The sequence below is a fragment of the Aegilops tauschii genome, chromosome 7 (assembly GCF_002575655.3).
Source record: "Aegilops tauschii subsp. strangulata cultivar AL8/78 chromosome 7, Aet v6.0, whole genome shotgun sequence".
NCBI lineage: Eukaryota > Viridiplantae > Streptophyta > Magnoliopsida > Poales > Poaceae > Aegilops > Aegilops tauschii.
Genome location: NC_053041.3, coordinates 26,593,537 through 26,665,625, shown reverse-complemented (window position 1 = coordinate 26,665,625; position 72,089 = coordinate 26,593,537). Strand labels below are relative to the sequence as shown.

General features: G+C 45.5%; 2 protein-coding genes and 1 pseudogene across 2 annotated transcripts; 2 read left to right on the top strand and 1 right to left on the bottom strand.

Annotated features, from left to right (window-relative positions):
• The first annotated feature begins 52,308 nt into the window (after positions 1-52,308).
• Positions 52,309-56,324, top strand: LOC109766932 (uncharacterized). Its single transcript, XM_020325684.4, has 2 exons — positions 52,309-53,036; positions 54,445-56,324. Exons 1-2 carry the CDS (start codon positions 52,344-52,346, stop codon positions 56,167-56,169), a joined length of 2,418 nt encoding a protein of 805 aa, XP_020181273.1. The 5' UTR covers positions 52,309-52,343; the 3' UTR covers positions 56,170-56,324.
• Positions 56,325-57,589: 1,265 nt separating this feature from the next.
• LOC109766931 (succinate dehydrogenase subunit 8A, mitochondrial) lies at positions 57,590-60,817 on the top strand. Its single transcript, XM_020325683.3, has 2 exons — positions 57,590-57,820; positions 60,485-60,817. The coding sequence occupies exons 1-2, from the start codon at positions 57,722-57,724 to the stop codon at positions 60,560-60,562; spliced, it is 177 nt and encodes a 58-aa protein (XP_020181272.1). The 5' UTR covers positions 57,590-57,721; the 3' UTR covers positions 60,563-60,817.
• LOC141026688 (uncharacterized) lies at positions 60,706-71,333 on the bottom strand (annotated as a pseudogene).
• Between the last annotated feature and the right edge of the window lie 756 nt (positions 71,334-72,089).

Genomic DNA, 72,089 nt, shown 5'->3' with positions numbered 1-72,089 from the left:
ACCTCTACATCAACCTTGCTGCCCTACCGATGATGCGTGATTAGTTCACCACAGACCTATGGGTCCAAAGCTACTAGCTAGATGGCTTCTTATCTCTCTTTGATTTTCAATACCATATTCTCCTCAATCTTCTTGGAGTTCTATCCGATGCAATCTTCTTCTGCGATTTGTTTGTTGTGATCCGACGAATTATGGGATTATGATCACATTATCCATTGAAAGTAATTTAATATTTTTTGAACTTTCTAATGCATGATTATTATATATTTGTATTTCTCACTGAGCTATCAATTTGGTTTGGCCAACTAGATTGATTTATCTTCAGTGGGAGAGGTGCTTTATCATGGGTTCAATCTTACGGTGTTCTCACCAAGTGACAGAAGGGGTAGCGATGCACGTATTTGTATTGTTGCCATTAAGGGTAAAATGACGAGGTTTATTCATATTGATTGGGTTTACTTTGTGTATATCATCTCATCTTGCTTAATGCATTACTCTGTTTCTCATGAACTTAAACCTAGAGAGGCAAGCATAGAAGTACCCTCGAAGTGGAGTAATAGTAGTAGATGCAGAATCATTTCGGTCTACTTATCACGGACGTGATGCCTATATATGTAATCATTGCCATGAATAACATCATAGCTATGTGATTTTCTATCAATTGCCGAATATTAATTTGTTTACCCACCGTATGCTCTGTGTTCGAGAGATAAGCCCCTAGTGACACCTATGGCCCCCCAGGTCTACTTAATCATATTGCTAAAAAACAAAAATACTTTGCTACAATTTATTTACTTTCTTTTTACTTTGCATATGATATGAGGGATTTTGTCACTATAATATACTCTAAAAAGTATGCATAAAATCCACTCATCAACATCCCCAAGATTAAACCTTGCTCGTCCTCAAGCAAAAGGGCTGATAAACCAAAGTTGATCCATCTAGCTCATCAATAAAGATTGTTGCTCCAAAGGTGCATCCTTATTTTCTCTGCAAGCTATAAGCAAGATAGAACATATTTGTACAAGCTACACATGCTTAGCTAGATAATATTTATTTTGATCACCAAACCACTGGAGCTTCAGTCAAATTTCTATGCTCCTTGTCAAAGTTTAATCTAACATGAAAACAAATACTTGGATCCTATTACTTATTAGCTTATTCATTTATTTTTCTTTTCTTTTTGTTTTTAAACAAACTTGACCACAGAGAGTTGTCAAAAAGTCAAGATATGGAGTTTTTCATTCATACGCACTAACATTCTCAACTCAAGTCTCTCGGGTACTTACTTCAATCATTGTTTGCCGAAACTTTTATTGATAGGTGACAGGATCATGCCAAAAAAAATGATCATGCTTGGGTTTCGCAGTGGCTTAAGATTGAGTACTATGGACCAATATATAGTTTCTTTCGACCTCTTGTGATCAATACCCATTTATTACCACATACACACTCACTCAAGGGAAAGTTGAATAATATTCGCTGCAATGTTGCCACTTCGAACATTAACAAACTCATATCCGAAATCTGAGCCGAAACTGATCTGGTGGATCATTCATTGGCTAGTGGAGTTCTCAGCATAACATCAAGAAGGTGACCAAGACACATTTACACACGTACATGTGCATAGAGTAGCAAGGCCATAGCACCAGCAAGAAGCTCAAGCGTCGTGTATTGCAACACAGATTTTGGCATAATCTCATTCACCTTTCAAGTAAGTTCCTCTAGACAACATTATTCACAAGGGCCATTGAGTCTAGTATATCAAACACCATGGGGTTAAGCTACTCCATAAATTTTCCTTTAAAACAATTCTAACAAGTGTCGAACTTTTTATTCAACCATCATCATTTTATTTGTTGCATATGATATGAGGGATTTTGTCACTATAATATACTCTAAAAAGTATGCATAAAATCCACTCGTCAACATCCCCAATATTAAACCTTGCTCGTCCTCGAGAAAAAGGGCTAATAAACCAAAGTTGATCCATCTATCTCATCAATAAAGATTGTTTCTCCAAAGGTGCATCCTTATTTTCTCTGCAAGCTATAAGTAAGGTAGAACATATTTGTACAAGCTACACATGCTTAGCTAGATAATATTTATTTTGATCACCAAACCACTAGAGCTTCAGAGGATCACATAGTTATGATGTTATTCTTGGCAATGATCACATAGTTATGATGCTGTTCGTGGCAATGTCTTTCAGAGGATCACAAGATTGTTCCCAATCTAAGCTAAAAACTTGAACAAAATGCGTAAAACATTAACTTGGCAATATGGGGCCTAACTTGAGCAAGTGATTCTCTTGTACAAATAGAGAGCAATCATACTTAAGGAAGCATATCAAACAATGGGACACGTGATTGATACTATTCATCAGATGAAGATCATTGTATAAAACTCTACACATGCAAAAATAACTTCACCAAGCTTAGAACTTTGCAAGAACTAGTCTCAAGAAAATAATGAAGAGAGAAAGTGCAGTTTATTAAAGAACAGTATGGAAAGTGGTTACCTCCCCAAGCTTAAATATAAGCAAGGGTAATAAGACTTTTTACCGATGAGGTGCAAATAACCTCTCCTTTTAATGCATATGGACCTACGCTTTGTCAAACATTTTTGATATGGTCCGGCGGGACTAGGCACTTGTAGTTGAAGACTTTGTTGAATCGAAGTGGCCGAGTGGCTTGTGTGGGTTTGCACACGGTTGGCATCATACCATACATAAACCTCTGCGAACATAAAGCACAAGATAAAAAGAACACGGTTCGGTATACTTACGGAATTCGTATACCCAACCGCACAAAGGAAATAAAAGAAAACATGAAGAAGTACAAAGTTTATTGGTTAAGAGGCTTCAAGGGTGAATAATTGAGGCTAGGATGCAAACAGAAGGTTAAATATAACCCACTAACCTTGGATCGAAGAAATAAACAAAATGGGTATTTTCTAAACTTCATACGAGCGCTCATACTCTGCCGTCTTTTGTTCTGCTCTGGCACATAGTCTCGGCACCAAGCCATACGAGCGCTCGCCTCAATACAAATGTCGTCTTCTGCTATGGATCTCTAGCCACTTCTTCCCGAGCGTCATACGACCGTGCATACGAGCGTCTGTGCTCGCCGTCGTTTGCTCTGTGGGCTCCGGTTGTATTTGTTGGCGCCGCCTCGCTTGATACAACCGTGCATAGGACCGCGGCTGGTCAAATAAAACGCCATCTTTTTCTCTGTTTTGTCTGGAACTTTGGTTTCTTCAAAAATTCCTGCGGGGTTACTGCCAATACTTTTACTAGGCAAATACTAAGAAGATCCAACAGTGCAACTTGTAACACATATGAGCAGACAAATTTTTTCACCTATTGAAGACTTAACCAAACCAACTTTCATAGTAAATCATGCAAAGTGCCAATGCAAAAATATGAATGCAAACTAAACTATAAACATCCAAAACTAATAAAGACTCCTACATACTTCCGGGCTGCCTCCCAATAGCGTTTTATTTAGAGCCATATAGCTAGGCTTCGATGCTCCATAAATCCACATGGATCCCAAGGGATATCGACCCGGTCTGTAGTTGGACCAGTCTCCGACCACTTTTTGAAGCATCTGATAGCAAAGTGTGCTCGGAGTCGTACACTCTTGTGGTGCATCGGTATCATATATGTGAAAAGATCCTCGTTCTCGTGCGAAAACTGATGCATCGGAGTAGAAACACATGTCTCCATGTACTTCTACAATGCAAGGGTTAGAGACTTACACTACAAAAAAAAATACACTTCCGTGATGATACTTGTTTCTCATAGTAGGTCACGTGTTCTGTCATGCATGTACATCGATGACAAATTTATGACAGAATCAAGATAGTCATACATGTGCTGTCGTCGAAGTGTTCCATGACATTACCAAAATTATCATCACGGAAGTGTCCACTTCCATGACGATAAATCGCGCGTCATAGAAGTGCTTTCGTCAAGGGTGACCGACACGTGGTATCCACCGTAATGGAACGCCGTTAAGCTATCGGGTCCGGTTTTGGATCCGATAACCCGTTAACAGCCCCGACCAATGGGGATTTTCCACGTGTAAAATCATCTTTGGCTGGAGGAAACACGTGTCAGGTCACCGTTGGGACAGACGTCATCCACTCATTGGACCCAAAGAGCCTATGATACGTCGACATGTGGCATGGCCCAACAGAGGCCCATTCCTGTGAAAAGGCCGGCCCGTTTGACTTGTTCAAAAGGTGGCGGGCCGGCCCACGGCAAGCCTGTTAACGGCCTGTTCACATATAGCCCATTTACAGCCCGCTAACCCAGGGCCCGTTTACGGCCTATCCGAATTAGGCCCAGTAGCGTCATCTGGGCCGTCCAATATAATTCCAGCCCGTTTTAACTTCCGGCCCATGTATGGCCCATGACGTCTTTTGGCCCATATGAGGCCCTTAGTAACCCTTGGCCCATTAATGGCCCATGGTAAAACTGGCCCGTAATGAACAGTGTATCACTTTATACCCATTAACGGCCCCTTATTCCGTTGGGCCGTTTCCAAGCCCATGTTATCTTTCGGCCTTCTTAGGGCCCATTTATTCTTGGGCTCATTTTCAGCATTCGTTTACTTTCGGCCCGTTACTGTTGTTTTCTGCTTGTGGGCCATACAGCCCGTGGTTACAGTAGGCCCGTTTGTGGCCCGTTAATACGTTGGGTCGTTTTCATAGCGTCATCAAATACGGCCTATTAACGACGGCCCGTTATGGTTGGCCCATGAACGGACGATTTCAACTCTAGCCCATTTACGGCCATAATGTGGTCTGTTATTGGCCCATGTTTGGCCAACCGATCATACGTACGGCCCGTAGAAGGCCCATTGATGATACGGCCCGTAGAAGGCCCATTGTGTCTACGCCCCGTAGAAGGCCCATTGTGTCTACGCCCCGTAGAAGGCCCATTGTTTCTACGGCCCGTAGGAGGCCCATGTTAACTACAGTAAATATGTAGCCCATTGTTAATGTGGCCTAGTTTTAAAAAATAGGTTATTCCGGCCACTAGCAAACCGCGAAAAATAACTGCACTGACTACAAGAAAACAAATAAACAAGACAACGGAAATAAATAAGCAAGTAACTTACGCTAGGCTATCACGGCTATTACACATATTACATCCACTGGGCATCAAAGTTCGCCACAAATGCAAATATAGGGGACAAAGCAGCATATAAACGCCGCAGCAAAACAAGTCCAGAACTGAAACCACTTCAGAAGAGCTCAAGAAACAATATCCTGGGTACCCATAATGCTGGCAAGATGCTTAGCAAGCTTATTAACTTTCTCTTGTTTGGCGCTTAAATCCTCCAGCACTTGCTGTTGCACCAGAAAGTATGCATCTGAATTCTGCAGGGACTTCCTCAATCCTTTAGCTTCCTGTCGCATAACATCTGATCGGTGTCTTTCAACTTGAAGTTGAGACTCAAGAAGCCGAACTGATTCAGGAAGTGGGTACGAAGAGCTGGTGCCAGCAGTAGTAGCCAGTAACTTGAACACTACATCAAGACAGGACTTTGGGGTTGTCTCAGTGTCTTCAATATAGTTTTTATCAGCTTTCTTGGAGAACAACAGGGATGTCTCACTATCTTGAACCTGATCTGCATTACTTCCTTTACCATTGCATAACGGGGTACTCTTCTCCAATATTTTATCCGCGTTCTAAAGGAGAAACAAACAAACACATCACAGGTTTACAATGTAGTATATGAAGCTCATTTTGGTAAACCAGTTCAGTAGTAAGGTGGACAGGATAACAGCATGAAACAAACATATATCTATGTAGTATGGTCAATGTATGGTCTATATCATTCTAGTTTATGTTACCAAATCAAGATAGATACAGTTCGAATCATATCTATTTAAGACAAAGCAGCATAGACAGAATATAGGTGTGGGAAACTACACAGCAATAACAACACTTGTAATGTGCATGGCATGAGAACATAACTGTCTATTCAACTGAAACTGAAATCAACATAGAGCAAGTTACAACAGCAAACACATTAAAGAAACCGGTTTAAAACATATCTGTTGCGCCATTGGAGTTTCAATTGCATCCTTCAAATTTGAAATTAGTTGGTATTAGTAAATACAGTGATGCAACAGCAAAGTAGTATGGACCATAGCTACGGAACCTGACCTGAGAACAATTGTTCTTCTACTTTAAGCGTTGACTTGGGGTTCGCAGTGGTGGTCCTCGTGCTTTGGGCACTACAGTTGCCTTACTAACTGCTCGTGTTTGGGTGCTCTGTGGTGGAGACGGTGCTGTGTCAACGGGAATTGGCTTACTATCTGCTGGGGTTGGGGTTAGAAGGGGTGTAGCTAGTTCTCTGTCCAACTGGGTAGGGGTACAATCTGCGTGAGTCTGGGTTATGTGTGGTAGGGCTGGTTCTTGGGCAAGTACAACCGTGGTTCTATTTCCATCCATAGGTAGCACGATCTTTTCTGAAGACCGTGTTTAACTCCCACAGATACTGCCATCACCCCCTCCAATTGAAATGGTCGATAAACAAGAAAAGTAATTGAATGTACAGACATTGTAAGATAGACAGGTGTAATGGATAGTAGGGAAGAAAATAGGGCATGAAATAATTCACATTTATGTTGTCTAACCAAACAGAATAGTAGGACATAATTTCAAATATATGATGGCTAATTAAACAGGATAGCATGACACAATTTCACATGTATGATGGCTAACTAAATAGGATAGAATGACATACTTCAAAATATGATGACTATGTAAACAGGATGACATGCTATAATTATACGATGTGTCTATTAAAGTGGTTGGCATGCCATAAATCACAAACATGCCGTCGATGGAAACATGATGGCATGATATAATTCACGGATAGAATGACATAATTCAAAATATGATGACTATGTGAACAGGATGAGATGATATAACTATATTATGTCTTTAGAAAATGGGTTGGCATGCCATAATTCAGATACATGCTATCTATGTAAACATCATGGCATGATATAATTCAAATATATGATTTATGTACTAAGGAAGTGAGCAGAGGGCAATCGCATATATGATGTGTCAACTAAGGAGATGGCATTTAATATCGTGTATATGATGTAAAAACTAAGCATTGCAATACAACATATGCATGATATGAGTAATATAACCCTGCCAAGTTTGAGCATACACCTCAGGGGGATAATAGGACTGGTAATCTGCCTCTGAATCCTCCTCTGAAGAGCTATCTGTAACCAGCAACATATCTGCTTCACCAGGTAGCATTGTCTGCTCTCAAGACTTTGTTTTCACTCCAGATTTCTCCATCACCAATTCAAATGGCTGATGCACAGGAAGAGCAGTTGAATATACAAACATTGTCGACAAAAGCAATGAGAAATACAAAAAAAGGAAGGCGTGATATAATTCACATAGATGACGCTTGGCTAAACAACATGGCATTGCATAATTCACATATATAATGCCTTGCAACAAGATAGCATTGCATAGTTCACATATATAATGTCTTGCAAAAAGATGGCATTGCATAATTCACATATATGGTAATTAGACACTAAACAGGTGGCATTCACACAAATCATGTCTAAACTAAGCAAATGACATAGCACTGCAAGATACCATACGCACGATATGAGCAACATAACCCTGCCAAGTTAGAGCATGCACCTCGGGGGGGGGGGATAGGACTGGTCATCTGTCTCTGAATCCTCCTCTGAGGAGCTATCCGTAACCAACGAGATATGCGCTTCGTCAGATAGCATAGTCTACTCTGAAGACCTTGTTTTCACTCCAGAATTTTCCATCACCGTGTCAAATGGCTGATGCACACGAAGAGTAGTTGAATGTACTAACATTGTTGACAAATGTAATATGTAACGAAAAAAAAGGATGGCCTGATATAATTCACATATAAGATGACTGGCTAAGCAGGATGGCATTGCAAAATTCACATATATGATGCCTGGCTAAACAAGATGGCATTGCATAATTCACATAAACGATGAATAAACTAAATAGATGGCATTCACACAAAGCATGTATAAACTAAGCAGTTGACATATTTGATGTATAAAGTAAGCAATGCAAGGCACCATATGCATGATATAACCAACATCAGCATGCCAAGTTAGAGCGAAGACCTCATGGGGTAAAGAGGAGTGGTCTTCTGCTTCTGAATCCCCCTTGGAACAGTTATCTTCCTCTTGATTACGATCCGAAATGGGTGGAGGGGGGCTGCCTTTGCGCCCACCATGGAGCGACGTCGGCATGAAATTTTATTGCCACGCAAGGCTCGTCTCTTTTGCTCTACATGTTCAGTTCCATTGTGTACAATAACTGACTTGCATAGGAATAAAACATAGTGAGATTATGTAAGGAGTGCATAAACAAATCCAGAGTGATGGTAGCAAACTATGGATAGACCTAAAACCAATGATAGCAGGCAGATAATAGCTTTAGTTAAAAAATACAGATAATGGCTCGTTTAATGTTTGTTTGCACCCAACATGAAACTCATAGTAGACACCCGAGATTAACCAGATAGTAGACAGATAGTACTGATTGATGCCCCAATATGTACCCCACAACCATTTAAAAACTCAAGTTTCAGCATAAGTTTGGACCCGAGTCAGAGTCTAATAGGTAAACACGACGATAAAGTAGCATGTCATCATATCAAGCGATGCATAACGTAAGCAGACACAGAAGAGTGCGACCTCTCTTGCGGACCCGTGTAGTCCTCAGGGTCATCTGCTCAGTTGATGATGGTAATGCAGTTGTCGTGGCTGCCGGCGGCGGGGAAGAAGATCTGAGGCGGCGAAAGACAGTCTGGAGAGCGGATCCCTGCTGTGGTGAACCCTTCCGTCGTTAGAGCAGCTGACCTGGGGTGGAACACAGCACCGCAGGAGTAGGACAAACCACACGAGGTTTTCTTTGACACATATCTGTAACAGAAGTAATTGTGTAAGGGGTATTTGAATTTGAGGATTCTAACAATGCAGGGATAGGAATAGACAGGAATAGGATAGGAATGCACATGCAAAACAGAGAATTTAAAAACACAGGATTTCTGCCAATCTTGGTGTTTGGTTCACAACAATTGGAAGATCACAGGATGCAAAGAAGCATGGTGAGATTAAGTCAAACCACAAGAAGTGTACAACCTCTTTGGCGAAGCCATGTCGATCTCAGCATGATTGGGTTGGCCAGTGAGGATGCTCCGGCTGACTTGGCTGTCGGAGGAGGGGAAGAAGATCTTAGGCGTCTGGAGATGGAGCCCGAGGTACTGCTCCGCTGTGATGGAGGGTTTCGTTGTTGGAGCAGCTCCGGTGAGTTGTACGACACCGAGGCTGAAGCAGGACAAGAGAGACAACGTTAACCTGAGTGGAATTCTAATAGCATCTCCAATAGGTGACGTAAAATATATAACCACAAAGTGCTAGATGTATACATCAGCCGCTCAGCTCTGAACTTAACTATCGAAACTGAATTTAACTGTCGAAACTGAACTTAACTGTCGAAACTGAATTTTGCTGTCGAAACTAAATTTTACTGTCGAAATTGAACGCACTAGAGGTGAGGCTACACGTCAGTCGACTGACTTTTTCATCTGTGGTCAGTCGATTTTGCAGCCGTTGGATACGGAATCAAGGGCCTGCAGTTCATCTTCAACCTCCACCCCCTTGAGCCGCCAGCCACCACCGGCCAAACAGCCGCCCCCGCCGCCCCGCCCGCCCCGAAAACACTCCCCACCGCCTGTCTGCCGCCGCCCCGGCCATCCCTCTAGGCCCCCCGTGCCGAGCTTTTTCTCCGGCGATCCCCACGCCACCGCCCAACCACCGCCGGCGACAACCGCCACCACCCTGAACCCTAAGATAGATAGTGGGGTACTTCTCCGGCGAGCCCCCCTCCCCGCAGGAGCTGGTTCTTCCTTAACTCCGGCGAGCCCCCCCCCCACCCCCACCCCTGAAAATCGACTGACCCAAAAGTCGATTCAGTCGACTGAAGTGTAGCTAAATCGGAGCAGCATCGCAAGCAAGAGCAAGAGCGAGAGCAGCAGCGCGAGCAAGAGTAAGAGCAAGAGCAGACCAGGCAGGGGACCGAGAGCAAGAGCAGAGCAGCAGTGCGAGCGAGACCTAAAGCAGTAGCAGCTCCTACTGATGTGGATGTCGCCGCCGAGGGAGCGACGCCGTGGAGGAAGTGGCCGGCGACGCCGCGGTGGATGGAGCCGCGCCGTGTCGGCTAGGGACCGAGCGCCGGCAGCAGCGTGAGATCGAATCAAGAAGAAAATGCGGCGATTAGTGTACAACCTCTTTGGTGGCGCCGATTAGGCCGCAGCTTCATCCGAGGAAACGGTGATGCTGATGCTCTTCCGGTGGTGTAGATGAAGACGGCGGTGTGGGAATGGAGGTGGCGCGAAAGACGAGGGGAACGTCGGGGCAGCTCCTTGGAGGTGGAGGGCGGGGTGGCTGAACTGGCGGGACGACCCGATGGACGACGGATCCTCATCCAGTATGGTGCATGAGGGACGTTGAGGTGTTCCTGTGGACGACGTCGTCGGGGAAGAGGCTCCGGCTGGGTGGCGGACGGAGGAGGGTGTGGTGCTTCGCGGGTTTTCCCGGCCTCGGTGTACGAATGGGTGGGCGGATGGGATGGGAGTGGGGAACCATGGCTTAGGGACGCGCTTGTCCAAAATGTGGGGTAAGTTACGAAAGTACCCCCACCGATTTGAGGCGGTTCTTTCGGTTCAGGGGTATCACGGGCATTTCACGTGTCGGGATTTCTTAGGAGGTGGGAGTTTTCACGCGCGTTGTAATTTTGGAATAGCAAGGCGCGGGTTGAGATGGAGGGAGTTGTCGGAGCACAACGAGACAAAGATATATCTTAAATATTTCGGGCTAACAAGGCGCGGGTTGAAATTTCCGGACAAGCCTAACGTGTACTGTACCAAATCAATTCGCACTACAAATGTCATTCAAAATTTTTATTCATGTTATGTTCAATTAAAATATTTTGCTACGTGTATAATGCATGCAACCTAGTACTCAAATGAACGTTTTAGTGCATTCCAAACGTATATACTACCGCTTCAATATGAACTAAATTTAAATTCGTTTCTCTATTTGAATAAGATCTACAATAATGATTGTTGTGAAGTCAAAGCGTTTGAATTCGTTTCTCTGTTTTAATAAGATCTACAATCGTCATTATTGTCAAGTTAAACCATCGTTTGTGTATTATCTTCATAGAACACCACATGATTAGTCTCGAGTTACATATGAACTATGTGTACTATATGAACTCGAACTCGATTTTTTGAATCCACTTTATGTTGATTTCAGATCATAGTACATTTCAAGCTCTAGCTAGATCTTCACAAACTAAACCATGTCTCATATGTATAATGTGTTTATCACATTATGTATGGTGCCCCGCCCCTTACGCCTACAAGTATTTAGATGTGAGTTGCAAACACCACACACTACCAGAAATTCAAATAAAATGTGAGAATGTTCGATATATAGTATTGTTTAGATTGTTCGATATTTAGTTGTAAGCTGCAAACGCCACACATTATCACAAATTCAAATAAAATGTGAGATTGTTCGATGTATAGTATGATTTAGATTGTTCGACATTTAGCCGTGAGTTGCAAACGCCATGCATTATCACATTATGGTATAACATGTGCAAAACCACAACACGCGTATCACCGCTATATTCATGCATGCATATGTTTAAAACACTATGATCTCCTATTCAAATATATGAATCCACTTTCATATCAAATTATGATCTTTGTTAGTCTCTTACACCCACACAATCCTCTAACCTTTGTAGCTACCACTAACTTTCTCTCGTGCATGCACACGCCCTCCTCGCCCTCCCCCTCCCTCAGCATTCTATCCATCGCGCACATTCATTTTTTTCTTCTTTAGGTCGTTCTCCCACAGTCTCCATAACTCCTTTCCGACACACACCGATCGATAAACCTCTCCAGCTATGTCTGCCTACAACATACACACGCACCTTCAATCTCCTCCTTTATGTGTCCTTGCCTCGTGTCTCTCATACGGTCCCACTCACGTGTAAACTCTCGCCCCTCTTTTCATCAATCTCACAACCGCACACTCCTCCCCCTATCTAGCTAGTAGCTGGGCCTCTCGCACCACCTCCTAGCTCCATTCTCTCTGTCTATCCGTCTCGCCGGGCCTTATTTGCCTCTAACAAATGGACGTACACCGACCGATCTCCCGCTATACATATAGCTTGCTAGGTCCTTATAACTCGTTTTTTCCCACGCTTTGATCGATCTACCTCATTAGTTATGTCTCTCCCTTCCTCCGACAAACAACAATTGATCTACCGATCTAGTTAGGTTTGCTTACCAAACACATGGTTCCCCTTCATCATCCATGGATGTGTCCCGACAGATCTATCACGCACAGGCACACACAGAAACACATCCCCACTCTTATTGATAATATTGCAGTTCCACCCTCAGTTTGTCTAGTAGGCCTCTCCCACCATCTTCGAGAAGCAACTCCATCACCCATCCAGCACTCTACCCCTCTCCCTCCCTCTCTCTCTCCTCTCTCTCTCTCTCTGTCCCATCCTATTTCCCGTCCTTCAGTTATGTATGGATGTCGACCGATCTCCCTCAAGACATAGCTGGGTCTCTCCCTCTCAACAAATATACGAGTCGTTCTACCTCTATAGTTAGGCCTCTGCCTACCCCTCCCCCCACCCCCTCGCACACACACACACACACATACACACACACACCGATACATCGAGCGCTCTAGTCATGTCTCCCTGCCACACACAAACTTGACATGTGCCCTCTAACGTTCCGGTAGCTAGGTCAGTCGCCCTATATCTTTGACTTGCACACACACACAATTTCGATGGCTCTCTTCATCGATCTCGCACCCACCCACTTGATCCTCTCTTCGACTCTATCGATATCTATGACCCCTCCCTCTCTTCTCGTGGATCGCCCGACCCTCTATATATGATATGGATAGGCCTCCATTTTACACACATTGCATGCAAAATTTTGTTTGAGATGTCATCGACACATATTCCCACAAATACATTCACGAAATCAACCTCCGCCCCCAAAAACACAAAAAACACTCACGAACGCACAAGCCATTTGTCTAGGTTTGTATCTCTCACACACACCCACGTAGGTGGGGGACGTGCACGAAGAGAAGAGGTGCACGCACGGCGCACGTACTCCCGTCTCTTTCCCAACCACACCCGCGCGGGTACACGGTGGAGCTCATTTCTTTACGAAAAGGCAGCCCACGTGGTAACTTGACACGTGTACTGGTTGTCTACCACGGGTGAACAAACAAATTGCGACTTGACGCGTTATGTTAAAAAAGAGGCAAACCATGTGGGGCCTACCTTAGACGCAAGGCTCTATACACTGGTGTAATTTTGATGTGTCCCGTCAACTCGCAAAACGAGGAGAAGCTTGCTTAGTACGCCGTCTCCCCCGCCCACGGGCGCGGTGGCTCGCAGGATGAGGTGAAGCTTGCTTACTACGCCTTACGCCCGCTCCCTCGCCCATGCGCGCGGTGGCTCGCAGGACGAGGAGAAAATTTTACTAGTACTCCCTCCGTTTACTCCTCGTCCCTACCTTGGTTAGAAAGATTATCATATTGTTTGGAATATATGTCCTTTAGTAGATTTCAATATGAACTACTAGTACATACTCCAAACACTGATGTATATAGACGTATTTTAGAGTGTAGATTCACTCGTTTTGCTCCGTATGTAGTCCATATTGAAACAGACGTAATAGTACGCACTCTCCCTCGCCCCTCGACCCTCGTCACGTGGTGGACGTGCAGCAACTCATTCGGTCTCATATAGCCAGAACGATATATACTACAGTACCATTATTGCTCGACTTCTGGAAGAGGCGAAGAGCCAATCGCAAGGTTAATAGTTTGGAGATGCCAAGAGCAAGGTTTATAGGAGAACGAGTAGTAGGTGCCGCGTCATTTATAAATAAACTTTTTTTTCTTCAGTGGCACGTCCGCAATATAAATAGGTTCATATGGAGAGAAAAGGAAACCGCTCCACTATATACATAGGCAGGACGAGCCTACACGGTTACTTGCTGGGGTTGCTCTCTTCAGTTTTCACACTCTCTCGCACAAAACCACTGTGGCCACATCTCTAACATCCCGGCGGATCACGTCCGCCGGGGGAAGGGGTGGATGCTTAGTGTAGATGCGGTCGCCGTCGCCGACGGCGAAAACCCACTGTCGGCATGTCCCGATCAGGGGTCCCCGCCATTCTCTCTCACAAAGCCGGTGAGGTTGCCTTCGTCCATTGCTCACTGCCACGACGTGGGTAGTTTCCTCCTCCCGCCGCCCTCCTCTAGGTTGAGCTACGTCCCGACATCCCTCAGGTACAACTCCCTTTACAGCCGGCTTGCACCACTGCTCCAACTGCCCACATCACTCCATGTGGATATTTCTCTACTTCTTTGCCCCGCACATACCTCTACTGGCTTCTACATACTGTATTTGTGATGATTTTATGTCTCATCAACTAGTCCCAGTAATCTTATTCTAACCACGCTTCTTCAATTTCTTTGCCACAGGGATGCTCATCTCGATTTTGGTGAAACAGCACAAAATGATCTGATGGTCAAAGGGTTGCAAACTTCATTTCTTAGGAAGCGCCCACGTTGCCAGCAAATTAAAGCCTGGTTAGAGTTTACGGTTCAAGGGCTAGGGACTGCATGGATCGTTTTTTTCTTTAGCTGTCTCTGTTTCAATGGCTAGGGACTTCATGAGTAGTAGTAGTACTGTACGCCTTACGCCCGCTCCCTCGCCCACGCGCGCGGTGGCTCGCAGGACGAGGAGAAAATTTTACTACTCCCTCCGTTTACTCCTCGTCCCTACTACCGTGGTTAGAGAGATTATCATATTGTTTGGAATATATATGTCCTTTAGTAGATTTCAATATGAACTACTAGTACATACTCCAAACACTGATGTATATAGACGTATTTTAGAGTGTAGATTCACTCATTTTGCTCCTTATGTAGCATAAAGTTGAGACACTTATTTTGGAACGGAGGGAGTACATATTTGCTATGATCTGTCAATCATTGAGATGCAATAGCATGCATGTTAGTCTCCTTTGTATTTGATGAAATGTTGCAACGGGCAACCTTGGACGCAAGATACATGTAACAGAAGCTGGAAGCTTCATAGCATTGTACTATCTCGCTGATAAATTACAGTACGTACTATACAAGTACTTCCTCCGTTCCTAAATATAAGTCTTTGTAGAGATTTCACTATGAACCACATACGGATGTATATAGATGCATTTTAAGTGTAGATTCATTCATTTTGTTCCGTATGTAGTCCACCTAGTGGAATCTCTACAAAGACTTATATTTAGGAACGGAGGGAGTACTATGTAAAGAGTTAGGTGTCGCATGGTGTCCAGAAAATATGGTGATAGTGTGAGGTGGGCCATGTAATCACTGAGCCTGCGTGTTTTCACTGCTCTTGCACTCCTCCGCCGTAAGAATGGAGAAAATTGTAATCTAGTAGTACCTCCTTTCGCCGAAAACGTGGGACATCCAGCAGTCCTACCACCTCAGTAATAATGACCAATGAGCCGTCAAATCACATAGACCCAGCAGTAAGTTGGACGGACGAAGCAACCATCACTCTTGAATCCGCTTCTCCCTTCAACGCAGGAGCCAGTGAGAGGTCGCGTCCGCTCTGCCCGGGCATGAATGCGGCACCGATTCTTTGGAGCGTCGCTGACCGTTTCGGGCGGGAAGCACGCGCGGGCGATGGAGGGGCTTTGGGTGGGCCAGGCTGGTCAGGAGCTGGTGTGGCAGCTGTCCGCCTATCCCTACCGGACGCCCGAAAATGAGAGGATGCACCGACTCTCGCGGCTAAAATCGTACACTACACACCATCTATCTGTAGGAGTTGGTCGATCTGTCGCTCTCTCTAACACACACACATGCTGTTAAACACACACACGCACACGCACACGCACACACAGGTTCATAGAATAGGAAAATCATGCGAGTGCGAAGCCACAGGAAGTGAGATACAAATGGAGTACGTACAAGAAGAGAAGAGGCATCTCTTAGTTGTTTGGATTAATTGTTGCGTTTAGAGACAGAAATCAGGGCTTTGATTGGAGGAATGACCGGTCAAGTTTCTCCTTCTCCTCCAATCTGCTTGCACCTTGGTCCCGCTGCACCTTCTAACGTGACTTATTACACCTAGACGGAGGGAGTCGTACGAGATACGGTGGCACACTGACTTAGGTCGAATACAAGTGCCCAAAATTGTGTGCATGTTATAATAAGGATCCACTTAAAATAGTACGTGAGCGAACAGAGGGATCAATTGGATAGTGTTCCCGAGCAGTAGCGAGATGTGTGAGGTAAGATACACCGCTGGCGCTTTTAATTTTTCTTATTAATTTGTTTGTTTCACCCTCTGACTTGTGGGACCCAACGTACTACGTGGAGAGAGGTAAGGTGACTAAGGCTGCATTATTTCTGCACCACTATGGATAGTCTTACCACAAAAGCCACATGACACGAATATGATTTAAATCCCAATGACTCCCACACACACACAAAAAAAACACGGCATGCTTGTCACACGAATGCAGGAATGTATAAAAGGTTATTTTCCTCTCGTTGAACATAACGGGAGGGTTGTGTAGCTGGTTAGCCTGTTCGCTCATCAAACTTGAGGTCTCGGGTTCGATAACTACACTTGAGCATAATTCGTGCCAGGAGGATTCTTTGACTGGTAAAAATGGATGGATACGGAGCTATACGATCTCGTAGTGACCGTATAATCACCTCATCACGTATAAGCTGCAGCCTCGGCGCTTGTTTTCTAGGGTTTGCAGTCTTCACACTCTCTCCAGTATATATATACACGCTGGAGCCTCAGCGCTTGTAGTTGCTCTCTTCACACTCTCTCACCCTCTCCAGATCTAAACAAGACTTCGTTCGCCTGTCTCTTTCCCCTCACTGCTGGTCTGCTTGTAGTTGCTCTCTTCACACTCTATCACCCTCTCCAGATCTAAACAAGACTTCGCTGGCCTCTCTCTCCCCTCACTGCTGGTCAAAGAGCCGGCAGGATCTGTCCGCTGGGAAGGGAAGGAGGCTTAACGTTGTCGCCGTCGGCAAGGGAAGGAATCCACTACCGGCGCAGCTGTTCACTTTCACCCAGCGGTGGCGCGGGAGGGCCTTCGACCCCTTCTTCTTCGCCGCCGTACATAGTGTGGGTCGAACGGCCTCCGGTCGCCCACCGAACCACACCCCCAAGAACCTTAAGGTATAATTTACTTATTCCACATGCATTGCTCTAGCTGCATGTGGGCTTTTTCCGCTTCTGCACTTGAATCTAGGTGTTGGATCAAACAGGAAAGTAGTGGGGAAAGTTGTATACCATGAATCTAGGACGTGGTTCAAAGAGGAAAGGAATGGGGGAAAGTAGTGGGAAAAGTTGTATAGCATGAATCCAGGACGTCGTTCAAAAAGGAAAGGAAGGGGGAAAGTTGTATCGCATGTATCTAAGACGTGGTTCAAAGAGGACAGGAATGGGGGTAAGTAGTGGGGAAAGTTGTATAGCATAAATCTAGGACGTGGTTCACAGAGGAAAGGAAGTGGGGAAAGTACTAGTACAGACTGGCTATCCAGCACCTACGTTGGTCGAAAGGGAAAACATTGACAAACGCAGTACGCACATCTGTAACGAACTGATCTTTTGTTTTGGGGGACAAGGCTGTAGAGTTTGAGCAGGACGAGATTTGCTGCGCTCACATAGGGAAAGGTGTCTAAAGATAACAAAACTGGGACCAACACAAATATGCTCCTTGGTTGTTTGTTCTTTGTTACAACCGACTGTGCATCACCCCAGTACATCGGTAGATGCACATGGTGTTGGTGCGTCCACTGTCCCGTGCAACTCTTTAGCTGATGTTAATCTAAGGCCCTGTTTGGTTAAAATCTCCCTAGTCCCTACCTGCTTGGTTCCAGGGACTAAACATGGACTAGAGGTTATTAAATGACATGCTAAAAGACAATGTTACCCCTAGTAGTGAACTATAGAGACAAGGTGCGATGCGTGGCAGGGGCAACTGTTGGAAAAAGTCCCAAAAAGACTCTCCCTCGGGGTCTTCTTTCTTTAGCCCAAAATGCCCACTTTTAGTCCCTAAAAGTCCCTCCTGTTTGGTTTAGATGGGACTGACACAGAGTTTTTTTAGTCCCTCCACCAAAATGTCCCTGTAAACAAACACCCTCTAATAATGCCGCTGGAAAATTAATGCAATGCCACAGTTAAAAGCAAATTACATGTTTAACAAATTTTATTGTTAATATAATCTCTCTGTTAATATTAATCAATGCCACCGTTTGAGAAATGCTACTGTCTTGCTTTCTTTCCCATTTAGATAAGGTAGATGCTTCTTTTTGTTGGCTTCTGTGTCATCCACCGTTATTGACCACTAGTTGTTTCCTTTGCACCTCTGTGTAAACAGGGTTATTTACTTCACCTCGTTGCCATTGTGACCTTTTGTTGCACTGCACAAAACACTTTTGTTTTAAGAGTGTTTTGTGCAGTTCAACCAAAATGTCACACCGACAACATTGCTTGATTGCTTGATCTTAGTGGAACTGCACAAGAGGAGATCTTACTTCCTATCCATGTTGGCAAATTTGGTTCAGATCTTGTTCTTGTGAGTTGTTTGAATTCCGCATCATGAGAGGTCAGTACTAGCCTTCTTTCACATGATTCTGCAGTGTGCTTTCATATGTTGTGCTACTCGTACGGTAATGTTTCTTGATTTTAGTGAACTGCACAAATGGAGACAAGACTTCCAATCTGTATGCGCACCGTAATATACCATTAAGGTAAGATAAGGGTATTTCACTACTGTTGGCCTGTATTTTGCCACTTTCATCAGAAAATTAATGTCATTGTTTAGTGCTATACTTGTGCAACCTAATTGACATGCCAAATCTTACATTGAAGGCGAAGCTTGTCTGTTATTGAACCAAGTGATGAAGGGGAAGAACAAGCGGAAGAAAAACAAAAATCAACTCCTGGTGCTGTAATGAACCACTGGAACTGTGATGACACAAGTAATGACATAGTTTTGCATCTTAATTTATTGCTATGGCTGGAACGAGCAATTGTTTTGCCACCGATTTGATGCCACTCTTAATGTAATACGTAATTATCTCTACTTGTGCAAATAGGGATCTTCTTTGAAGATACCATATATTTTAGTGGAACTGCACAAGAAGATGTTGGAAACATTAATCTAATCGAGGAGTATATAGTAAGCATGGCCACCACAGTAGATAGCAACAGATCGTTCCGGAGAAGCGTTTCATCTGTATGCTCTACACAATAAGCCTCCTGACAAAGGTTGGTACTCGCCCACTGATTTCATCCATATGATTGAGCTTTGTCATCTCTATTGGTGTTGTGCTACTGTTTAGATGCTGTCATCAAAAAGTGGTATTGTCCTTGAGAAGTGCTTCATCTGTGCTGTTTTAAATATTTCCTTTCCTTTTTTTCGAGCAAACAGGGATGCTAACATTTAGTTATCCTTTTGTCTTTGCACAACATGATCATCCTCCTCTGAAGAAGAATATGGAGTACGTGAAGTGACTAGTTCCGATTATGCCAGGATGAAGAATCCATGTCTATCTTCTCATCAGAAGGAGCAGTTGAAGGATGGTTACATTACCCCCCACAAGACCAAACTAACTTCAGCTCAGAAGGACTGACAAATCTCCATTTTCTTGCTGTGATACGCGAGTACAATGTTGTTCTAGGATTCTTTCCGGTGAGTTCCATTTTTGTAAAAGTGTGCTCTACATGGACCATGTAGGTGCCTGTTTAAACTGTCAATTCATAGTATAGTTTGCTTTATACTAATCACTTTTTTGTATTTGTGCAAACAGGGGTGCTCAGCTTGATTTCAATGGGAACTGCACAAAATGTTCATGAATACATCGAATCATTCATTTCCACCACAAGAAAGGAGGTGCCGATAAGTTCAAGGTGTTGCAACATATAAGGGCGAAATCATACAAGCTACGCGTGATTTGGTTGATTTTGGTGGAACTGCACAAAAAGAACAGCTGGTTTATTTAGCACGAGGTGCCATGTCAATGTCCGAACTGATGGCAAACCCTGCCCATTCCACAATCATAGGCATTTGATATTTTGGAATGGGAAAACCTTGTCAAATTTTGCTCATTGATTTTAGCAAGAAGACATGCGTTTGATATTTTCGAATGGGACGCCCTTTGCTGTCAGCAGCGTTGATCCATTTTTTCTTTATTCTTTAGTTGTGAAGTAAATATTGGCTCTGACATATGAATCGCTGAGATGCATAATCATCGATTGTTTTGAATGTTCTCTATGACATGTGAATCGCTATGATTGCAATGTACAGGAACGCTAAAAAACTGCTCAAACTCTTTGTACTCCTTTTGTTCCTTTTTACTTCGCACATTGTCCGGTAGCATACAACTGAAGTGCTCAAGTTCTCTAGCAAATGACTGTATCTCATGAGCTTGCTCAACCACGGAGCGCTCTTCAATCATCCTGTAATCATAGAATTGCTCCATGATGTACAGCTCAGTGCCAGCAACCGGAGGATAGCAGCGGTGGCCTTAGTTGGATCCGAGCGGCGGCGACCTACCGTGTTCTACTCTTCCTCGTTTTCTGTGTGGCGCGGCCTCGTTGGCAGCGTGGTGGGGCCTCGGCGGAGCCGGTGATGTCCTCTGTCTCGTTGCCGGCGGGCAGCGCCTCGGCGGAGCGGGGGAAATCCTCCCCCTCGTTGCCGGCAGGGTGGGGCCTCGGCGGAGCCGGGGGTGTCCTCTGCCTCGTTGTTGGCGCCGCAGGGCCTCGGCAGAGCAAGGCCTCGTCGATGCCAGCGGAGCGGGGACTTGTCGGAGCCGGCATTGTCCTTTGCCTCGTCCTCGGTCTCGCCAAACAGCGCCTCGGACGCTTCATCGCCCTCTTTGTAGGCGGCCGCAGCCTCCGCCACCCGCATGCGATACCGCCAGCGCTCGAGGCGGCCCTCGCGGGTGGAGCGGTATGAGTCGAGCAGCGCCTCCTGCTCCGCCCGCTCCGCGGTGATCTGCTCCTCCGTCTGCAGGTGCTCCTGGAGGAGATGGTGGTTGTAGGCGGCGTCGGCCTGCGCCTCCCGGAACTGCTCCTCACGCTTCTGCCTCACCGTGTCCATATATTGGGCACGGGCCTCGCCGATGGTCATGGTGCAATGCACCAGCGAGGATGGCGCGGAGGAGGCGGTTGGCGCCGGATCGTCGACTACCATGTTCCCCATTGGGACGTCGTCGTCCTCCGGCTGCCTGCCGGCCAGCCAGTCGGCAGCAATGGCTGCCATCTCCTTGTGGTCCGTCGTCCGCCCGTCCCGAAGAGTGCTGGAGCGCGAGGAGGCCATGGTGGGCAGTAGTGGTGTGGACAGGAGAATAGGAACGGATGCGGATGACTGCGGCTATGGCCGGCGCAGCAGTTTATATAGCAATGGTGGGCGGCGGAGGGACGGACGTGTGGCGCCGGAGTAGCCGCCTCGGCAACCGCATATCATTAATATGGGCGGCAGAAGGACAGACGGAAGGCACTTGTGTCGTTTGAAGGCGGAGCAATCGCATGCACCGGGAAGCGGGGCGGGCGGCGCTGACCGTTTCGGGCGGAAAGCGCGCGCGGGCGAGCGAGGCAGTCTGGGTGGGCCAAGGCAGTCAGACCAGTGCTTGGCAGCGGGTCGGTCCAGCAGCCGGACATGCTGGCTCGCCAGCTACCTCGCCGAGCTGAGCGACGACAATCAGACGATGGACGTAGCTTCCGACTAGGAGGCGGCGCCATTGTCCAAGCCGGTTCATGCCGTGTTCACCATAGAGCAGGTGCGGCCGCACTTCGACGACCTAATGGCGGAAGAGCTACCAGCGCAGGAGGACCTTTGCTGCAACCTCCATCTCCTCAACGAGCACCGGTGAACAAGCGAACGACAATGCCGTGGCGGACATGTGGCCCTATGATCGTGGCTTCCCGAATGAGCAGCGAGCGCTGTATCAGACAATTCGTAGGGCCCACGAGGCCCTCTCCGTCGTCCTTCGAGTTGTTGCGCTCGCCGTGGCGCCGCCGTCTCGCGTTGTCAACATGGTCAACGGACATGAGGATGAGGAGATGACTTTACTTGGAGAGGACGACAGCAAGTGCCTCCTTATTAGTATATAAAACTATATATTTTTTTGCTTCCTCCTGGTTTCCTGACATCACGGTCCCACACCATTGTGAACCTATGTATTAAATAAACGAGAGAATTGCACAAGAAGCGGCCGACAACTGGTACCAAGCAGCTCGAGCAGTATTTGTGTTTTTCAGGTGTGAGCACTGCAGAGTTTTTCTTGAGCGATGTTGAAAGTGCAACTATCCCTGGGTGGTTTTGGTAATTCCTAACAACATATAGCTCATTGAGCTAATGCTATTTCAAGATAGATATTTCAGGAAAGCTCAATGATTAGCATGGCATGTATTAGAAAGTGGACCCTTCAAAATGCTAAGGACAAAAGATTGGCTCAAGCTCAAAGCACAAGACTCTACATTTTCTATTTTAGTGATCCAAGATCACATTGAGTCTATAGGAAAAGCCAATACTATTAAGAAGGGATGAGGTGTTGCTTAATAAGGTGCTTGCTCAAAATGCTTACTGATATGCTCCAAAACCCTCCACTACTTTCTCATATCCACATATGTCCCAAACCAAAAGTCCAACTCGGCCCCACCAATTCATTCTATCCGGAGCCACCGAGTTCACTTGACATAGCCACTGCCAGAAACCCTAGTCTTTTCGGTCTCACCGATAGGGATCTCGGTCTCACCGAGATGGGATTGTAATCTCTCTATTTCCTTTTTGTAATGTTTCGGCCCCACCGAGATGAGCGAATCGGTCCCAACGAGTTTGCCTGGCCAACTCTTTGTTAGTCTATTACCAAAATCGCTCACACCGAGTTTGTGTAATCGGTCCCACCGAGATTACGTTATGCCCTAACCCTAATGATATTGGTCCCACCGAGTTGACATGTCGGTCCCACCGAAACACCTAACGGTCACATTATGAACCAATTCGGTCTGACCGAGTTCTCTGATTCGGTCCCACTGAGTTTGGTGATTTGTGTGTCATGGTTAGATTTTGTGTGGAGGCTATATATACCCCTCCACCCACTCTTCATTCGTGGAGAGAGCCATCAGAACATGCCTACACTTCCAATACATATTTTCTGAGAAAGAACCACCTACACTTGTGTTGAGGTCAAGATATTCCATTCCAACCACATAAATCTTGATCTCTCGCCTTCCCCAAGTTGCTTTCCACTCAAATCTTCTTTCCACCAAATCCAATCCTATGAGAGAGAGTTGAGTGTTGGGGAGACTATCATTTGAAGCACAAGAGCAAGGAGTTCATCATCAACACACCATTTGTTACTTCTTGGAGAGTGGTGTCTCCTAGATTGGCTAGGTGTCACTTGGGAGCCTCCGACAAGATTGTGGAGTTGAACCAAGGAGTTTGTAAGGGCAAGGAGATCACCTACTTTGTGAAGATCTACCCTAGTGAGGCAAGTCCTTCGTGGGCGACGGCCATGGTGGGATAGACAAGGTTGCTTCTTCGTGGACCCTTTGTGGGTAGAGCCCTCCGTGGACTCACGCAACCGTTACCCTTCGTGGGTTGAAGTCTCCATCAACGTGGACGTACGATAGCACCACCTATCGGAACCACGGATAAAAAATCTCCGGGTCAACATTGCGTTTGCTCCCTCAAACTCCTCCCTTTACCTTCATATGCAATTGTTTTACATTCCGCTGCTATACTCTTAGAATTGCATGTGTAGGTTGATTGCTTGACTTGTGCTAAGTTGTTAAAATCTGCCAAGAACTAAAATTGGGAAAAGGCTAGATTTTTATTTGGTCAAGTAGTCTAATCACCCCCCCTCTAGACATACTTTCGATCCTACAAGTGGTATCAGAGCTTTGGTCTCCATTTGCTTTGATTTCCATAGCTTTTGGTGGTCATAGCCTTGGTTTCACAACCTAGGAGAGTATGGCGTCTAGCGAGGGAAATTACCATCGTAGAGGTCCTTACTTTGATGGCACAAATTTTGCTAGTTGGAAGCATAAGATGAAAATGCATATTCTTGGACATAACCCTGCCGTTTGGGCTATTGTGTGCATTGGCTTGCAAGGTGAATTCTTTGATGGGAGAGAACCAAACCGTGAAGCTACCGCGGAAGAGTTGAAGATGCTACAATACAATGCTCAAGCTTGTGATATTCTCTTCAATGGATTGTGCCCCGAAGAATTCAACAAAATCAGCCGTCTTGAGAATGCAAAGGAAATTTGGGGTACTTTGATTCATATGCACGAAGGTACCGACTCCGTCAAGGAATCCAAATTGGATGTGCTTCAAAGTCAACTTGACACGTTATGAAGGATGGTGAAGGTGTCGCCGAAATGTACTCTAGGCTTGCTCTCATCACAAATGAGATTGCCGGCTTAGGAAGCGAAGAGATGACCGAGAAATTCATCATCAAGAAGATCCTAAGAGCCTTGGATGGAAAATATGATACCGTGTGCACATTGATCCAAATGATGCCCAATTACAAAGATCTCAAGCCAACGGAAGTCATTGGAAGAATTGTTGCTCATGAGATGTCACTCAAGGATAAGGAAGAGCTTCACAACAAGTCTAGTGGTGCTTACAAATCTTCGTGCGATGCTCCCACATCATCAAGTGAGAAACAAACCTTCAATGAAGAATTGAGCCTAATGGTCAAGAACTTCAACAAGTTCTACAAGAGTAGAAGCAAAGAAAGAAGTTCCAAGTCAAGGTCCTACAATGACAAAAGATCTTCTGGTCGTGAGCGTAATTGCTACAATTGTGGAAGGCCCGGACACTACTCGAGTGAGTGTACGGCACCCTACGAAAGAAGAGAAGATTCACCCTGAATAAGAAGTAGAAGAGAAGAATCACCACCAAGAGAAAGGAGGAGTAGAGATGATCGTTATGAAGGAAGACCCTCTCGGAGAAGCAAGGACTCGGAAAGGAAGGAAAAGTCATCAAGGAGCTACACAAAAAGAAGACATCAAGCTCATGTTGGTGAATGGGTATCTGGCTCCGACTCCGACAATCACTCTGAAAGAAGTTATCACTCTGACTCCGAATATACTCAAGATGAAGGTGTTGCCGGTCTAGCACTTTTTTCAACCAACTCCTACGACATATTTGACTCACCAAATGAAGGAATTGGAAGATGCTTCATGGCCAAAGGTCCAAAGGTAACACATCTCGAGTATGTTGATTTCAATAGTGATGAAGATGATTTGCTAGGTGATGATGATTTACCTGTTGACAACTCTAGTGATGAAGACTATGATGAAACGTCAATAAATCATGCTAATCAAGATAAAATGAATGATGATGATAATAAGGAGATTGAGCGACTAACTAAAGAACTAAACACTCTTAAGTTAGCTCATGAAACTACCTTGGAAAATCATCGAGAACTTTTAAAGACTCGTGATAAGCTACGCTTTGAAAAGCTCAACCTTGAGCAAGAGCATGAGTTTTTAAAGGCAATCAATGATGATCTTCGCAAGAAAAGTTCTTCTTACATTGCCAAGTGTTTACTCTTGTCTACTTACATGCCACAAGTTAAATCTAGCAACAAGAACAAGAAAGATGCTTCATCTAGTAGTAACAACAATCATGCTAAATCCAATATTGTTGCTTCTAGTAATTCTCTTGACTCCACTAATGATTCTCTTAGCCAAGTTACACTTGAGCAAGAAAATAGCTTATTGAAGGGAATTATAGAGAAAGGTGTTTACATGAGCCTTGCCGGAAGTAAGCAATTTGAGGAAATTGTGTGCAAGCAAGGAAGACACCGGAAGAATCAAGGTGTTGGTTTTGAACGAAAGTTCAATGCCAATGGAGTTGAGTGGGAAGAAGATCAATACCCCAAGACGAATTTTGTTCCTCAACAAGAGAAGTATGATCCTACTTCTTTCAAAGGGACACAAGCTCAAGATGATCTTCCACCACAAGACCACAAGCAAAAAGGCAAGGACAAGCTTCAAGAGGAAATTGATGCATTTGAAGAAGCACCTAAGGCCTTGGTCAAGTGGGTTCCCAAGACTACATCAAGTTCTACTTCATCAAGTACAACTACAACTCCAAGGGTTCCCATCAAGATGGTGTGGATTCAGAAGAAGAAGAACTAGAGAGTTCTTGAGGGTGACTGCGCCAACATACTTCACTCTTATCATTTTGGCAAGAACAAGTGCAAACAACTTCCATATCTTGCACTAGTTCAAGGAGTAACAAACCCTCTTGTTGGTAAGACAAGGGACAAGGTAACCTAATGCTTTCATGGACATCATCTTGTGTATGCATCACTCTATGTCTATGGATATCCTTGTTTGTTCCTGGTGGGACTAACCCGTGTAGGTATTGAAAGTGCAACTCACTCCAAAGGATTTCTCCAAATGATCTACATCAACATTGAGCATAGACATCTTCAACACCTACATGAAGTCATCATCGACAAAACCCAAGGTTAGTTCATACCTCTAAGGGGGGATATCACATCTAGGGAGAGCTTTACTCTAATCAATTGAGTCAAAGCAACTCTAATGGTGTGAACACATCAATGCTTTATGTAAAAGTGGTAACCCCACTTGAGCTTAAACGATGAGTATGACCTATGATCAAATGTTCTCATTTGACTCCTAAGTCAATATACTCATATATAGATGACCTAGTCATCGCCAAATTGCTTGATAGATGCTAGAGTGTTTGTGCATGCTTTGTCACATATTTCATTTGCCATTTTATTGTGTGAGCATGTTGGTTGCATATTTCACTCATTCGAGGACATCCATTTGTTGTTTTGATTGTTGGCTCTTTCTCTTTTGCCAAATGGATGGACAAGAATGCCTAAGAACTCCCTCTAGCTATCTATGCTTTTCTCGTCTCAAACTCTATTCATGCTACATCACAAAGTTTGATCAAGTCAGATTCGAACCACTCTGTGTGAGGAGCACTCGGAGTTCCCGATTTGTCATAGACTTAAACCTCCAAAACCTCTTGTGCATCTCAGTCTGACCGATTCATTATTTTCGGTCCTACCGAGTCACTAAGTTGATCTAGGGTTTTCAATCTCGGTGCAACCGATTAGAACTTTTCGGTCACACCGAGTTGTAGTAACTGCTTGCAGTTTTGCACCTCGGTGCCACTGAGTCGTTCCACTCGGTCACACCGACAAGGTCAGGTTATATATACCGACGGGCCAAATTTTGGAAATTTTTCCGAACCCTCTCGCCCGCGCATAACCTGCTCTGCCTCTTCGGGTCTCCGGATCATCCTCTCGTCGCCAGTGACCTCCCGCCGCTGGTCTCCGCCGCCGTCAACGGAAATCCACACCGCCGTTGCCGCCGTTGCCGCCGTAGCAAGTTTGTCGCCGAACTAGGGTACGAACTTGACCTTTGTGCTAATCCCTAACTCCGATTCTTAGTGCATTGCTTTGCCATGATCTTTGCCACAATTGAAATCATCCTGTCCAGCGAAAACATCCCGTAGATTAGTTTTGATTTGAAAATTTAGGGTTAGGTCTCCGCCGAATTCATCTCGGACCGACCGAGTTGTAGATATCGGTCTCACCGATTTTGGCCTAGGCCAAAGCACACGCGTTTTCGGTCTGACCGAAAACTGCAAATCGGTGTGACCGAGTTCGATTCTTTGTGAAACCCTAGCAGTCTCGTTACCACCAAACTGTGACTCGGTCTGACCGAGTTCACTAGTTTAGGTTCCAAAAGCTGCTTCAGTATCACCGAGTTTACAAATCGGTAGATCCGAAATGCTTTCTGTGAAGAACTAAAACTAAGTTTTTAAGTCATCCTTTTTGCAAAACTCCTATACTTTGTGATGCTCATCCACTCTACCTCATCTATAACCTATTCACAGGGTTTGCTGTCAGAGTATTTGCCGAGATGTCAGACCAAAGTGACAGCTAGAACAAGTTAGAAGAGCAGGTTCAGTTGAGTGAGGGCACTAGTCCCTCTAGCAGGTATGATGATGGTAGCAGGAGCACACCAAGCAATCTGCCAAAGGCTGCCACAAGGACAAGGAAGAAGAGGAATTCTGACTCTGAGGATGAAGATTATGTGGCTGTTGAGGATGAAGCCACTTCGAAGAAGAAAGTGCTGAAGAAGGAGTATGGCACAGCTGCTGCAACAAAGCCTGGACCAAAAACAAAGGCTCCAGTAAGAAAAGTTCCAATGTCAAAAGCCAGAGCCTCCACAGGAGAAACAATGTAGTTCACTCTTGAACCCAAGGAAACTGGAGATGGCAAGAAGAGAAAAGAAAGGGTCAAGAAGACCATTGCTAGAGTTATTGGGAAGCCATCAATGATGAGATATTCTGAAGAAGAGGAAGAGGAAGAGGATGCTGCACCAGCACCCAAAGCACAAAAGCTTATGGGAGATGCAATTAAATCAGGGGCTGCTCCATTAAAGCCCAAAGCTGCTCCCAAGGCTGCTGCTCCAGCTCCAAAGCCAAAACCCAAGAGAAGCACTAGGAACATACCTGCTAAAGAGAAGAACAAGGCCCCAGTGCCTCAAGCTGCTGAAGAAGAAGAAGATGATTCTGTTGTGCTGAGGAAGCTAAAGCCCAAGATCCCTGACCACACTGATGCACACCCAGTTGCAGAGAATATGAAAATCAGGAAGGATGCAGGATTGAGACTATGGAGAGAGTCTGATCCCTATGCTATCAGGAGAAGGACTGATGTGGACTACAGATTCCACAATAAGGAACAGCAGGACTTCTATGAGACTATTCTGCTTGACAAGAAACCCATTGTGTGTGACATGAGATGGGTTGACTGGGAGTTCATCAAGGAGAATGAAGATCACTTCCCTGGTGTGCTTGATAGCTTCAAGGCATGTGGAGTGGACACTTTTGTTGCCCAGAAGCTCACCAAGTGGAATGATGAGCTCATCATGCAGTTCTACTTCACTGCCCACTTCTATCCAGATGGAAGAATAGTGTGGATGTCTGAGGGTACTAGGTACCAATCTACAGTTGATGAGTGAGCCAAGCTCATAAATGCTCCCGAGGAACATGAGGATGACTTCCACATTTATGCAGAGAAGAAGAAAGGCCACAACAGTATGGCCAACATGTACAAGGAGATCCCAGATGCTGCTTTGGATACACACAAGTTTGGATCTGTACACTATCTGTTGTCTGGTCTGCCAACTATTAACTGGATCTTAAGGCACACACTGCTACCCAAGTCAGGTGATCACAAGATGATCAGAGGACATGCCATCAACTTGCTGCACATATTTGATGTCCCACAAAAGTTCAAACTCATGAGCCTGATTGTTGAAACAATCAAGAGGACTGCAGCTGATCAGAAGAGAAGTTGTAGGTATGCCCCACACATTCAGGAGCTCATCAACTCAAAGGTGGGCAAAGGCAAGTACATCTTGGATAAGGAGCACCTACCCATCTATCCTGAATTTGAAGATAACACTGTTGTGATGAATGAGAATGAACCGTCTTCAGCTCAAGCACATGAAAAGAGAGAGAAGGCTAAGGCAGAGAAGGCTGCAAAGATGCCAACTGTGGAAGAGGCATCTCAGGTATTCTTGAAGAGAAAGTAAGACCAGCTTGGATATCTGATCCAATCCACCCTGAGGATTGAGAAGGGCTTGGCCACCCTGACCAAGAACCAGGAGAGCTTGGAAAGGATTATTGAGACAAAATTCTATGACCTTGATGTCAAGGTAACAGAGATCCAAACTGCAGTTGAGCAACTTCAGGAGGAAGCAGCGGAGAAGAAGGGCAAGTCTACCACAGATGCTTTTGCCAGAGAGCCCAGAGAACAGAGATCTGCTGCAGTGCCAGTGACAGACACTAGAGCCACAGCATCAGCACCAGCAGCTACTCCACCAGCTCCAGCTACTTCATCAGAAGCCTTCGTCCTTGGAGTTCTCTCAACACCTCCTACCGAAGATCAAGCCTGAGAGTCGTCTAGCACTATGCATTTTTGAACTTTTTGGTAACTTGTTGCCAAAGGGGGAGAAAAATGTATAGATCATAGGCTTCGAGAGAGAGAGAGAGTGTTGGTTTTTATCTCTCTTTGCACTTATTTGGTTTGGTTTGAAACTTTATTGTGTGCTTGTGATGCTACTTTATGTTCTTGTGAGATACTTGTTGATCATGTGTTTGATCATATGCTACCCTTAATGCTTGTTGGATGATATTATCTTTATATCCTCTTATGATCATTTACATTGCTTGGTGATGAGTGCATGTATTTTAACTTCTATCATTTTGAGCGCTCCACCAAGATGTATGTGACATGAAAGAGTAACCCATGATCCTAATCGATTGTGCATTTGCATTCAAAAGCAAATTTTAAATAATGCACAAATTTAGGGGGAGCTCTTGCTTATCACATACTTCTCAAAGCGACGATGTTTTTCAATACTTTTTATCATTTGTCGAAGCTTTGATCTATATGTTGTCATCAATTACTAAAGGGGGAGATTGAAAGTGCAACTATCCCTGGGTGGTTTTGGTAATTCCTAACAACATATAGCTCATTGAGCTAATGCTATTTCAAGAGAGATATTTCAGGAAAGCTCAATGATTGGCATGGCATGGATTAGAAAGTGGGCCTTTCAAAATGCTAAGGACAAAAGATTGGCTCAAGCTCAAAGCACAAGACTCTACATTTTCTATTTTCGTGATCCAAGATCACATTGAGTCTATAGGAAAAGCCAATACTATTAAGAAGGGATGAGGTGTTGCTTAATGAGGTGGTTGCTCAAAATGCTTAGTGATATGCTCCAAAACCCTCCACTACTTTCTCATATCCACATATGTTCCAAACCAAAAGTCCAACTCGGCCCCACCGATTCTTTCTATCCGGAGCCACCGAGTTCACTTGACATAGCCACTGCCAGAAACACTAGTCTTTTCGGTGTCACCGATAGGGATCTCGGTCTCACCAAGATGGGATTGTAATCTATCTGTTTCCTTTTTGTAACGTTTCGGCCCCACCGAGATGAGCGAATCGGTCCCACCGAGTTTGCCTGACCAACTCTCTATTAGTCTATTACCAAAATCGGTCACACCGAGTTTGTGTAATCGGTATCACCGAGATTACGATATGCCCTAACCCTAATGATATCGGTCCCACCGAGTTGACATGTCGGTCCCACCAAAACACCTAACGGTCACATTATGAACCAATTCGGTCTGACCGAGTTCTCTGATTCGGTCCCACCGAGTTTGTTGATTTGTGTGTAACGGTTAGATTTTGTGTGGAGGCTATATATACTCCTCGACCCACTCTTCATTCGTGGAGAGAGCCATCACAACATGCCTACACTTCCAATACATATTTTTTGAGAGAGAACCACCTACACTTGTGTTGAGGTCAAGATATTCCATTCCAACCACATAAATCTTGATCTCTCGCCTTCCCCAAGTTGCTTTCCACTCAAATCTTCTTTCCGCCAACTCCAATCCTATGAGAGAGAGTTGAGTGTTGGGGAGACTATCATTTGAAGCACAAGAGCAAGGAGTTCATCATCAACACACCATTTGTTACTTCTTGGAGAGTGGTGTCTCCTAGATTGGTTACGTGTCACTTGGGAGCCTCCGACAAGATTGTGGAGTTGAACCAAGGAGTTTGTAAGGGCAAGGAGATCGCCTACTTCGTGAAGATCTACCCTAGTGAGGCAAGTCCTTCGTGGGCGACGGCCATGGTGGGATAGACAAGGTTGCTTCTTCGTGGACCCTTCGTGGGTGGAGCCCTCCGTGGACTCGCGCAACCGTTACCCTTCGTGGGTTGAAGTCTCCATCAACGTGGATGTACGATAGCACCACCTATCGGAACCACGGATAAAAAATCTCCGTGTCAACATTGCGTTTGCTCCCTCAAACTCCTCCCTTTAGCTTCATATGCAATTGTTTTACATTCCGCTTCTATACTCTTAGAATTGCATGTGTAGGTTGATTGCTTGACTTGTGCTAAGTTGTTAAAATCTGCCAAGAACTAAAATTGGGAAAAGGCTAGATTTTTATTTGGTCAAGTAGTCCAATCACACCCCCCCCCCTCTAGACATACTTTCGATCCTACAGATGTTTAGCCCAGATATTAATTTTTCTCCTCTGAATAACAACGAAAACATCACTGCAGCTATTAACTGGGCGGGTTGTGGCCCGTCTAGCCCAGGCCAGATATCCAGCCCAGATATTAATTTTTTTCAAGCTGAAAATGGCTAGCCCAGCTATACTTTTTTTTAGGAATACTCAGCCAAGGTCAAGTTGTTATTCTCCGTCCCGATGGGTTGCAAATCTTTCCTAGAGGGATGCATTAGGCTTAACAAGAAAATGGGCTTTAAGAAGTAATAAATGGGATGTAATTATAAAAACTGGGCGGTAACTATAAAAAATGCACCAAACACGTAATTACTTTATAAAATGTTACTTTTGGATATTGAAAATTTTAATTTCATCAATTGTTGCGTGCGCAATGTTTCGTTGGATTTTTACGTAATATAAATTTATATTGAAATTGTATTTAATCTGACTAGAAATTTCGTGGTAAAAATATTTCGGATTCCATCAAAATGTAGGAAATTTTATTGAATTCTGTTTTGAACGGTTGGTTGAAATGGGCTGTACTTTTAACAAATTGTAAATGGGTTGTAGTAAATTCCATTAGAATTTAAAAATTGGCTGCACATTCTTACAAATCACAAATGGGCTATAAGTTCTCTGCCACACACTTGTGGCCTTACTAAGTTCACGCGTCCCCTCAAAAAAAAGAGAGTTGACGCGTATGCAAGGCTTTGTCAACTTATAGTCAACACACGGTTCTAGCAGCAATGGCCGTTGGATGTCCATCCAACGGATGCTGTGCTTCTTCTTCAATCTCGGATATTCTAGCTTCACCCGCCCAAAAAATGATTCCTCCCCCTGACATCTAGGGCGCACCGTTTCAGAAGCTGACTTGTGGGCCTACTAAGTTGACGCGTACCAAGGGCTTTGTTAACTTAGTCAATATAAACGATTCTAGCTGCAGTGACCGTACGATGTCCATCCAACGGCCGTAGTGCTTCTTTAACCTATGGTCTTCTTGCTCCAGCCGCCCAAAGCAGCGTCGGTCGTGCCGCATGTTCCTGCCTCTCATGGCCGGCTGTGCTGCCACAGAGGCCTCACCACCTCCTACTATTCCCATCGCTGGCCAGGCCCTGCGGCGACGGCAGCCTCACACCGCATCCGAACCAGTGAACCCTCGTACTCCTCTCCGCGCGGGCTTCCACTGCCGCGTCTTCCCCGGCTGCGCGTCGTCCCCTTCCTAGGCCTCGCCGTCGTCCACCGCCCTGGTGCTCTCGGCGCGGCGTGGTCAACGTGGTCAAGGAACGGCTTCCATCGGACGTGGACTGTACGTGGAGAGGCTGACAGCTGGGTCCACGACGGCAGCAAGGAAGTGCCTCCTTATTACGCGGAAAATAATGATTCCTCCACCTGACAACAGGGACCCACCGGACGGGCCACCGTATTTCGCGAAAAAAATGTTTCCCCCCTGACCGCTGGGACCCACCAGACGGGCCACCGTATTGCGCGCAAAAAACGTTCCCCCCGCTGTCAGCTCGGACCCACCAGAAGTGCCTCCTTATTACGCACAAAAAAATGAATACTCCCCCTGCTGGTTGGGACCCACCTTGGTGGGAGGCTGACTTGTTGGCCTACTAAGTTGACGGGGACGGAGTGCTTTGTCAACTTAGTCAATATGAACGGTTCTAGCTCCAGTGACCGTACGATGTCCATCCAACGGCCGTAGTGCTTCTTCAACCTCTGGTCTTGTTGCTCCAGCCGCCCAAAGCAGCGCCGGTCGTGCCGCATGCTCCTGCCTCCCGTGGTCGGCTGTGCTGCCGCGGAGGCCTCACCGCCCCCTACTATTCCCACCACTGGCCAGGCCCTGCGGCGACGGCAGCCTCACACCGCAGCCGAACCAGTGAACCCTCGTACTCCTCTCCGCGCGGGATTCCACTGCCGCGTCTTCCCCGGCTCCGCGTCGTCCCCTTCCTAGGCCTCGCCATCGTCCACCGCCCTGGTGCTCTCGGCGCGGCGTGGTCAACGTGGTCAAGGAACGACTTCCATCGGAAGAGTACTGTACGTGGAGAGGCTAACAACTGGGTCCACGGCGGCCGCAAGGAAGTGCCTCCTTATTACGCGCAAAATAAGTATTCCTCCACCTGATAGCAGGGACCCACCGGACAGGCAACTGTATTTTGCGAAAAAAGCGTTTCCCCCTGACTGCTGGGACCTACCAGCTACATCTTCGCACGCAAGGAAGTGCGTCCGGGCAAAAAAAACGATTCGCTCCCCTGACTGCTGGGACCCACCAGCTACATCTTCGCAGGCAAGGAAGTGCCTGACAGTCAAGACCCACCTGGTCGAAGCGTACGTAGCATTGTCATTCTGGTCGCGAACGTGTACGTACATACTGGTCGATGTAGAGGCGCGCACGTGTCATAGTAGAGGCGCGCACGTAGCATGTACACGTACGTACAGTGGCCAGTGTGCAAGAAAGAAAATACTGCCACGTACGTACATACGGGCAGGGTCTCGAACGCCTACTCGCGCATACGTACAGCCAGGGCTCATGTACATGGCTGGGATGGAACGGAGAAATAGCGTCGTCGTTGTGTTCATGGGGAGCCAACCGGCTGGGTCGAAACGGAATGCGTCGTCGTGTTCATCGGGAGGTCTTGGACGGAACAGCCGATGGAAACAAGGCCTGGCGTACCGCAGAACGGAGGAAACGGCCTTGTGTCGACCGGCCACGTTCGAAACGGGATCCTGTTCATCGGGAGGGGTCTGGCGTACCTGAAAACGGAGGAAACGGACCTCCTACGGTCGAAACGGGGGTCCTGTTGATCGGGAGGGGTGTGGCGTACCACAAAACGGAGGAAACGGACTTGTGTTGGAGCGCTACGGTCGAAACGAGGATCCTGTTCATCGGGAGGGGTGTGGCGTACCGCAAAACGGGACTCCACGGGATACTATTCATCTCCACCGTCGACCCCCTCTAGCCTCCACGGGCTACTGTTCATCCACCGTCGACCTCCTCCAGCCTCCACCTGCTTCATCCATGGGCTTCTGTTCATCCAGCCTCCACCGCGCGCTACTCCACCGGCTACCGTTCAACCAGCCCTCTCCACGGGCTCCTGTTCAACCACCCCTCCGCGGGCTACTGTTCATCCTGCCCTCCACCGTCTACTGTTCATCCTGCCCTCCACGGGGTCTTGTTCATCCTGCCCCAACCGGCTCGATCGATCGGGGTCCTGTTCATCCAGAAGCAACACCACGAGGTCCTGTTCATCCACCCCCACTGGGAACTGTTCATCCAAACCCCCCAGCAACGCTCACTGTTCATCCAGAGGCAGCATCGATCGGCTTCAGTTAGCAGCAGTAGCGAAGGAATCACTCGATCGGGTTCAGTTAACAGCCATCGATCGATCACTCGGGTTCAGTAACGCGTAGCCTCCAGTGCAATCGCTCGGGTTCAGTTAGAGCCCAAGGCCTCGCTCGGGTTTAGTTAGAGCCCAATGCCTCGCACCCACGCGCGTGCGTGTATGAGAGAAACGCGCATCGCTCGGCCCCGACCACCCACCGTAACCGGGAACACCCTGATATTTTCCTCGCCCTCGCTTCTACCACGGTTTTTTCCGTCATGGACGGCCCAAAGAATGTCATGCAGCTGCGTCTCCGACCCGCCCAGGACGAAAAGCCCATTTTCTGTCATTTTTTTGTCATAGAAGTAGGACCCCACCACATCTATGATGATACCGGGTTTTGTCACAATTATCGTCATAGAAGTGTCATAAGTATGACAGAAAAAAAAATCTTTCGGCCCAAACTGTCACGGATGTGTCTTTTTTTTGTAGTGTTATGAATAAATTTTAATATGTCACCTTGGCTACCATTGTAGGGGAACACTTCATAAAATTCTTCCTATGGAGTGGTTAACTCAACACGCCTTAATGGTTTCCCCTGCATAAGAAAATCATCCAAAGAAGCATAGGTGGAAATTAGCATCAATAAATCAAGAGTATATTATTCCTCTAGTTCGGCATTTGAGCTAACAGGACAGTTATCATCCTCATGTTGAGGGTGACATTTCTGCATGGGAAGTTTGTTAGCATCTAATTCATTCAAAGCAGAGTTATCACTATACTTTTGTTCATGTATATTGGAGGGTTGTTTTATCCCGAACTCCTCTTCCTCATGCTTTTCTTCTTCCTCTTGTTTTTCTTCTTCGTATTTTTCCTGTAACACGTCATAATCACAAACATACTGTAACATCCCAAATTTCAATTTGGGATGTTATACATTAGATCATCATTGCATATCATATTTTCTTGCATTTTTTCTAGACCCTAGAAATTCTACGCAACTCAAGGACCCACGGAGAGAGTTGGGGATTTCGTTATTTTCATATTTGAGTTTTCTCGAATTTTGAAAATAGGATCATTTGATTTTATTTATTTTATCATCAATTATTCCAATTTTAAAAATAAGAGAGAGGGAATAAAATGACTTCCCCAAAATAAAGGAATATTGAGGATTTAATAAAGAAAATCAAATAAGATTTTATTTTGGACTTTTTCGCTATTTTATTTGAATTTAGGAAAAATACGCGTTTTACAAATTGCATTTTAGGGCCAACAAAATGTTCATCTCGTTCTAAATATTTTATTTAGACGGTGAAAATTCGTTTTGGCATTTTTAGATTTTTATTTATTTTTCTAGGATTTATTTTTTGTTCGGCGGAATTGTTTTTTTTAAAACGTCCAGCGCCCGACTGGGCCGAGGCCCGGCCGAGCCGGCCCAGCTCCCCCGCGCCGCCGTCTCCCTCCAGGAGATCGCGACCGCCGCCGCCGTCGCCGAGTCCGACCCGGACTCCGCCTCCCCGCCGCCTTGCCCCCTCCTCCAAGCCGCCCCTCCCCCCCTCTTAAAAGCCGCCCCGCCCCGCCGACTCACCCCGTCCCGCCCGCCGCCCGAAGCCCGCCGCCGCCGAAGCCGCCGCCGCCCGTCCCGCGCCCCACCCCGCCGCCTCACCCCGCCCGCCGAAGCCGCCCTGCCTCGCCGGAGCCTCGCTTGAGGTATACGCCGCCGCCGCCCCGCCGTCGTTCGATTTTTTGAACCGATCCGGTTTTTTTTTAAACCTAGTTTTTGTTTTTTTAGAATAGATCGGTTTTTTCCCCGGTTTAGTTTAGTTAGCGGACGTTCGTCCGTACGTTCGTTTTAACGAACGAGTTCGCCGTTTAGTCGTTGTTAATGAACATTCGTTCATTAGCCTGTTCGTCCGTTTTCTTTTTCTCGGATTTTCCGCGATTATTTCTGATCGCAATTTCCGATCTGTTTTTCGTTTTCGTTTTTCTTTTCGCTCGTTTGTCGGAATCAGGCGATTCAAGCGCCTAGAGTTTCGTCTCGAAACCCTCTTTCTGTTTAACCAACTCAAACAAGTTTTTGCTACTGTAAAATTTGACTTAGGTCTAGATTAGTAAATGAAGCTTGTTTCTTTCGCCGTTTGACTTTCGTTGCTTCGTTTGATTTGATTCTTTTTGCAACGGAGTTCTTAAGTTATACTTTCTGGTTAGATATCTTATTGGAGTTTTACCTGTGCATTAGACGAGTACTTATTGTATGCTTGTTTGTTTGCGATAGAGTACCCGGAGTGCGCCGCTTGCTACTTCGAATCCCTAGGTTTCACGGATCATCAGCAAGGCAAGTAACACTTTGATCATACCTCTTTTCATACCCAGTTTTATTGCATTAGATCAATCCTCAAACAATTGCATGATTAGGATCTGATTAAATTGTGGGTTGGGAAGTAGCTGATGAGGTAGAACCTATTGCCCTGTTTATTACCAAACCCTTGGGAGTTACTTCTACGTTTGCTTAGGTCGTGGTTCTATACTTAGTGATGCCGTTGGAGTTGCTGGACTCACTTATCTTCCAAGTCTTCCGCTGTTATCGTTTTTAGATGGCCTTAAGCCATATTTATTGTATTAAGTTCTCTTTTGAGACATTCGACGTAATAAGTGTGTGATTGCTACTCTATTATAAATCCTTCGAGTAATGTGCGTGTCAGCATTACTGATCCAGGGATGACACTGATGCACAGAGACTTGACCGTCTGAGGTCTGGTCGCTACAAGATGGTATCAGAGCACACGCTGACTGTAGGACACGACCACTAAGATTAATCCCTAGATCACTATTCTCTTCTCATTTCTGACTCCTCTCCATTTTCCACTCTTTTAGGATGGCGGATGCCAGGAACAAGTTCATGCAACCAGATGAAGATACACCCTTTGGACGCCACTTGAAGGAAGTCACTAGATACCTGAACATCGGAATACCAAGCTTCACCGGAACCTACAACGCCACACTACCAGAAGAGGAGCGTTGGATGATTCAAGTTCAAGTTCCAAGAAGGACGTTCATGCCCGTCACCGAGCCCATAGAGTTTTCCTTTGATGCACCAACCTGGAGTCTAGGAAAGAGCATGGCAGCCCACATCACCATGGGACGCATTGGAGAAGTTTACCATAAGGAGCTTAAGGATACCATTTACCAGATTTGTGGGCGCCGAGATGAGCAATGGGAGATGATTAGCACCAAGAAGGATAGATCAATTGCAGCTTTCATCCAGGAGCAAAACCAGCACATTCGTCGCCAGGAGAACCAAATGTGCACAGGCATGATAGATCTAAAGAAGGCATTGACCAAGATCACGGAGTTGGAGGAAGAACTCAAGTCTACGCGCGATGGATATGAGGAGGAGATCACCACGTTGTTGGAGAAGAATGACGACCTGATAAAGAAGATCGGAGTATTCATGGGAGACCCAGCACCAGGAGGAGAAGACGATGATTGCGCTTACCCGAATAACTACATCATCATCGACGACACCGACTCGGACCCCAGTGAAGATGACTTTGTTGATGAAGCTGGAGCAGATATCATGGAGTCTTCGACCGATCAAAATTTCTAGTATACCACCATAATCAGTAGTAGTATTCCCCCATGTATATAGTATAGTCCGAGCAATTTGTGACGATAGTTAGATCGATTGTATGCCTTGTTTGAATTGATTTGAGTGATATTGATTGTGTTTGTCTCATGTGCATATGGGTAGTGTTTTATCTCTAGACCTCATTCTATTCTAAATTCTCATCTTTTCTAAACCCATCAGATGCCTCCGAGACGCGACACCGGATTTGTTTTCCCACCGGAGATCACTCAGTTGATTCAGCAGCAGAATGTCTTGATGCAAGCACTAGTACAGAATCAAGGCAACAACAACAACAACAACAACAACAACAACAACCCACCACCACCACCACCTGTTGATCATTTGACCCGTTTCTTGAGGCTAAATCCGCCGGTGTATTCCAGTAGCACCGAGCCGATTGTTGCAGATGATTGGCTCTGCAAAGTTGGAAGGGAGTTGACCACTGCAGGATGCACAGATGCGGAGGGAGTGCGTTTTGCCGCACACCAGCTTGATGGACCCGCAGCATCATGGTGGGAGAATTACACAGCCACCCACCCTATTGACACTGTCACATGGGACCAGTTTCAGCAAGCTTTCCGTACTGCCCATGTTTCAGCAGGAGCTATGGCCATGAAGAAGCGTGAGTTTCGCAACCTACGCCAAGGAGGACGCACCGTAGGCCAGTATGTGGAGGATTTTAGTAAACTAGCACGTTATGCCCCAGATGACGTTGCTACTGATGCAGCCAAGCAGGAGAAGTTTTTGGAAGGGCTGAATGATGTGCTGAGCATGCAGTTGATGGTAGCAACCTTCAACAACTACCAGGAGTTGGTAGATAGAGCTCTCATGATTGAAGGGAAGCAGCAGCAGATTGAAAAACGCAAGAGGAAGTATGGACAAGGGAAGTACAATTCTGGAGCTCAGCAGAAGCCATGTTTTACCCCGAATTCGGGAGGACCTTTTCAGCATACCCATGGAGCAGGAGGTTCGCACAACCATAGTGGACCCAAGAATGGTAATGGGAATGGAGGAAGCAACGGACAGAACCGTACCAACCCATCGACCCCAGCTAATAGAGATCTGAGCCAAGTCACTTGCTACAAGTGCTAGCAGACTGGACATTATGCTAATGAGTGTCCTGAAGCTAAGAATGGAAATGGCAATGGAAGATCTGGGAAGAAGCCCAACCCTTTCAACAAAGGACATGTGAACCACGTTAGCGTGGAGGAGGTTGAAGCCAGCCAGATGCAGTAATAGGTAAGTTTTTGGTTAAGTCATTTACTGCACTCGTTCTTTTTGATACTGGTGCATCACATTCATACATATCAAGGGGATTTGTGGATAAGTATAAATTGCCAACCCAAGCCCTTAGGTCACCCATGTTAGTAACCTCGCCAGGAGCAGAGTATATGTCTAGTCTATGGTGTGATCGGTTACCATTAAGGATTGGTAACTACGTGTTTCCCTCGGACCTAATAGTATTGGAATCGCAAGGACTGGATTTGATATTAGGCATGGATTGGTTATCGAAGTATGAAGGGAACATTGAATGCGCTAGTAAGTCGATTTTCCTTACCACTCCAGAAGGAAGAAGGATCAAGTATGTATCCCGGCATGTGCCGAAGAGGACTTGGGTGAATTCTTTATCAGGAGTTGTACAGGAGGAAGTACCAGTGGTGAAGGATTTCCCTGACGTATTTCCAGAGGAGTTACCAGGCATGCCACCGGATAGAGACATTGAGTTTTTATTGAGCTTTTGCCAGGCACAGGGCCAATATCTAAGAGACCGTACAGGATGCCCGCAAAGGATTTGGAGGAGATTAAGAAGCAGATTAAGGAGTTACTGGATAAAGGCTATATTCGCCCAAGTTCTTCACCTTGGGGATCGCCAGTACTTCTAGTGGAGAAGAAGGATGGATCGTTAAGGATGGTTGTTGATTATCGAGGATTGAATGAAGTGACCATCAAAAACAAGTACCCACTGCCGATGATCAACGATTTGTTTGACCGCTTACAAGGAGCTAAGGTATTTTCCAAGATCGATCTGCGGTCAGGATACCATCAGTTGAAGATTCGAGAGCAGGATATGCCTAAGACGGCTTTTACCACCAGGTATGGGCTGTACGAGTATACCGTTATGTGATTTGGTCTGACTAACGCACCTGCCTATTTCATGAACCTGATGAACAAGGTGTTTATGGAGTTTCTGGATAAGTTCGTCATAGTGTTCATTGATGATATTTTGGTCTACTCAAAGAATGAAGAGGAGCATAAGGAGCATTTGCGTTTGGTACTTGAGACAAATGTGAGTTATACGCCAAGTTCAGCAAATGTGAGTTTTGGTTGAAGGAAGTTGGATTCCTGGGACATGTTATATCCGGAGAAGGAATAGCAGTAGACCCCACCAAAGTTGACACTGTGACAAACTGGGAATCACCCACATCAGTTGCAGAGATCCGGAGTTTTCTTCGACTTGCAGGATACTACCGGAGATTCATTGAGAATTTCTCGAGGATTGCTAAGCCCATGACGGAGCTGTTGAAGAAGGACACCAAGTTCAATTGGATTGAGGAATGTGAGGCTAGTTTCCAAGAGTTGAAGAAACGTTTGGTTACATCACCAGTGTTGATTCTGCCAGATCAGCGCAAGGATTATGAAGTATACTGCAACGCTTCTCGTCGAGGACTTGGAGCAGTGCTTATGCAGGAAGGAAGAGTTGTTTCATATGCTTCACGACAACTTAAGCCCCATGAGTTCAATTATGCTACGCATGATTTGGAGTTAGTAGCCGTAGTACATGCATTGAAGACATGGAGACATTTTCTCATCGGAAACCACTGTGATGTGTACACGGATCACAAGAATTTGAAATACATCTTCACGCAGAAGGAGTTGAATCTTAGGCAAAGGAGATGGTTGGAGCTCATAAAGGATTATGATATGAGATTGCATTATCACCCCGGAAAGGCTAACGTAGTAGCAGATGTGTTGAGCCGCAAGAGTCATGTCAACACACTCATGACCGGAGAGTTACCAAAGGAATTAGCCGAGGATCTTTGCGAGCTATGTTTGGAGATAGTTCCGAGAGGCTATGTTGCCGCATTAGAAATACAGTCTACTCTGATGGATAAGATCAGAGAAGCTCAAAAGACAGACAAGGAGATTGCCGGAATAAAGAAAAGGATGAGCAAAGGAAAAGCCAAGGGATTTCGTGAGGACGAGCACGATACCTTATGGTTTGAGGACTGCGTTTATGTGCCTAATGACCCGGAGATCAGGAAGTTGATTCTGCAGGAGGCTCATGACTCGCCGTATTCGATTCACCCAGGAAATACCAAGATGTATTTGGATTTGAAGGATACTTTCTAGTGGACCGGAATGAAGAAAGATATTGCGGAGTATGTAGCAGTTTGTGATGTATGTCAGAGAGTGAAGGCCGAGCATCAGAAGCCAGCAGGATTGCTACAGCCATTGCCGATACCCGAATGGAAGTGGGATAAGCTAGGCATGGATTTTATCACCGGATTGCCCAAGACTCGTTCAAGCTATGACTCAATATGGGTTGTAGTCGATCGTTTGACGAAAGTAGCTCATTTCATCCCAGTGAAGACCACGTACACCAGTGCTAAGTTGGCAAAGATTTATATGACCAGAATCGTATGTCTGCATGGAGTTCCGAGGAGCATTGTATCAAATAGAGGAACCCAGTTTACCTCAATGTTCTGGCATCAGTTACATGAAACTTTGGGTACCAGGCTAGAATTCAGTACAGCCTTTCATCTACAGATAGATGGACAGACCGAAAGAGTCAATCAGATTTTGGAGGACATGCTGAGAGCTTGTGCGCTAGATTATGGATCCAGTTGGGATGACAATTTGCCGTATGCAGAGTTTTCTTACAACAACAGTTATCAATCCAGTTTGAAGATGGCCCCTTTCGAAGCTTTGTACGGAAGGAGGTGTAGAACACCATTGTTATGGGACGAAGTTGGAGACCGCCAGTTGTTTGGACCAGACTTGATTAAAGAATCTGAACAGAAGGTGAAGTTGATTCGCGATAGGCTCAAGGTAGCCCAATCCAGGCAGAAGAGCTATGCGGATTCTAAACGCAAGGAGACTGTTTACGAAGTCGGAGACAGAGTTTATCTTCGTGTATCCCCACTTCGAGGAGTTAAGCGCTTTGGAGTTAAGGGAAAGTTAGCGCCACGATTTGTAGGACCATACAAAGTTTTGGAGCGTATGGGAGAAGTTGCCTACAAGTTGGAATTACCCGAAGGATTGTCAGGAGTTCACGATGTGTTCCACGTTTCCCAGTTGAAGAAGTGCCACGCAAAGATGGCTGATATACCACTGAGAGATACAGTACCACTGGAAGCAATTCAGTTGGATAGTGATTTGAGTTATGAGGAGAAACCAGTCAAGATTCTCGAATATGCCAGTCAAGTCACGCGCAGCAAGGTTATCAAGTTTTGCAAAGTTCAGTGGAGCCACCATACTGAGGATGAAGCCACCTGGGAGCGAGAGGAAGATCTACGGAAGGACCACCCTCACCTATTTTCTAGCCAACCCGAATCTCGAGGGCAAGATTCATCTTAAGGGGGGTAGGTTTGTAACATCCCAAATTTTCATTTTGGAATGTTATACATTAGATCATCATTGCATATCATATTTTATTGCATTTTGGCTAGATCCTAGAAATTCTACGCAACTCAAGGACCCACAGAGAGAGTTGGGGATTTCGTTATTTTCATATTTGAGTTTTCTCGAATTTTGAAAATAGGATCATTTGATTTTATTTATTTTATCATCAATTATTCCAATTTTAAAAATAAGAGAGAGGGAATAAAATGACTTTCCCAAAATAAAGGAATATTGAGGATTTAATAAAAAAATCAAATAGGATTTTATTTTGGAGTTTTTCGCTATTTTATTTGAATTTAGGAAAAATACGCATTTTTCAAATTGCATTTTAGGGCCAATAAAATGTTCATCTCGTTCTAAATATTTTATTTAGACGGTGAAAATTTGTTTTGGCATTTTTAGATTTTTATTTATTTTTCTAGGATTTATTTTCTGTTTGGTGGAATTGTTTTTAAAAAAACGTCCAGCGCCCGACTGGGCCGAGGTCCAGCCGAGCCGGCCCAGCTCCCCAGCGTCGCCGTCTCCCTCCAGGAGACCGCGACCGCCACCGCCGTCGCCGAGTCTAACGCGAACTCCGCCTCCCCGCCGCCTTGCCCCCTCCTCCAAGCCGCCCCCCCCTCTTAAAAGCCGCCCCGCCCCGCCGCCTCACCCGTCCCGCCCCGCTGCTGAAGCCGCCCCGCCGCCCGAAGCCCGGCGCCGCCGAAGCCGCCGCCGCCGCCGGAAGCCCGCCGCCGCTGACGCCCGAAGCCGCCGCCCGTCCCGCGCCCCACCCCGCCCGCCGGAGCCGCCCCGCCTCGTCGGAGCCTCGCGTGAGGTATACGCCGCTGCCGCCCCACCGTCGTTCGGTTTTTTTGAACCGATCCGGGTTTTTTAAACAAAAACCTAGTTTTCGTTTTTTTAGAATAGATCGCTTTTTATTTTTTTCCCCGGTTTAGTTTAGTTTGCGGACGTTCGTCTGTACGTTCGTTTTAACGAACGAGTTCGCCGTTTAGTCGATGTTAACGAACGTTCGTTCGTTAGCATGTTCGTCTGTTTTCTTTTTCTCGGATTTTCCGCGATTATTTCTGATCGCGATTTCCGATCTGTTTTTCGTTTTCGTTTTTGTTTTCGCTCGTTTGTCAGAATCAGGCGATTCAAGCGCCTAGAGTTTCGTCTCGAAACCCTCTTTCTGTTTAACCAACTCAAACAAGTTTTTACTACTGTAAAATTTGACTTAGGTCCAGATTAGTAAACGAAGCTTGTTTCTTTTGCCGTTTGACTTTCGTTGCTTCGTTTGATTTGATTCTTTTTGCAAACCGGAGTTCTTAAGTTGAACTTTCTGGTTAGATCTCTTATTTGAGTTTTACCTGTGCATTAGACGAGTACTTATTGTATGCTTGTTTGTTTGCGATAGAGTACCCGGAGTGCGCAGCTTGCTACTTCGAATCCCTAGGTTTCGCGGATCATCAGCAAGGCAAGTAACACTTTGATCATACCTCTTTTCATACCCAGTTTTATTGCATTAGATCAATCCTCAAACAATTGCATGATTAGGATCTGATTAAATTGTGGGTAGGGAAGTAGCTGATGAGGTAGAACCTATTGCCCTGTTTATTACCAAACCCTTGGGAGTTACTTCTACGTTTGCTTATGTTGCTATGCTATGCTAGTAGACGTGGATTGGGTGAGTGTATCCATGACAGATGTGAGATTGTTAATTAAAGGTTCAATTTAAGGTGGCTACTTAAACACACATCTGGGTGGACTGAGGCACCTGGGTATTCCAGCGATTGCCTGTTTTTTTATGGACCGCCACCCAGGCTCAAAGGGATCATGAGATTATTCTTCCTAGAAACTTCCATGTGCAGCCACAAGCTATTATGGGCCCTAGCATAGTTGATTAAGTTGTGTGAACTCTTACAGTGGTAGACTAGCAGATGTAGGGGTTGTAGGTGGTACTGTCTGCCCGATCGTAAGGTGCAAATGCTTCTGAAAGACTATGTCTCGGTCATCCGTTTCTCAAACATCATGTAGTGCGAGAATCCCAATGGAGGAGATCGAGTCTTGTGGGGAAAAGTGCGCAAACCTCTGCAGAGTGTATAAACTAATCATCGTTAGTCGTGTCCCCGGTTATGGACAACTTGAGTATCTAGTACTTGGATTATCATGTGAATCTCATCATGTTACTTTAATTAATTTTGTTGGGATTAATGTTGAAACTTAATTGGGATTGAGATGGTGTCACCCATTCTCAATGTTTAACAACCACCAAGATAGTAAATAAAATTTATTCCTTTGCAGTAGGGAAAATTTGGCTTTTCGCAAAACTGTAACCATAGAGCTTTCTACCAGCCAAATATGCATGTAGTATAGCATTATTCTGTTCATTACTCTCTATGTGTTACATTGCCAGCATATTCCATGTGCTGACCCGTTTTCGGGCTGCAACGTTTCATGTTGCAGACTTTTCAGACGACGAGTAAGGTGTCTTAGGTCGTGGTTCTATACTCAGTGATGCCGTTGGAGTTGATGGACTCACTTATCTTCCAAGTCTTCCGCTGTTATCGTTTTTAGATGGCCTTAAGCCATATTTATTGTATTAAGTTCTCTTTTGAGACATTCGACGTAATAAGTGTGTGATTGCTACTCTATTATAAATCCTTCGAGTAATGTGTGTGTCAGCATTACTGATCCAGGGATGACACTGATGCACAGAGACTTGACCGTCTGAGGTCTGGTTGCTACACATACTTACCACCACAATAATTAAATAGGATGGTCACCGCACGATACATCTCAGTAAGTATGACACTCTCTTCATTGGCTTGAACCTGTTTAATTTCTTTAGGAAACATCCCTACAGCTTTGCATAAAGCATATAGCAATGTTTCATCACCGTATTCACTCTCACAACCACTGTTGTAATATCCCATGACCTTGTCGGGAGAATCTGCACACTGGAATTCCAGGTGGTCCTTATTGTTACAATTCCTGCAAGAAACTGGGTATGAGGAACATAACATAAATGCACATGCATCCAACAAATCTATTCATAGCCTCATATTCATAGTAGCCATACGTTCATCCGTGAGCACTTCAAATAATTGCAAGAAATCACTATCAAAATTAGTAGTTGTGAGAAGGCGGTAAAAACGTTCGTGCTCCTCTTCCTTGCTAGATTCTTCCTATGAGCTCACTTGTTCATCCAAGTTCATTGGTTCTTTGTGATCCCCTTTATCTTGCTGCCAGTTAGTTTCATAAATGTTCAATTCATGATCTCTTGCCACTTCTTGTAGCCATTCATCAAAGGGGGTTGTTATCTCTTCATTGGTTGCATCCTCCTCTTCATCCTTCTATGGTTGCTGCAAGAGTTTTTCTATATCCGGAACGGATGCAATCCGCTCTTCCTCATTGACAACAAATGCATTATCACATAAATTATCTAGGCAAAATGTATGGATAGGTTGCAACTCAATATAAATTGTATCAAGCATAGCATCTCTTATCTCCAAATCCAATATATAATGTAAAACCTCATCAGCACCCGCAAGAAGCACAAATTGCAAGACCCCCACACTAGCATTGGATTTACTAAGAATATTATATCTTGGTAATGCGGGATCAATATTCTACCTACATTGATATATCGTAGGTGCTCTTTGGATCCACAATCTTCACATGATGTTGGATATGAATGGTGTATAAGGGACGTGATTTTTTTTCAACTAGTTCAATCCATTCCTTCAATTTTGCTTCATCGGTAGCCAAAAATGGTAGACTCTTGTATCTCTTTTCCTTCATCGCAAGTTCCATGTGTTCCTGGACAGACATCTTAGATGACATGTTTAGCGATATTTTTTCTTTTTGATTTAAGGGAAAACTAAAAGATAAATAACCTAACAAAATAAACTAAGTGTGAGCAGGAAGGTAATAACTGAGCGCTTTTACTCCACGGCAACGGCACCAGAAAAGCTTGATGACCTGCAAGGGCACAGGGCTATTGCAATTCGCGATAAGTAAAGTATGTCGATCACACAGGGAGCGGTGGTTGCACTAATAACTACCAACCCCGCAGCTATGTCGTCACACCCAGAGTGTTATCTGGAAATAGTCTATTCGGTTGCTAGCGGAAATGATAAGAAGGGTGATTTTAACTAATGAACTATGCCGATGTAAAGACATAAATAAAACAGCGGGAAAAATAAAGGAGCGGCGCTTGAGTACTAAGGGCATTCTCAAGGTATTCGGAATCATCACTACACGTTCGTTCTACTAATACTATGCCTTACATGTTTCTCTTTGTGGGCGGAGTCGGTACAGATACGTGCATACATGCGGCAGCCACGTATCACATATGTCAAACGGTGATCAAGGGGAAAAACGTCCCCGTGGACGCAGCCAAAGTGGTCTCCATTTTACCCCCTGCTGCAACGATTCCACTATAAAGGGAGGTGGGGCCTGTCACTCACCCACCTCACCAAACCAAATGGTTCACCAATAGTAATAACCTTCCATCCAAAATTGCCATACATTGGATGGTCGACTTTACCCAACGTCAAGAAGACTGCTAACATAAACATGCAAAGAGGATATCACATCGCGCAAGACAATCGGTACTAGCATATAGTAGAGTTCATCTTATTCCCCCAAGAACTAATGAATTACTCAAACATGGTGATGGAGTACATAGAGATGAGGGACAACTTACAATCCAACACGGAGTTGGAGATGGAGGGAGGCATGGCAACGGCGATGAAGAGGGCACCGGCCCTCCGGCTTGCGCCGGACGTGGGAGGCGCCTCCTCCCTTCTCCCTTCCTTGTCTTGGTCCTTCTCTATGGTGGAGTTTGCTGCAATGGAGGTGTGGTGGTTGTAGATGAAACTTGTGGAAGATGAAGATTGAATGAGCTGGCGGTTAGGGTTCAAGGTCTTGATATAGCAGTCCACCTCGGGTCTCCCCCGTTAATCTAGCCTCCTCCCTTTCATCCAAGGGCTCAAGGGGAGCCCAATCCACATCCTAAACAAGCCTTTGTCATCAAGGATCTCATAGGGAAAAACCGGGACGAAATCGGCGCAAAATTTGGGAAGTTCTGCCCAATTTTCGTGGTTGTCTGGAGCTCAAATGACCGCTCAAACGGGCGGCTCCGGTGGCATGGAAGGCCGTCTTTCTCTCTAGACTTTGGAGCTGCTTTGTATTTTGCTCGCCATTTCTTTATACCAACTCCGATTTTGATATACTTGGGCTCGTTAGATTGCTAGCGAAATTCCAAATGTGTTTTTGGCCTTGGATCTTCATTTTGGACACTTTGTTAAATGTGAAATCATCAAATTCTCCAGAGGGCCTTGATCAGGTGCCTGGAACTTCTCTGGTTTGACCCCTAGCTTGATTCTTTTGATGTCCCAAGGCCATGAACATGTCAACACACCTACAAAGACCACAAAACAACGGAAAACTAATAAAACTAAATAAAAATAAAAATAAATTGTCTGCATTGGAGACCTGAATAAGTGCAAGATGAATAAGATATGAAGGATTTTGGCACTATAATATACTCTAAAAAGTATGCATAAAATCCACTCATCAAGTCCTACGAAGATGCATCAGCATCCTCCACATCCGCTCCAGCCACCATAGGTGAAGTTTTCTCTTTTATGGAGAGCACCAAGTCCTTTCCCGTTGTATCATCAGTAGCTAGCACCCATCTACGGCATCACTCATGTTGGGGGTTGCAGATTCATCCTTTTCCTACCGGTCAGGAGCTTGTCCGGGTCCTCAAGAGGGGGATCTTTTTAGGTGTTGCTAGCTTTGTCTTCCAGTTCCCCCTCCGATGCCAAATTCTTCTGTGTCCACTCCTAATTTGCATCAGACCGACCTCCAACCCCCCCCCCCCACCCCAACGACACCCCTACATCCAGGAGTCAGGCTGCCTCTTGTGTAGGGAGGGGTAATCATGAGCGCCAACAGCCATGCACCCCGACCCATGTCTTCTTCCTCGTGTTTCCCATTGCCATGTTCCAGAAAAGTGTGTCCCAGCAAGCCACATACATAGCAAAACTTAGGGATTTTCTCGTAGAACACTTGATAGAATACTCTCTTCTTATCTTTCGTAATCGCCATGAATCTAGTCAAGGGTTTGTTAACATCTAGTCTAACTCTAATCCTGACAGGTTTACCATCTCCCCTTGGATTCAAGTTTACCAACAGTACCTTAGTCACTCTCTTACAGAGGGATTCCATCACCTCATTGCTCCTATATCTAGGACGTAAATTCTGAATATGTATCCAGAACGAGATTTTATCAAGGACGACATCGTAAAGCTTTGTGAAACAACCATATGGTGCAATGACATGCCATTATCCCCGAAGATCCATGGTCCCTGCTCCCTTACCCGCTTCTGGTCGCCCAAGCGATTCACGGTGAGAACAAAACAGACTTTCCCCCACCGGCTTGAAGTGAACATCCTGTGCTAGGCACCATGCCATTCTCATCGTATTGTAGGACGATTCCCGCAAGTATGGCCGCGTAGTGCGCACACAACAAATTGCCATGAAGTCAGCCTCTAGTGCTAGATCAGGGAATTTCTCATCGAAGTTTACATCATCCTCTTCCTCCTCTTGAAGTTCCAAGTGCTTCAGGAGATCATCGATAGGAGCCTTGTTCCCTCTCATCCCTCCCGAAACCCTGCTACGATCACTTGATCCCGATTCTTCACTTGCCATGGTCGCCACAAAAACCTTAGCAGAGCCGTGCCCCACCGCCCCGAACCAAACGCCGATCTCCAAGACCTGGAGAGTAAACAGGCTAACCCCTTGATCGGCCCAAGAGGATACTAGGTATAGCTGGTGGACGTAGGTGAGATTCGTGATGAAACTCCGGAGAAGGTCTTCGGGTAATCGAAACCCCAGGCGTGCCTCCAGGGTAATTTTTTCCTTCTACTACCACGCGCCGCAAGGTGGATCCAAGGACGGAGCAGAATATTTGGTGCACATTCAGACCCTATTAAATATCCTAGATGCTAATGATCTAACGTCAGATTTGTAATCATTCCGATGGAACGCCTTCAGGCACGACGGATCCTGCGCGCGAATCCTAAAGCGTTAGCTCCCATGCACCCCTCTGAGTGATCTGCGAGTTGACTACACTAAACTATTCGCTCAGGATGGCAATATGAGCGAATGCATTTGGGATGACGATTTCTATTTTTAGAGCATGGGAATTTCACCTTATTCCATTGATATAGCATGGCAATTATTTTCAGCCAGCACTGCAATTCCTGAGCATGGCAATTTTCACCATTTCTAAGGCTAGCAATTCTCCACTCCATGCTACAATCGTGACAAATACCTGAAAACACATGGCAATTACTTTGTTGTAGCATGACGATTTTCTGACAATCTTTTTATATAACGTGGCAATTTTTACGTAAGAACATACAAGTCCTTATACAACAGCACGATAAATTTATCTATTTTTGCATGGGAATTCTGGAGTGTTTGCGGGGAGTGGTTTTTAGATCAAATGGAAACGTTCATCCATTCCTACCCGACTGGGGGAATGATAGTTCGCTCGGATGACCTTCTTGATGCATGGAACGTCAGCATGTTATTTCTATGTCGATTTATTCATAGCCACTCTCGCATTTCCATCATCGAGTCCATCTTAAAGAGAAAGAAGAAGTGTTTTATTTTGTGAGAATTTTTTTAATTTATTCATCAATTATCATGGTTGTATAAATAACATCAGAAATAACAAAAATTACATCCAGGTCGGTAGACGACCTAGCGACAACTACAAACACTAGAGCGAGCCGAAGACGCGCCCCCGTCATCGCCACTCCCTTGCCGGAGCCGGACATACTTTCTTGTAGTATATAGTAAGAAATCATCGTGCTAGCCCCCATAGAACGAGCACACACCAGAGTAATAACCATCGCCGATGAAGAGAAGTGTAGGTTCAAAGTATCCAACTTGTAGACATATCAACGCAGACGAACTAAAGCCAGATCCAAGTAGATCCACCGAGGACAAACGCCGACCAAATCTTGTGGGATCCGCTGCAAACACACCTCGACATGCCCTCCGACAACGCAAGACATGCCACCGTCACAGGGGCTAGACGAGGAAAACCTTATTACATCTTGAGAGAGCCGCCGCCGACTCGCCTTCCGGGGAGAAAAAAAAAAGAAGTGTTACCATGCGAAAAACAAAAAACAAGTATGCTATTGCTATGGTTCAGGAGCAACGGCTGGCAACGATGTCATGCACGTTACGTAGCTGATCTAGCTTTCAATCGATCAAGCGAATCAAAACCTTGCCATTCGAGCACGCGATGCCCATCAGAAGTATTCTCGCGTGCATTCAACGTCACGAGCTTTTACATCGCGCAAGCCAACTACAAAAACATGGGGTAGCATGCACGTAGCTTTCTTCCACGCTAGTATATGGCTATATGCACGTAGGATAGAACGCGATGATAAGCTTCGCGCCCAACTCTACCGGCGACTATCTCTTGCATCGCTTCTGCGACGCCGACACGTCCGCCAGCGTCGACAAGTACGTGCGCAACGTCACAGACTCTTACACCGACACGAGCAATGAGTCGTCCATGGTGGCCGCCTCCGTCATCATGTTTGCCCTCGCCGGCATCTTCTTCAACCTCAACCTCTTCAGCCGCTTCTCCGACGTCAGCGCCATCCTCGACCCCAAGGTCCGCCTCTTCCTCTCCTCCTTGCTCTCCCTCTTCCTCCCCGTCATGTCCTACCTCTTCTCCGAGGCCAAGAACGCCGGCAAGGTGGCCGCCGCCGCCGGCGCTGCCCGCCGCGAGGAGCCAGACCTCTCGCTGCAGGCCGGCTTGATCCTCCTCTGGATGCTCCTCGTGGAGCTCCTCCGCAAGAAGGTGGACGAGATCCGCATGCGCGGCTACTCCGGCACCATCCAGCGTGCCGGCCGCGTCGTCTGGCTCGGCAGCCTCGTCTTCTTCAACCTCAAGAGAGTCGGCCGCAAGGCCGTGTTCGGCATCTTTTGGGTGCTCTGCGCCACCAAGGTGGTGCAGAGGATCGCCTTCACCGAGGTCGGCAAGCGATCCTACGCACATGGCAAGAACACGCGTCTCATCACCTCCTACATGTCACAAATACTGCAGCAAGGTCGACCACAACCACAGGTATTTAACTGCATGCATGGGCTAATAGATGGCGAAATTAAATTCTAGCCACTATGTGAGCAAATACGCATGTTGCATAGGAGTACTATATGGAATTCAACTATATAGAAAAAGTTGGAACCACCCAATGTATAGAAGCCATGATCCGATTTAGAATCAGTTTGCAGATTAGTGTTCATGACATTTAAATCTTTTGAACAAGATCAAACGTTAACATGTACTAAACAAGTATAAATTTAAATTTAGTACCATAATGAAATTTATATGAGATGTGAGATGATACGACAACGAAACCGGAGTGAACCAATACTGAAAACATGCAAAACATAATAAAACGTATAGCAAATTGAATGTCGAATGAAACAATAACGAAAACATGCAAAAGGGAATGTATGAATAAATAGTGAAAACATGTAAAATTGTGATGATATAAAAATGGTATCATATAGAAAATATATGAAGAGAACACTTTTAGTGCCCTGCCCAACCTTGAAAGATAATTTAGCAAATGGATATGAAACTTATTTGTAAGCTCCAAAAATAGAAATGCAAACTGAATGAAATAGTACGAAAATCCGGAATAGGAAAGTAGTGAAGCCATGGAACATGTGAATATACGATGAAACACACATGTAATAGTTTCATATAAGTTTTAATATGGTTACATAAAAAAATTTAAAGTGTTCAAAATTAATCTTGTTTCGATGATATAAATTTTGTGAATACTAATACTCAAACGGGTTTTCAATCCAATATTTGGTTCAAAAGATATATAATTGGTACAAACAATATAATAACACTAAAAATCGTGGTTGGATACGATGTAACTCTGTTGTAGGTTGGTTCAAAAGATCTCATACCACCATTTGACTACAAAACAGACCCACTAGTCACTTTGCTATGGTGCCACCTCGTTAGCTGTCTCACACGTCATAGGGAGAAGGTGATATGATGTACATGGTTCACATAATATGCATAGTACGTGCACACATGGCGTGCATGTAGGACTGGCTAGAACAGAAAAATCCTGTCCTCTGAGACTAGCTACAATGGGGACAATGGGGAGTAAATTAGACTGGTAACATACAGATGTTATTAGTCTATGTTACTACCTCTATAGTGGAGAGTAACATATATATGTGTAGTGTCATACAACACTTTTATTTATTAGGTTGTAGACTCAATTTGTCTTGGTATGTAATGTGTTACTCATACTATGAGTAACTAGGTATGTTACCACATGTCTTTTTTTCTTTATTGATTACTTGCCAAATCATCTATTTTACCTAGATACATGTGATGTTGCCACTTATATTACCCCCACTGTAGATAGTCTAATCAATAAGCAAAAAAGTTGACAAACACATGCTCTTTAACGGCCGCCCTTCACATTATATTCCATCATCAGGATCAGCAAGAGCCCCATCAGCACCATTCGCCGTCGACCCATGTCCTCGACGTTGAGGACGTTGAGCACCGGGCGACTGCCAGAAATAACCAAGGTGGTGGCGGCGAGGCCATGTTGAAGAGCTGCAGGTTCATCGTCATGGGTGAAGAAGACCTGGTTATAGAACCAACTGCTGATGGCTACAAGCTGAAGGATATCTCCCCCAACGACACCGTCCTCACTGTTGGAAAAATCTGGGATCATGCCTATTCCAACCTCGAGCAAGACCTACGGCTGCGGCTCAGGAGGTTGTGCCTCTCCTTTGCGCTCTTCAAGCTGCTACGGAGGAGGTTTGAGCACCTGCCGCCGGTGACCAAGGAAGAGACTCGCGAGTGTCGTGACCTACTCTTCGATGGCATCTACCATGACAGGTCAGAGAAGGCAGCGGCGGAGCTATTCCAGATGATGAACGACGAGGTGAACTTCCTGTGCGAGTACTACCACTCCGTCATCCCCGTCGTCCTCGCGAGCCCTTTCTTCTTACTCGCCAACTACGTCCTGCTTCCCGTGGTGGTCCTCGGTTTGTGCCTTATGACTGTCGTGCTCTGCGGCTTCGGTGATGCGGGCTTCGCCTTCTCCAGCATCACGACGGACAACTTCGCCATAAAGTCCGGCGTCGTCAACACCACCATGTGCCTCCTAATCAAGTCCATCTCCTCGCCGTCGGCCTTCTTCACGACGGTGGACTTTGCCATCACCTTCCTCCTCTTAGCCATCTTCTTCTACGAGGAGATGTGGGAATTCATCGTCTTCCTCCTCTCAAACTGGTTCATGGTGTCACTGGTCCACAACTACGTGACAAAGCGATGGTGGCGTGATAGCAAGATGTTCAGGAGCTCTGTCCACCGCATCATATGGTTGCGGAAAAAGATGAGCCAGCCCATCCTTGGCTTCAAGCAGTTCTCACTGCTGAACCTCCGGTGGCCGCTCGTCCTCGGCCTGCCATCCATGTTCTCTCTGGTGCTCGAGACGGCACCCGTGCCAAAAGGCGCCAAATACGCCATCATGGAATCGCTTGTGAAGCACATCCATGATGGCACTGATCTCAACAATGGAAGCTCTGTTCTTGTGAACAGAGAAGACCTCTTGCCGGCGTGTCGGAGCGATAGCCTCGCGGAGGTCATCCTCACCTGGCACGTCGCTACCACCATCATGGAGGCCAAGTACTCTCCTGACAAGGGAAAGCAGAGCAAGGCTTCCCAGTACCACATGGTGGCGACGAGGCTGTCCAAGTACTGCGCCTACCTGGTGGCCTTCCACCCCGAACTACTCCCGGACAACCAGGAAAAGTCAGAGCGCGTCTTCGAGGCCGCCAAGGAGGAGCTCAAGGGCACTCTCAAATGCGCCCCCTACTACCTCTTGTGTTGGCGCTCGAGGGTCGACAAGGTCATGGCGGCCCCCAACAGGGAGGCTACTGCGGCCTGGGAGGACGGCAAGGTGGTCCACAATGGCACGAAGTTGGGGAATATGCTGAGGGAGGAACCTACGAGGGACGACGACACCCAGCGGGAGCAGACGTGGAAGCTGCTTGCCGACCTGTGGACGGAGCTCCTCGTGTACCTCGCGCCGTCGGGCGATGAGGAGCGCGTGATGGGGCACGAGAGTGTGCTGGTGCAGGGCGGCGAGTTCATCACCGTGCTTTGGGCCTTGACCACCCACACCGGAATAACCCGCCCCGAAAAGTAGTATGGATATCTTTGCTGCGTGTGCGTTTTGGCCTATGTGGCTTCATATTGGTTGGTTGCTTGCGTTTTTCTGTTTTCATTAAATTGTTTATTTCTAAGCGGATTGAGAACATTTCATTTGTATTAATATTGTCAATGAGCTGTTCACAATCTTCCTATTGCTATGTTGGCCAGAATATTTTTTACATAAAATCATCGAGAGCTCCGAACCGGCGCCCTTTGCGCCCCACTCTCATGGGCCGGCCTAACATGCAAGCTGCTCGCTTGGTCGGTCAACCCCGCTTCGTTCGCTCGTTTGGCGGTGGACTGGTTCACATTAATTTTTGAAAAACAACATGTATTTGAAAAAGTTTACAGAATTTAAAAACAGATCCTGGGTTTTAAAAATGTTGATGAATTTGAAATAAAAATAAAAATTAGGGAAACAAGCTTTTAGTAGCATCCCCAAACTGGGCAAGCCAAAAGTTATATGGGCCGAACCAATAAGGAACACGCTTGTACCCTTGTACCACAGGAACTAGCGCTATAAGCACAAGAACTGCCCCGATCATCATATTTGTATGACCTAAACCACGGCGGATCTGGACGAAATTTTTATGATTTAAATCACCTGACTCCCATGTAAAATAATAATATCAATGATTTCGAAGTAACTTTTAAATCTAAAAATCTAAAAGAACTCAAAGTGATTTTAATTTGTTTTTCATTATTTCCAAGATGTCAGAACATTATAATAATATTGAAATGAGTCCTAAACGATGCTCCTAAAATGGCTTGATATATGACAGAAATGTGTGGGAAAGTTTATGAATTATATTTTGGTAGTTGTTTCAAACAATAAAAACGACGAGGTGAACTTCCTGTGCGAGTACTACCACTCCGTCATCCCCGTCGTCCTCGCGAGCCCTTTCTTCTTACTCGCCAACTACTTCCTGCTTCCCGTGGTGGTCCTCGGTTTGTGCCTTATGACTGTCGTGCTCTGCGGCTTCGACGATGCGGGCTTCGCCTTCTCCAGCATCACGAGGGACAACTTCGCCATAAAGTCCGGCGTCGTCAACACCACCATGTGCCTCCTAATCAAGTCCATCTCCTCGCCGTCGGCCTTCTTCACGACGGTGGACTTTGCCATCACCTTCCTCCTCTTAGCCATCTTCTTCTACGAGGAGATGTGGGAGTTCATCGTCTTAGCCAAGTGGCGCTGATCGTTGCGAGGCTTCACTCGTTAATTACTTGCTCTCTTAAACTTTTTTTTTTGAGGCACTCTCTTAAACTACTTTTTTTGTTGAGAAATACTCTCTTAAACTACTAAGTGAGTTGGAAGAGATGCTGGGCCATATTGGAGAAAAAGGTTAAGCAACGAGCCCCTTCATGTTGGGCCGGGCCGTGGAGCTTATATCAGCACAGACGCACGCTCCTCTTGGCCCTAGCGTAGCCCATACCTCCTTTTTTTGCTTTCCCCTTCCCCAAACCTGCCTGCTGCGGTCTCTCTGTCTCGATCTCCCCCAATCCAATCCGCCGCGGAAGAAGCGATCGACAGGCGCTCGCTCGCGAGGATGATCTACCGCAACTGGTCCCTGCTCTCCTCCACGGTCGTCATCTGGGGCAGCGTCGGCGCCGCCGGCCTCGCCGGGATCTTCCTCTTCGGCGGCAAGGTAACCAACCACCGCGCCGCGCCCTCCCCCTTCCCTCCCGAAACCCCGTCGCCGATTCCCCTCCGCCCGACGGCCGCGGTCGTTTTGGCCGGTTGGCCGCTTGGTCCGCGCGTCCGCCCCGTTAGATCAGGTTAGATCCGTTTGCTGCGCGCGCTGTGCTGCGGATCTGCAATCCATTATGTAGATGAATCATTGTTAGTTGTCCGAGGAGTGATAAGGAGCCTCTGCATCATCAATCAAAGTTAGAATAAAGAGCCTCTGCATCATCAATCAATGTTGTCCGAGGCTTGCCAATTTGTATAGAGCAACACCAAAGTTAGGATGTAAAAATCATAAATTCTATGTCAGAACAGACGGTATGGTGCATTACATAGCCGCAATCATTGTGGTACTCAAGCAAAGGGATCTTTTATTTATTTATGCTTTGGTGCTTTCCATAAACAGAGTTTTGGGATACCACATACCTGGGGGCTGCGCAACATACGAGGCAAATGCTGTAACTTACAGGGTCTTGATTTGTGTAATATGCGAAGGGGAAGGCAGATTTACCTTTTGCTATCATTAACGTTAATGACAGCAAGAGTTGCAGCTCAACTATGTGCCCTGTTTTGATATACTGTTAGGTGTATAGCCACGTAATTTGCAGATTGCAGTACTAGTATATGGAACTGAATCGTGATGGGAGTGGCCAAGTGGGTAATTATAGTAGATTTCCTGTAGTAACAGAGTTGAAACCTAAACATGCCTTATGATGACAAAGTTGCTATTTGATCTTTGGCAGAATAGGCTCCTCTTTGTATAGATGTTTGAGAGTGTGGAGTTTCTGTTATGCCTAACTTTTCCTGCATAATGGACTGCTTTGCCCATTTGTCCGTATAGCTGTTTAAGAAGAATGCACAGTTTCTGTTATGTCTACCTTTTCCTGCATAATGGATTGCTTTGCCCATTCGTCACTATAGCTGTTTAAGAAGACTGCAGAGTTTCTGTTATGTCAGCCTCTCCTTCATAATGGACTGCTTTGCCCATTCCTCAGTATAGCTGTTTAAGAGGACTACAGAGTTTATGTTATGTCTACCTTCTCCTGCATAATGGACTGCTTTGCCCATTCATCACTATAGCTGTTTTAAGAAGACTGCAGAGTTTCTATTATGTCTACCTTCTCCTGCATAATGGACTGCTTTGCCCATTCATCAGTATAGCTGTTTAAGAAAACTGCAGAGTTTCTGTTATCTACCTTCTCCTGCATAATGGACTACTTTGCCCATTCATCAGTATAGCTGTTTAAGAAGACTGCAGATTTTCTGTTATATCTCGCATTACTACGGTGGAATGTGTCGTTTTTCCCGTTCGTAACAATTTCTTCGTTAACAATTATACTTTTGAAGTTTGCTGATGGTCTATTTTGGTTGAAATATCGAGGACATGTGTGCTCATATTGGATCAGGCATTTTAATACTCTATATTGTAGATGTTTGTCTTGTGAAATGGCACGCATATCTTGGCTATCTGCAATTTGGTACTTTTTTGGTTAGTAGTTATGGCATTATTTTGGTAGCTGTCTGTATTGATAATATTATGTTCCATCTCTTTACTGTTGACTTTTTTTGGTTAGTAGTTAACAGCGTTGAAAAGCTAAACATGCCTTATGATGGCAAAGTTGCTATGTGTTCTTTGCCATAATAGGTTCCTCTTTGTATAGATGTTTTGAGAGAGTGGAGTTTGTGTTATGTCTACTGTTTCCTGCTTAATGGATTGCATTGCCCATTTGTCAGTATAGCTGTTTAAGACTGCAGAGTTTCTGTTATGTCACCCACTACTGTATAATGGGTTGCTTTACCTGTTTGTAAAAGAAATAATTCGTTAAGATATATACTTTTGAAGTTCAGTGTTGGTGTATTTTGGTTGAAATACTGATGACTTGTGTACTCACATTGGACTAGGCATCTTAATACTCTATATTCTAGATGCTGTCTTTTAAAATGGCACATATATCTTTGCTATATGTAATTTGTTAAGTTTTTGGTTCCTAGTTATGCCATTATTTTGGTCGCTGTCTGTACCGATTATGTTAATTTCTAGTTCTTTACTATTGACCTTTTGGGATTTCTATAGTTCATTATGCTGCTGGATGCAAAATTGCGTTTTCTGACGTCTTATAATGTTCTTCTTTAAACAATAAAAACAAGATCCAGTTTCTTAGCAGCTGGAAGTTATTTTATCTACCTCTTCCTTGTATGCCTATGTATATTTCATTTTTAATCTTATTGTTTTTACCCTAAGCAATAAATCTTAGTCATATTCCCTTGGGACCAACCTAATGCTGATGTAGTCACCTCTCCTTGGGATATGCCCCATAGAACCAAGCCTAGTGAATACTGAGATGTGAATTGTACTGAAGTAACTTCTTTTTATATGCTATCTCAAGTGATCCTTTTCAAAGGTATTTCAGCGCGATTAATGTATGGGAAATTGCAATGTGTAGTCTATAAAGTGCATCCTCGTGATGATCACACATATATATATACTGTGATAGTTTGATTACTTGTACGCACATGATTTCTTTTGCTCCTTTACTTATGTTAGCATTGCTACGACTGTTCAGAACTTGTGAGCAGTTGCTAACCGGTGGCTGAGGTGTAATCATTCTTGCTTTCATTTTGGCAGGAGAAATTCCAGGGCTATCTTTCTCGCGAAGGCGAGAGGCTAAGGCAGCAGGACAGAGCCATGATGGGCAAGAACTAGTGCAGAGCACGGCTCACTTTCGACGTGTCAACATGTGAACTAGACATGAAACGATGTATCTCTGTGGTTTAGAACAAAACTTTCTCTTCCTGCCAATGGCACCTTTTGCTTCTGGCCCCCATGAATAATCTTGACGCGGATGTTCATTCTGTTCCCCCGTGAATATTCTCGACGCCGATGTTTGCTCTGTCCCCTTTGGTAGCCTGCTGTTTGTCGACTTTGTTCTGGCGCTCTGAATAAGTTTTGATACTGATATACCATTGCTGTTGAGTCGCAATACTTTTTTGTCGCTGGAGTGAATCAGTGATATGTTATAGAGTCAGTGTACATTCGGCCGGTGCTTGGGCGGATGATATGTTTGCCAGACAACCAATCATTTCAAAAACACCAACGAACAAACATCCAAGCGCACAAGTGACCCTTACATATTCCCTCTGTCTTGCGCGTAGTTCTAGGTCATCAATTTAACTAGCTAGATATGTATTATATGTAATTAAAAATATATTTAGAAAGAGGTAATGTCACCAGTGGTGCATAAACTTGCCATGAATGTTCACTTTCGTGCATGAACTTGAAAAATACACCAAACTGGTTCTAAAACTTGGCATAAACGTGCAAATATGGTGATAAGTCATTCATAGATGTATAATTTGCTGATGTGGCACTAAACTGACGTGGCATGAGGTCCACTTGTAGCACGAAACAATATTTTAGTTGTCCGGGTTCCATGCGACTTGAATATTGCGGGCCACCACCGTTGGCCACTGAACCAAGGGAGTTTTCATGGCAAACCTGGCACCTCGTACTTATTGTAAGGGAAAAGACTTGTGCTACTTAAATGGGCTGCAGACGGTGCTGCCAATTTAGCATTTTTTTTGAAAAAATCAGTAAATTATAATTTACAGAGTACTAGCATGTGTATTAGTGTGATTATAATTTACAGAGTAGTAACATGTGTACATTATAATTTCACATTTTTCTTTAAAAAAATCTGTTAATTTTGAACACATTATTTTTTAAGAGAAATGTGAAACGTATGTAGATTATAATCGTAATAAACACATGTATTATTTAAAAAAAATCTATAAACCAGGCATATGCCATGTTGTGGGTTACAAATATTCACGTGCACACAAAATAAATACATAAATGTATGCACGTATTACTAGAAAATGCTATTTTGAGTAAAATCTATGAGTGTTTAAAAATGTTTAGTAACTAAAATCAATTCAAATATACAATCACCGATTACATTTAAAAATTATTAATTTTTATAAATATATAGTGAATAAAAATATTTTTATACATGCCTGGTTATATTGAATTTATGGATAACAACATAAACTAATATATATGCATATTCAATGGTGTATAATTTCACTCATGGTTAGCATTCATAATTTTTATATAATGAATAATGTAAATATAATCCACGAGTGAATATTCATATCTAAATTTTAAATTTTGAATTACGAATTAGTTTTAACTATACAAAAAATTAACAACATACTTATGAATTATAAAATGTTCGTATAACTATTCAAATGTTTGAACTGTAATTTTTAAAAATATTTGCATTATTTAATATTATACAAACATCATTATAATTAATATATACTATTTAAATTATATGCATGTTTTTCGACAATGAATAAATATATTTTTAAATACATGAACATTTTTAAAGAATTTATTATTTTTATTTTATGTAGAACATTTATAATTACTAATACGACACGACTAGTTGAAATATATTTGTATTACTGTGATTATGACTTACATGCATTTTACAGTTTTAAAAAAAATTAACATGCGCTAAATGGGCCGCACTGAGTGCAACTCTTTAATAAAACAAAAGGCTTTTACCTCACAGTACATTAAGAGTAAGGGGCGTTTTAACCACATAAAACTTTGGTTTGTGTGGTTAGCCAGGTCGCTCCTACGCTTCAGGTCAATTTTCCCTCTCTACTGACAGGCAGGACCCGGTAGTCATAGACACATGGTATTTAACTGAAATCTTGTTTGGTTGCTAGAAGTGGACCCATGCCACGTCAGCTAAATACGGTGCCAAACCAGCACACTTTTTGGCTATAAATGAGATTAGCACCGTATTTGTATGTCCATATCAAGTTTTAAAACCAGTTCATGCACTAAAGTGAACATCCATGCCAAGTTCAAGCACCACGGATGATATTACTTTATTTAGAAACTACATTCTTATATCAATCAAATGATATGATATCGATGAAATATAACACATTTTTAGTTAGTCAAATCAATGATCTAGAACTACGCACACGCCCTATGCACCGAGGCGGAGGGGCACCTGTTTTATAGTTTTTATTTCGGTTCGAATGCCGCGATTGAGTTCCTTTGACGAGTACGAGTAGATATGAATGAACTCGCACACCCTGATTTCTATTACAAGAGCTCAACTTAGGGCATCTCTAACCGATCCCTTAAAAGTTAGTGGAGTAAAGACGAAGCTATCGGGGTCGGAGTAGCGCCAGCAGGACCCATCATGGGGGGCCCACCGCCTGCCACTACCATTGAAGCCTTGTCATCGCCGCACGAGAGCCATCACCTTAACTTGAGGAGGAGGAAATGCCGCCAGAGGAGGGGAAGGGGCGCCTCCACGAGACAGGTCCCGCGCATCCCGCAACCCGGTGCAAGTCCCACGCCCAGCAATAGCACCAACAACAGACCGGACCGCGCTGCCGGTGGGAGGGGGCTGCAGGGATGGGTGCCCATGATCGCATCCATGACACGACGCATCCACTGCTGGACCGGCAGGGGTGGGGGCCGCAGCTAGGGGCGGGGGCGCCTGCGACCGCCATGGATTGAGCTCGGCAACGGGGGGAGGCTCGGCAAGCCCGAGCCGCGCGAAGGGGCCAGGACGATGAGGGGAGGCCGGATTCGGGCGCATGCATGGCCAGGGCGCATCCGCAGCCTCGCGGACCAGCAAGCAGCCGCTGTGGAGGAGGGTGACGCTGGAGTGTGCTAGGAGCTCGATACGCCCCACCGCCATCTTCATGGGTTCCGCGCGCGGCTTCACCGGTCGGCCCTCCGGCGGCGGCAATGCAGGGGAGGCCGGCGGTGGCTAGGGTCCCCCATGTTGCCGGAGGAGGGCGACGCGGGGGACAGAGGAGCGACGCGGGGGCGATAAAAGATGTTTACTTTTCTCAGAGAGCCAATTAAAAGATGCATATCATAACCGTAATAACATAAATTTTCATCATCGCGTTTTTCAAATTAAAACATGCAAAGTTCACCCAAAAGACAGCACTTGAAACACAATGTTTGATCCAAAATTACCACAAACATAGTATATGTATATGTTGTGGATCGAGCCAACCAATGGCATTTACCACCACACCCTCGGCCACCACCACTCAAACGATGTCATCGGCAAAGAAATCAACTCCACCATCCTCCCGGTGACCATCACCACCGCCATCCTCTAGGCCACCACCATCAACATCGCCACCACCATCATCAACACCGCCGCCCTCTCGGTCACCACCATCAAACACCACCACCCCCTCGGCCACAACCATCGCCACCATCATCGCCACCACCCCCTCGGCCACCACCAACATTACGAAGAGAGGCTTCCAAGATCTCTCCACGAGTGAGCTCCCAATACTTTCTTGTGGTTTCATCCATTGTGTTTGGATTCATGAACATGATAGCACGTCCTTCGGCCTTCTTGGAATCACGAATCCTCTCCTCCTCAATTGGAAGCCTATGCTCCTTCACCTTCAACTTTCTCTCTTTGGCCGCCAACTTGGCCTTCCATTTATCATCCTCCAACGCCTTGAGCTTATTCCACCCCGCCATCTTCTCTTCTTTGCGTTCGGCTGCCAACACCTTCTTGGTCTAGATCATTGCCACAAGTTCTTTGTAAGTGCCACCGAATGCATTTCTCTTATTCTTTCATCTCCAGTCTTGTTTCCTGCCGGTCTATTGTTAGCATCTTCATCAACCTCATCATCCTCCTCAATGGATATGCTCAACCTTGATCTCTTTGGAGTGGTCCCCACGATTATTTGGGTCCACTTCTCGTTCTTGCATAGCTCTTTGTAGCAATGATGCAAGATGAAGGGCTTGTGGTCGAACTTGGTGTTCCTATTCTTGAATAGTTCTTGGATGTAGGGGCCATACTCCGCCACTTGCACACCATTCGGTTGATCCACTTGGTTGATGCAACCGGACCATCGGCTGCATTGGTCATGAATGGTGCTCCAACGATGCCCAAGAGAACCTTGCGTATGGCTGATCGCACATCCACGGAGGTGCTGTAGTGGTTGGTAATTCTCTCCCAAAACATGGTATTGATTTGATCCGTTCCAATCATTGCATCCATGGAGATCGTGCCCCAAGCATCAGAAAGAGTAATATCCTTCTTTTGGTTGTAGTTTTGGGTGCGGCACCTTGGCACTTTCGTGCTTGCTTCAGTCACCTCCACAACCTCCTATTCCTCGGCCTCCTCCTCTTTTCCCGGTCACATCTTGCTCCATGTCATGGTTCTCCTCCGAATGATCCCAAAACAAGTCGTTGTTGAGCTCATCAAGTCCATCGGCGTCCGAGGACACCAAGGACATTAGGAATTCGACCGTTTCATCTCTGGACTACAATAACAAAACAAATACTACCAACCATCACTAGCGGCCACCAACAATCACTATCACAAACCAACAAATGCGAGGTTTTTATTTTTACCTTGTAGGCATTTCATCAATGTGATAGCCTGGCTTAATAGGGATGATAGAATACTCATATTAATAAGGAAATCCTTATTTTCCGGGAGCCCATTAGGAAAGAACTCCAAACTTAAGCGTGCTCAGCTTGGAGTAATTTCAGGATGGGTAACCGACCGAGAAGTTGGTCCTGGGTGCGCATGAGTGAAAGACTAGTATTGATGTGTGGGGCCAGTCTAGATCCCGCCTAGAGTAACGACCACCGGTGAGTGTGTCCGGGGCGTTATAAGTTGGTATCAAAGCTGACCCTTGCGGGTACACGGATGTTTGCGAACATGTGCGCGGTCATGTTATGCATGACATTTGTGACCCGTCGTGGCACACGGCATGGCACATGTGCCGGACTAGACGCATCGACGTATGTGTCAAGATGGACCATTCATGTGGCCCGACGAGGACGTCGGTTCATCTGAGTGGGGATGTATGTGATAGCCTGGCTTAATAGGGTTGATAGACTACTCATATCAATAAGGATTTCCTTCTTTTTCGGGAGCCCATTCAGAAAGAACTCCAACGTTAAGCATGCTCAGCTTGGAGTAATTTTAGGATGGGTGACCGACTGGGAAGTTGGGTCCCGGTGCCCACGAGTGAGGACAAACTACGCATGAAAGACTAGTATTGATGTGTGGGGCCAGTTTGGATACCGCCAGGAGTGACAACTGCTACTTCTTGAGCTTGCGTTGGTTTTTCCCTTGAAGAGGAAAGGGTGATGCAGCAAAGTAGAGATAAGTATTTCCCTCAGTTTGAGAACCAAGGTATCAATCCAGTAGGAGACAACGCACAAGTCACTGAATACGTGCACAAACAATCAAACAACTTGCACCCAACATGATAAAGGGATTGTAAATCCCTTCACGGTTACTTGCAAAAGTGAGATCTAATAGAGATAGATAAACGGTAAAATAAATATTTTTGGTTTATAGATCGGAAAGTAAAAGATTGCAAAGGGAGTAAATTGGAAACTAATATTGTAGATCGGAAACTTATATGATGGGAAATAGACCCGGGGGCCATAGGTTTCACTAGAGGCTTCTCTCAAGATAGAAAATATTACGGTGGGTGAACAAATTACTGCCGAGCAATTGATAGAAAAGTGCATAGTTATGACGACATCTAAGGCAATGATCATGAACATAGGCATTACGTCCGTGTCAAGTAGACCGAAACGATTCTGCATCTACTACTATTACTCCACATATCGACCGCTATCCAGCATGCATCTAGAGTATTAAGTTCATAAAGAACGGAGTAACGCATTAAGCAAGATGACATGATGTAGAGAAATTAACTCAAGCAATATGATGAAAACCCCATCCTTTTATCCTTGATGGCAACAATACAATACGTGCCTTGCTGCCCCTACTGCCACTGGGAAAGGACACCGCAAGATTGAATCCAAAGCTAAGCACTTCTCCCATTGTAAGAAAAACCAATCTAGTTGGCCAAACCAAATCGATAGTTCAAAGAAAATTACAAAGGCATCAAATCATGCATATAAGAATTTAGAAAAGACTCAAATAATATTCATAGATAAGCTGATCATAAATCCACAATTCATCGGATCTCAGCAAACACACCGCAAAAAAGTATTACATCGAATAGATCACTAAGAACACCGAGGAGAACATGATATTGAGAATCAAAGAGAGAGAAGAAGCCATCTAGCTACTAGCTATGGACCCGTAGGTCTGTGGTAAACTACTCACGCTTCATCGAAAGGGCAATGGTGTTGATGTATAAGCCCTCCGTGATCGAATCCCCCTCCGGCAGGACGCCGGAAAAGGCCCCTAGATGGGATCTCACGGGTACAGAAGGCTGCGGCGGTGGAAAAGTGTTTTCGTGGCTCCCCCTGTTGGTTTTGGGATATATGAGAATATATAGGCAAAGAAACTAGGTCGGTGGAGTTACGAGGGGCCCACAAGGGTGGGGGCGCGACCTCCGTCCTTGTGGCCGCCTCATGGCTTCTCTGACTTGCACTCCAAGTCCTCTGGATGTCTTCTGGTCCAAGAAAAATCATCGCGAAAGTTTTATTCCGTTTGGACTCCGTTTGGTATTCCTTTTCTCCGAAACTCTAAAACATGGAAAAAGCAAAAACTGGCACTGGGCTCTAGGTTAATAGGTTGAAGGAAATATGCCCTAGAGGCAATAATAAAGTTGTTATTTTATATTTCCTTATATCATGATAAATATTTATGATTCATGCTAGAATTGTATTAACCGGAAACTTGATACATGTGTGGATACATTGACAAAACAATGTGTCCCTAGTAAGCCTCTACTAGACTAGCTCGTTAATCAAAGATGGTTAAGTTTCCTAACCATAGACATGTGTTTTCATTTGATGAACGGGATCACATCATTAGGAGAATGATGTGATGGACAAGACCCATCCGTTAGCTTAGCATAATGATCGTTAAGTTTTATTGCTATTGCTTTCTTCATGACTTATACATATTCCTCTGACTATGAGATTATGCAACTCCCGAATACCGGAGGAACACCTTGTGTTCTATCAAACGTCACAACATAACTGGGTGATTACAAAGATGCTCTACAGGTGTCTCCGAAGGTGTTTGTTGGGTTAGCATAGATCAAGATTAGGATTTGTCACTCCAAGTATCGGAGAGGTATCTCTGGGCCCTCTCGGTAATGCACATCACTATAAACCTTGCAAGCAATGTGACTAATGAGTTAGTTACGGGATGATTCATTACGGAACGAGTAAAGAGACTTGCCAGTAACGAGATTGAACTAGGTATGCTGATACCGATGATCGAATCTCGGGCAAGTAACATACCGATGACAAAGGGAATAACATATGTTGTTATTGCGGTTTGACCGATAAAGATCTTCGTAGAATATGTAGGAACCAATATGAGCATCCAGGTTCCGCTGTTGGTTATTGACTGGAGATGTGTGTCAGGACCCCGATTCCAAGTCACATCGATCTAGCCGGTAACACCTCATATCACTTTGCGGCCTCACGCACGGTATTCCCACGGGTGTCGCCTTACCATGGCCTGGGACCGTTTGCGCCTTCTAGCTCACGTATATGATAGCGTCGCTAGCATCCATATGACAGAGAACCCGGGCCGACATGACTAGTCGTGAACCCAAAGTGGCACTAACATACGGGGACAGGCATACATGAATCAACATCGAGCATGTCGGTCAGCAGCGTGCAAATCCGGGCTGTAGCACTGGGCTAACAGGACTCCGGATGTACCGGGCTGTAGCAGGCTAGGCAGGACTCCGGATGTACCGCGTGACATTTCCCCGAAGGGACAGACACAGGAACGAAGTGAATCACATGCCGGCCAGTCAAGTGTTCCGGAGCAGTAGTGCTGGGCTAGCAGGACTCCGGTGAACCGGGCTGTAGCGGACTACTATGGCTCATGGAAGCACAAGACTACATTTCCCCATAAGAGAGGCTACCAAGGATAAACAACTAGGTTGTCGGATCCCACACATACCAAGCATTTCAATCATACACACAATATGCTCGATATGTGTAAATACAACATGGCATCACAACATAACTCTACGACTCAAGTATTTATTCATTAGGCTCCGAGGAGCCATGTATTACAAACATGGGTCTCATGACCCCAACATACAGAGCATACAAACAACAAGCACATGCAGAAGCTTAACTTGTCTGAGTACAGACAACTACAAATGAAGAAGGCTGAGAAGCCTGACTATCTACAAGATCCTGCCGAGGGCACAAGATCGTAGCTGAGGTAACAAGCTAGACGTCGAAGTCCACGCGGAACTACTAGCGAGACTGACGTCTCTCTACAAAAACATAGAATAGGCAAACGTGAGTACAAATGTACCCAGCAAGACTTACATCAGAACTAACTACATATGCATTAGTATCAACAAAGGGGGGTGGTGGAGTTTAACTGCAGCAAGCCAACTTTGACTCGGTGGCTATCCTAAACTACGACTGCAAGTAACTCTTTTGAGGTGGCACACACGAGTCCACATATTCACCATATCAATACACCACTATGGATCCGCTCCCGTCTCCCTACGAGAATGCCATCCATAGCACTCATGCTTATCTTGCGCATTTTAGAGTATCCACTTTCACTTGTCTATGAACTGTACAGGCAACCCAGAAGTCCTTTACCGCGGACACGGCTATTCAAAAAGATGATGTTAACCCTGCAGGGGTCTACTTCTTCACACACGCTCTTGCCACTTACCGCCATGTACACGTCATGTATCTCGGCAACCTTCAAGCGGAAGCTTGGCGAGGGTGTCGGCCACGGCCTACCTGAACACTCAAGTCTCTAGTCCAGGTTTATCGCCTATTCAGGTTCCATCCGCAGGGAGTCCGGCCAAAGTTTCCACATACGACCCCGAACGATGTGAGCAGGGTTCCCGAGACACCAAACGGGCGCCCGGTACACCGTGCCACGTGCCTACCGCATCGCAGCCCACCCCGCGGGTCAGCGCTGCGCACGGCCTCCAGCATACTACAAACACCAGAAACTACTTGCAACTCCTGGACAGAGGACAAGGGTGGTTAAGAAGCCGAGAGAGTCAATTAAGGATCCCAATGTGTGGTAGTAGCTGTTCATGGATCACAAACACAGAACTCAGTTCCTGAGGACGGTTTCAATGAGACAACCAACCATGTACTCCTACATGGCCTATCACCGCTACCTTTACCAAATCGTGTTCACACACTTAGCTCACACACAGTAGGACATGTTCATCACCATACCAATTCATCCCCGATGAATCAGACCTGACTCAACTCTAAGCAGTAGCAGGCATGACAAACAAGCATGAATGAGTAGGCACATCAGGGCTCAAACAACTCCTACTCATGCTAGTGGGTTTCATCTATTTATTGTGGCAATGACAGGTCATGCAGAGGAAAGGGGTTCAATTACCGCATCATGTAACAGTTGAATCGTTGTTGTCCTAATGCAGTAAAAGAGAGCAGGAGCGAGAGAGTGGGATTGTATCGGAATGAACAAGGGGGTTTTGCTTGCCTGATGGAGTGGTAGTAGGATACTGCCCTTCAGTCGGATAATCGTGGGTATCCTCGGAGGCAGAACCTACCACGAAAGATACATCGAACACAATCAACACATGACGATATGCAATAATATGATGCATGCTATGACATGGCAATATGAATGTGTTTTGGACTAATGCAAGCTAGAACAGATTGAAATGAGTCCATTTGAACCAAAGATTCAAATGCAAACCCACTTTATGAAGTCATAAAGGTGCATTAACTTGTTTCACTTGAACAGCAAGGTTAACATGTTCTGAAATGCATGAAACCATTACAGATGGATAGATTGGATCTTTCTGATCAATTTTCATATATAAATCCTTTCATTTGGAGTTACAGATTAATTTCTATGAATTTTTGAAGTTTGCAACATTTTCTACAATTTCCTATATAAGAATAAATCCAGTAAATGCTTTATTGCGTCGGCAGTGCGTCACTGTGACGTCAGCAAGTCAACTGCGGCTGACTAGGTCAAACCTGACCACTGAGGTCCACTGGTCAGTCACACAGTGCTGTCTGGGTCACCGACAGGTGGGGTAAGGTCAACAGCCACGTCGGCAAGTCAACGCTGACGTGTGGGGTTGGTCAACAGGTGATGTGGCCAGGTCAAACCGACCTGTGGGGCCCGTGGTGTTAGTTTAATCTAAACAGAAATAAAACCCAGGTTAATTAGGGCGTGGGGCCCAGGTGTCAGTGAGCTAGTGGGGTTAGTTAGGGCATCATTAGCGTTAATGATGGCGACGTCGGCAGTCGCCGGAGCCTGGCCGGCGGTGACCAAAACGACGGCGGCGCGGCTCGAATTTGAGCTATGGGCGGCCAAACAACGTGCGAAAGGGATCCACGCGTAGCTGGAGGTCGTGCGCATCCAAAGGTGCAAGCGACATCGCCGCAGACGTACCAGAGCGACGGCGGTGACAACGGCTGCGGCGGCCGGAGTTTGGCCGACCTCGGGGGCAAGGCTACGGCGCATGGAGGGGCGAACCGACGAGTGCTACGGCTTTCTGGAGATGCTCTGAGCACGAATACGCGCTCAGAAGCAAGCTCTGGTGGCTGCAATGGCGGCGGTGAGATGGCCGGTGGTGATGAGTTCTCGGGCTCGGTGGTGGGGCTAGTTAGAGCTTGAAATCGATGCGTGAAGGAGAGGCATTTGTTGCAGGTGCTCACTGGGAGTCGCAGGAGCTGGTCGTCGGGCTCGGGGGCGACTTGACGACGACGGATCGACGATGAAGAACGGCGGCAACCGAGGTTGAAGACGGCGGTGATGACGACGTTGCAGGCCTCCCGCTGTCATGTGCTTTGGGGTGAAGCTCCACGGCGTCGAGGCGGAGCTATAGGACCGGATGACGAGGCGAGTCTTGCGCGGTGGCTGCGGTGGTGCTCGTCGGCGGCGGCGGGTGTGTTCGATGGTGCCGCGCGGAGAGAGCAGAGGGAGGGGGAAGGGGTCCAGAGAGAGAGGGAGAGGTGCAGAGGGGTCGAGGCGGTCCAGGGCGGCGGAGCAGGTCTAGGGGAGCAGCTGCGTGGCTAGCAGGAGGTGGCCCCCCGCTCGGCTGTGCGCGCGCCACGCACAGTGCCAGTAGACGCGGGGAAGACGACACACGAGGAGGTGGGCTGGGCCGTCCGGCTGGGCTGCACAGGACCTGGGCCAGCCAGGTGAGCGCCAGGTAAGGTCCAGGTGGGTTTCTCTCTCTGTCTTATTTCTATTTTTGTTCTGTTTTCTATTTATGCA

Bases quoted from the DNA above. Each gene is read 5' to 3' on its own strand.
- LOC109766931 (XM_020325683.3), top strand. From the start codon at position 57,722: ATGATCTACCGCAACTGGTCCCTGCTCTCCTCCACGGTCGTCATCTGG. The intron at 57,821-60,484 runs GTAACCAACCAC...TCATTTTGGCAG, and splicing joins TCTTCCTCTTCGGCGGCAAG to GAGAAATTCCAGGGCTATCT.
- LOC109766932 (XM_020325684.4), top strand. From the start codon at position 52,344: ATGATAAGCTTCGCGCCCAACTCTACCGGCGACTATCTCTTGCATCGC. The intron at 53,037-54,444 runs GTATTTAACTGC...TTCCATCATCAG, and splicing joins AAGGTCGACCACAACCACAG to GATCAGCAAGAGCCCCATCA.